This window comes from Canis lupus, chromosome 13 (genome assembly GCF_003254725.2).
Source record: "Canis lupus dingo isolate Sandy chromosome 13, ASM325472v2, whole genome shotgun sequence".
NCBI classification, from domain to species: Eukaryota; Metazoa; Chordata; class Mammalia; order Carnivora; family Canidae; genus Canis; species Canis lupus.
Genome location: NC_064255.1, coordinates 62,142,824 through 62,214,912, shown reverse-complemented (window position 1 = coordinate 62,214,912; position 72,089 = coordinate 62,142,824). Strand labels below are relative to the sequence as shown.

General features: G+C 37.1%; 1 long non-coding RNA gene across 1 annotated transcript; it reads right to left on the bottom strand.

The window, feature by feature from the left end:
- Positions 1 to 18,741: 18,741 nt before the first annotated feature.
- On the bottom strand, positions 18,742 to 48,119 carry LOC112652309 (uncharacterized). Its single transcript, XR_003131352.3, has 3 exons — positions 48,001 to 48,119; positions 31,575 to 31,673; positions 18,742 to 19,470 (listed from the first exon to the last, which is right to left on the bottom strand). It is a non-coding gene; the product is annotated as an uncharacterized LOC112652309 (long non-coding RNA).
- Between the last annotated feature and the right edge of the window lie 23,970 nt (positions 48,120 to 72,089).

The following is a 72,089-nucleotide window of genomic DNA, read 5'->3' as shown; positions in this document are numbered from 1 at the left end:
CTTTGAGAAATTTTGATTTTAAAAAAATACTGATATTCACCATCAATTCAAGACCGAGGATGACTTCTATAGTGCTATGCCAAAGTTCACTCCACTAGAACAAAGAGTATTAGCCTTACTTTGGAAATGTACTATGAAGGATGAAAATTCACTTTTGGTTTTATTTGTACAATTTGAATTTGTTTGCATGTTTTTCCACTCAGAAGTCATCAATTTTTGCATGATATCCCTCTACCCCCAAAAGAATGTATATAAACATATACTCACAAATTACTCCTACTCTATAGAGTGGTGCTGTGAGAATATAATCCATTTGCATCGAAGTTGATGAATCACTGGATTTCCCTAGAATATCATGTTTGCAGAGAGACTCAAAGAATGAGGAAGTCCTGAACATGTGGGCTGTATTGCGGTTTCAGAATTTGTTAGCAAATATTCCAGAGCTTAAAAATCCTCAGAATGACCTGAACACAGAAAATAATTCATGAGAGACACAGAGAAGCGGAGACATAGGTAGAGGGAGAAGAAGGCTCCCTGTGGGGATCCTGATGTGGACTAGATCCCTGGACGGGATCATGCCCTGAGTTGAAGGCAGACGCTCAACCACTGAGCCACCCAGGCATCCCTATTTTCTTAATTTTACTCTAGGGTTATTAATGGCTAGATATAGAAATCCAATTAATGTTTGTATATCGATCCTTTACCCTGCAACCTTGATGAACTTGTTACTTAGTTCTAATTGTTTTTTTTTGATGGATTCCTTAGGATTTTTTATGTAAAGATCATGTCATCAGTAGATATAGAGATAGCTTTGCTTCTTCCTTTCAAGTCTGGATGCTTCTTTTTTTTTTTTTTTTTTTTTAAAGATTTTATTTATTTATTTATGAGAGACTCAGAGAGAGGGGCAGAGACACAGGCAGAGAGAGAAGAAGGCTCCCTGCAGGGGAGCCGCATGTGGGACTAGATCCCTGGACCAGGATCACACCCTGAGTCAAAAGCAGATGTTCAACTGCTAAGCCACCCAGGCGTCCCTAGTCTGGATGTTTTTTATTTCTTTTTCTTGCCTAATTGCCCTGGCTGGAACCAGCAGTAGAATGTTGAATACAAGTAACAGGAGTAGACATCCTTGTATTGCTCCTGAATGTAGCATAGAACATTCAGTCTTTCACCATTAAGTCTAATTTAACTCTATATTTTAACTCTATATTTTTTATAAACATCCTTTATTGGATTAAGAAACTTTCCTTCTTTTCCTGGATGAGGTTTTTTAAATCATGAAAGACAACTGGATTTTGTTAAATGCTTTTTCTGCATCTTATGGAGATAATCATGTAATTTTTGTCCTTTATTTTACTCATATGTTTTATTATATTGATTGATTTGTAGATATTAAGTGAACCTTACATTCCTGGAGTAATTTCCATTTGATCATAGTATATAATTATTTTTATATGCTGCTGAATTTAGTTTGCTGATATTTTGTCAGGAAATTTTCCATCCATATTCATAAGAGATTCTGATCTGTAGTTTTCTTTTCTTGCAGTATTTTTATCTCAGTGAAACACTGGACTTACAGAGGGAGTTGGGAATAGTTTCCTCCTATTTTTTTTTTTTTTTATAGATTAGTTTGTGAAACATTGGTGTTAATTCTTCTTTAAGTGTTTGGTAGAACTCATCAGTGAAGTCGTATGAGGTTGGGATAGCCTTGTAGAAAGTTTCTTCATTACTAATTCAATTTCTTTATTTGTTATAGGTCTGTTCAGATTTTCTGTTTCTTTTCAATGAGTTTCAGCAACTTGTATCTTTCTCAGAATTTGTCTATTTCATCAGCTATTTAATTTGTTGACTTTTTTTTTAATTCCTTTACTCTTTTCTTTCTTTCTTCCTTTCTTTCTTTCTTCTTTCTCTTTCTTTCTTTCTTTCTTTCTTTCTTTCTTTCTTTCTTTCTTTCTTTCTTTCTTTCTTCTTTCTTTCTTTCTTCTTTCTTTCCTTCCTTCCTTTCTTTCTTCTTTCTTTTTTCTTGGATTTTATTTATTCCTGAGAAACACAGAGAGAGGCAGATACAGAAGGAGGCAGAGGGAGAAGCAGGCTTCCTGTGGGGAGCCTGATGCTGAACTTGATCCCAGGACCCCAGGATCATGACCTGAGCCAAAGACACACTTAACGACTGAACCACCCAGGTGCCCATCTTCTTATTTCTTAAAGATGGTGATGTCCCAACTTTTATTCCTGAGTTTAGTAATTTAAGAGTTTAACCTTTTTTTTTTTTTTTTTTTTTTTTTTGGCGATTCTGAAGTTTTGTTACTGTTGATCTTTTCAAAGAACCAAATTTTGGTTTTATTAAATTTCTCCATTTCCCCCCCCCCCACACTCTATTCCATTTATGTCTTACTTTTATTTGCTTTTGGTGCGACTTGCTATTTTTTCCAGTGTTTTTTAAAAGGAAGGTTCAGTTGTTGGTTTGACAGCTTTCTTCTTTTTTAAAAAAATATTGTCATTTATAGCTATAAATTTCCTTCTTTAAATATACTCCTTAAGTTTGAGTATGTTATGTCTTAATTTTTATTCATCTCAAAGTATTTTCTAATTTTACTTGGGATTTCTTCTTTGACTTATTGCATTGGTTATTTAGGAATGAGCTGTTTAACTTTCATATATTTATGAATTTCCTCAACTTCTGTTTACTATTGATTCCTAATTTGATTTCATGTCAGTTGGCATACTTGGAATTATTTCATCTTTTAAAATATATGGAATGTTGTTTTATTGCCTAGCATAATACTCTATGCTAGAGAATGTTTCATGGGCATTGGAGAAGAATGTATATCCTGCTGTTGCAGGGTGGAGGCTGTTAGGTTGAACTGGTATATACTGTTGGAGTCTTCTCCTTCATTGTTGATCATCTGTCTTATTGTAATAGCCATTACTGAAAGTGTGGTACTGAGGTCTTCAATGTATTAATGTTTATGTATTTCCTCCCTTCGATTGTCAGTTTTTGCTTCATGTATTCTGGGGCTCTATTGTCAGATAGTATATGTTTATAATGGTTATATCTTCCTGATGGTTTGACCCTGTTATCATTATAAAATATTCTCCTTTATCTCTAGTGATACATTTTTAAAAATTTATTATTCCTGGCAGTAAAACAACTACTTTGAATTATTGTTTGGGATTACTTGCTCTCAGCATAAAGAACTTTCTATAGTGTTTATTGTAAGCTGAGTCTACTAGCAATGAATTTTCTGTTTTGGGAATGTATTTATTTTATGCTAATTTTGGAATGAGTTTAACATGTATAAGACTATTTGTTTCTTGTATCATAGTTTTTTATGCTTTTCAACACTTTGAAAAATGCTATCCCATGGGCTTCTGGCCTTCATTATTTCTGATGTGATGTCAGATGTTAATTTTATCGTGGTTTCTTTGTTTTGTTTTTTTCTCTTTGTTTTTATCCTACTTGGAGTTTATTTATTTTTTATTTTTTAAAGATTTTATTTATTTATTCATGAGAGACAGAGAGAAAGAGGCAGAGGGAGAAGCAGACTCCATGTGGGGAACCTGATGTGGGACTCTATCCTGAGTCTCCAGGATCAGGCCCTGAGCTGCAGGCGACGCTAAACCGCTGAGCCACCCAGGCTGCCCCCTACTTGGAGTTTAATAAGCTTCTTGGAAATGTAGACTTTTAAAAAATCAAATTTTGGAAGTTTAAGCCATTTTTCTTCATATATATACCTATACACACACACACACACACACACACACACACACATATATATATATATATATATATATATATATATATATATATATATTATTTTGCTACTTTCTCTCTCTTCTGGTACTCCCATTGTGTGTATGCTGGTATGCTTAATGGCATTTCACATTTCTCTGAATCTCTGTTTATTTTCTTCATTCTCTTTTCTTTCTGTTTTTCAGATTGCATAATTTCTATTGATATGTCTTCAAGTTTGCTGATTATTTCTTCTGCTGGCTCAAATCAACTGTTGAGCTCCTTTAATGAGTATTTCATTTCAGTTACTAGGTTTTCAATTTCAGAATTTCAAGTTAGTTCTTTTTAAAAATATAATTTCTTTATCTTTATCCCAATTTAATGAGACATTATCATTGTTACCTCTTCCATTACCTCTTGACTTAATGATAGTTGCTTTAAAGTCTTTTTGCTACACCTGGGCTCTTCCCAAGGCATTTTCACTTGCCTGCTTTCACTTGTCCTTTATGTAAGGATCATACTTTTTTGTTTGCTTATACATTTTCATTGAAAACCAAACATTTTAGGTGAGATATTGTAGCACCTCTGTATACAAATTCCTTTTTCTCCCCTGCCCCTTACTTTATGGAATTTGTTGATGCTTCTTTATTTGTTTAGTGACTTTATTGGAATATTTGAATGCAACACTTTTCTTGCCATAGTGCACTATTTGTCTCTTTCCATTGTCTTTTTGTTAACCTGTCTGCCTATGTGGGTATCACACCTAGCAGTTAAACTTCACTGATTACATTCTTATTTTTGACAATGCCCTGGGATAGAAATTGCTCTACAATTTAGTCCAATTAAATTTGGGCCCCTTTGAAGGGGAAGTTTTTGAGGTTGGTCTTTCAAGTTTGTTTTGACCCTAGGAAAGCTTTTCCTAGCTTTATTTTTCCCTGGTTTTCTCTAGTTAACTTCTAGCTAACCTATGGCTTAACTTGTTGCTCTATAAAGCTACTAGCTACTTGTTGCTCTGGAGCTACAATTACTTACCACCAGAATCCCATTTGCTTTTGAGAGTACCCTTAGGCCTGAAGTTCCCACTCTCTATTTCTAGTAAAGTCCATTCCCTTATGGAACACTTTGGAACTGTTTGTTCTTAAATATTGTGTCTCTCAGGAGCAAAACAGATGTTTCTAGGGAAGGAGATAGTGGCTTGATTCTCTAGAAGTGACACCCCTGATTTACAAGAGGCATGCAGTGCGTAGGGAGTGTCTCTGAGTCTTCTCAGGCTACCTCTCCTGGCTTGGAAACTTTGCCCTATGAGTGAACTGAAGCAATAGTCTGCACCTGAGGTAGAACTTCTGCCCTATGAATAAATATTGGATAGAGGAGGAGAACCTCATACTCCTGAACTATTCTTGCCTAGGCTAGGGCTTTTGTAACATGGAGTTGAGGGAGATGGGGAAGAGAAATGCTGGTGGCCTGCATTTTGGGATATATTGTAGCCCTTGGCTGGGAGATTGACAGGGAAGAGAGCCTTCTGTTCTCGGTTGCTCCTACCCAGAATGGATTTTGTCACACTGAGCTGGGAGGGAGATACAGGTGGAACAGACTGTGGTTCGAATGCTATAGATTCTCCTTTTTGTTACTGAGATTTAGTAGATTTTTTTTTCAATAAATATGTCTTCATTTGCTGTATGTCCTTAAGACAATTTCTACAGAGGTTAAATGGTATTGATTTTTTTTCTTTTTGCCAGTTATGATTGTTTTGCTGGGGATTATGTCTATGAATATCCTCATGCTGCCCTTCTAGATATTATCCATCTCTAGTCCTTATTGATTTTTCTCTTTTCACTTTTTGGACAGTCCCATTCTCATTGATTATCCAGTCCCTGCAAGTGCAAGTTCTCTAAAGTATATTCACTTGGCTTCTTCCAAGATAGTTCGTCCACCTATACATTGAAGTGTAGAAGATTTTTGTAAAGATTGAAATACGTAAACATTTAATAATTGAAATACCTTGCATTATGTGGTCATTTACCCTTGAATAATCTGATGTTACTGTGATTAATTAACTTGATTAAAGATGCAGTTGAATAAGGAAAATCAGATTATTCCCTGTCATGCGCTTTTTTTTTTAAATTTTTATTTATTTATGATAGAGAGAGAGAGAGAGAGGTAGAGACCTAGGCAGAGGGAGAAGCAGGCTCCATGCACCGGGAGCCCGATATGGGATTCGATCCTGGGTCTCCAGGATCGCGCCCTGGGCCAAAGGCAGGCGCTAAACCGCTGCGCCACCCAGGGATCCCTCATGCGCTTTTTAAAGAGTTTTTTAGAAAGTAGAAGAGATTTTAAAACCTAAAATAAGGCTGGAAGCCCTAGTCTAAGGAAATACTTCATATATTACTGATATACTCCTGTGGCTTATTAGTTTACAAAATGATCAGAGAAACATTCAAGTAGAAAGAAGAAATAACATCAACAAAAAGTGTTGGGGTAATATATCAGTGAGGTGTTGCATAATAAGCTATGCCAAAATTTAAAACAGTAATTATTTATTATTTGTTATGGCTCTGCCTGGATAAGGCTGAATTCAGCTGGACAGTTTGGCTGGTCTTGGCTGGATTCACTTTCATGTCTACAGTGGGCTAGAGGTGGCTCTGCTCCATGTATCTCTCTTTGTCTTCTTCCTATGACCAACAGATAGACCCAAGATGTTTCTTATGATGATAGAAGAGATGTAAAAGAATAATTAGAAACATGTAAGACCTCTTGAGGCTTAGATTTGGAACTGGGCACCATAACTTCTTCCTCAGTCTTTGGGCCAAAGCAAGTCATATGGGGTATGGAGATATACTTTGTTTTAAGGCAGGATCTCCAAACTCACATAATAGAGAAAGTAAAGAATTAGAGTCAGCAGTGCAATAAGTCTACCAAAAGGAATCAGGGAGGAAGTAAAGAGAATTTTTCCAGTACAATTATTTCTGTCAAATATAAGAGTTTCCTTTGTGTTAAATTAGAGAAGAAAGGAACAGCCCTTTGCAAAATACACTAATTCTGTTTTAGTGAGGGAATATGTACAATATAGGGAACTAAAGAAGCATGGAGTGGAGCCTACCAGCCATGGTACAAGTGAGCACACGAATTCTTACAACATGTGCTCTTTCATCATAATGAATGCTTATTTTGTGCTTTCTTATGTGGCCATAACTAAGCTTTTCTAATTTTGGGAGGTTTAATCTTTACTCCTCTCAGGAATGTGCAGCATCAGCACATTTTGTTTGTCTTTAAAATGGGGAGGATTCTAGTGAAACTGAATTGTTACTCCACAAATATCTTAAAACTGTGGAACTTTCCCTCTGGAATTGTATGTGAATGGATTCCTACATTTTACAATGGAAAAGCATGAAATCATAGCCGTCTTGGCTACTGCTATTATTCATTTAGCAGGTTTTATTCTTTTAACAGTTAAACTTCCATTATGTTTTACTATTTGTTGCATACCATTTTTATGTGTTTCACAGTTTTATGCATTCTGCAGTTAACTATTTGAAAGGAAGTTCAGACCTTGAAAGCAAGAGTGATTTACCATTTTTGTGTTTTTGTCCTTACTAATGCTGTATTTTTAAAAGGTGATAAATTCTGCTATCAAAACAAGCCTAAGTGACACTTTATTTATTTTTGCTACAAACAGCAAGTCCTAATGTTTTAAATATAATAGCTATGTACTTGGAAATGTATATATAGATAGCATATGTAGCTACAGATATTAGACGTTGCATCAACACACAGATGGTCGCAGGTGAAAAGGAACAGAAAGCTCTGCTAATCATTGCACAGATCTTTTAAAAATATACACATACACATGAACAGAAACCTAAGTTGATAATGGTATTCTATAATGTTAAGTGTAGCAGAAAATAGAATTTTGAAGGAATTCTTATTTATTTATCAGAAGTTTATCTATTATTCATAATTAATGACAGGATGAATTTTAAAAGCAGATTAATTCTGATATTAGAAAGAACTTGTTTACTTGGAGAATACATGTTTGTATGCATTTGTAACAATAATTTGCAAAATTACTGAAAAGTGAAGGGCCATTTTCTATTGGCCTTGTTTTTATATGTTAATATATGTAAGCTATCCCCCTAAGGTGATGAAAATATTGTACTTTTTAAAAAGAATAAACAGGGATGCCTGGGTGGCTCAGTGGTTGAGCATCTCCTTTGGCTCAGTGTGTGATCCCGGAGTCTGGGGATTGAGTCCCATATTGGGCTTCCTGCATGGAGTCTGCTTCTCCCTCTGCCTATGTCTCTGCCTCTCTGTGTCTCTCTGAATAAATAAAATCTTTAAAAAAAGAAAAAGAAAAAGAATAACATCCTAGATGTATACTTCAAAATATGTGTTGTTTATCAGTCTATCAAAGGAAGAAATAAAATCTTTTCTAAAAAAATTTTTTTTAATTGCCCATGAAAAATTAATTTTTGGGTTTCATAAAAAATTGCTTTCATTTTCTTATTTTCACTTCCACTCATAAATATTATTCAGCCTGCTTTCTTCACTTTATTCTTCAGAGTTTATTTGTAAAAAAAAAAAAAACCCTTAATTTCATTAATAGTAAATACACTTACATGATTCTGTGACCCAGAAGCTACCAAAGTTTTCCTTTCATGGACAAACTTTCAGACATGTTTTAAGTAAACACAAATACATATGTGTTTACTACTCTTGTATTTTTCAACATAAATAGTAATATGCTCATGAATAGTTCTTCAACTTATTTTATTAAGGAAAATCTTGGAGATCATCTCCTATCTATACAGAGTTTTCACATTTATTTTTTTCACAGCTATAGAGTACTCCAGTGTATAAACCAGTCCCCAGTTAAGGGACAGTTGGCAATGAATAACTTTTTTATTTTGTTATTTTGAAAACCAAATTCACCTTTAAGGGATAAGAATTATCAGATATTTTTTTTTAAAGATTTTATTTATTTATTCACGAGAGACACACAGACAGAGAGAGAGAGAGAGAGAGAGGCAGAAACACAGAAAGAGGGAGAAGCAGGCTGCGTCATGCAGGGAGCCCGATGCGGGACTCAATCCCAGGACTCCAGGATCACGCCCTAAACCGAAGGCAGGTGCTAAACTGCGGAGCCACCCAGGGACCCCCAGCACTGTGGATAGTGACAAAAATGTGTCATTCTAAAATGAGTGAGCCAAACAATCATGTAAAATGCTAATATTATAAAGGTACTTTGAAGACTATAATAATAATTTGGATGTACATATTATGGCATGCATTTTTAAAATGATTCTCATTATTTTACAGTGTATCTCCTATTTTGGTCACAGTACAATAATTTCCTTTCCATGTGTCCTATCCCTAAATAACATGGGAGGAAAACTTACTTTCTTATTCCTTCCTGCTTTTCTTGGGGAATACAAACAATTCCCACCTTACTATAATCGCTTTTTAACAGTTAAGAAAATGTTAATGAAACCCTGTAATTTGTTTAGTTATGTTGTGTCCTTTCCATTTTACTGAAGAGCAAACTAAGATTCAGAGATATTAAAAAATTTGTTCATGTCATGAAGCTAGAAATTGAAGAAACCAAGATTTGAATCTTTTTCATAAACTAAAATGAATTAAAAAACAGTGGTTTTTTTCTTAAGAATGACTATAGAACGTGAGTGATAGAATTATAATAATAACTAAATGAATGTAGAATCTAGTAAGATATTGTCAAAATTGGGCAAAGGATGAAAACAATCCAGAATCCAATTAGGGAGCAATGAGATTTGTTGAATCTAATTAATTGTGGAAGGAATTAGCAGTAATATGGTAGAATCATCCTGGAATTATTATTTCTGTGCTCCATAGGGTATCAGGGTCTATAATTTCAGTTCAAATCACTTTTCTGTGTGAGAAAATAATAGTCTCTGCCTAAATTGGGTAAGCGATTTAACCCTGGCACAATTTTGATTTAAAAGCACAGATGATAAAATCAATTGAAACTAAAATATCAGTGCTTTTTTGTTAAGTTCAAGATAATCTGTGTTTGTAATAGTGTTTCCTATGTTTAAGAGAATCTGATACATTAACTTGTGATTTTGAACTTTAAAAAGTGTAAGAGAATGAATATTTTTGAAAGTATTGAAATAGAAACTATTTAATATAGTTAAGAATTTAACTTATTAATTTAAAAGAGTTATCTGAATACCTCAGGAAGTTTGGACTTGCTATAATTGTAAGTTTGTTCTATCTAATCCATTATAAAAATATGTCATGATGTGGGTTTATTTTCATCCACTGTCCTGGGAACATTCTACCTCATTTTAATCTAGAAATTTACATGGAGAATTTTCTGGAAATATTTTATTAATAATTTTCTCCTATTGTTTTCATTCCTCTCTGTTTCTTGGGTTCTTAATGAATATTGGATATTTTTCTATTTGTCATTTAGTTTTATCTTCTATTATTCCTCTATTTTCTATTCTTTGTCTTTTTTATTTACTTTCTGGAAACTTTACCTCCAACTCTTCTCTAGAGTTTTCGGTTATGCTATCATATTTTCAATTTCCAAGAATTCTTTTTAGATTCAACTTTAAAGAATGTTCTTATTTCATGAACGCTGAATCTTTGGCTGTTGTGTGAGGTATTCAAGTGCTAATTAGAAGGTTTGTGCCTGTGGGTAGGTCTTGTTGATCTGGGTTCCATTGTCAGATGATCAAACCATATCATTTCAATGGAGAACTTCCGATGTTAGTACTTCTAGGCCTTTTTTTCCTGGGCAAGCAGGTTCTCCAAGGAAGATTCTATTGAACCTTTGTCTGAGGATCAGAATCTTCATTGCCAACAAGAGTACTCTGTGCCTGGTGTGCCCTGGCTTCATAGAATTTTCCAGAGAAGAAATCTTCAGTTTTGTGTGAAAGAGAATTGTGAAATAGATCTGGTGGTTTAATTGTTTCTTATATCATCAGCAATATTTAGTTCTACTTCTATTGGGGTGGCGGGATCAAGGGGGATTGGGAGGCATGAACAAAATGGGGGGGTGGGGACCCTGCACTTTGTTGCCCCCACCTCAGAACTTCCCCATCACCAGCAGACCATCCAGGGACAGCAGGGGGAGACAGGGCCTATGCAGGAAACCTGAACCATACTTTACGCAGACCCTATATAAGGGCATAAGCAGTTATCGCCCCAGGCTGATTTCACCAGTAATATGCCCAAATACCTATCATCCTGAACAGACACACAACCCCTTACCCTCCCCCCTTAAAAAGCCCGCTTGCCCTCACCTGCGCTGGACTTCCCTGGCCCACGACTTCCCGCTCTCTCCCTCCCCTGCAGGCCGAGGAACCTCGCCTGAGACTGTTCCATTAAAAGCCCGTTTTGACCAACTTTTGCCTGGCCTCTCTATTTCATTTCACTACCGATCTGATTAAACCTGACAACTTCTACTTTCTCATCTAGCAGTATCTGCATGCCACAAAGTTGTATTTCAGGGGCGGGCCATGCTTTCCTTCTGGGGTCTACATTCTTGGGTCTGTTAAGGCAGTTGCCATTTTCTATCTTTTTTTGTTTCACTATACACTCCTCTTCTATTTTCTTGGTCCTTGTAGATTTTTGTTTTATCATGTTACTATCACTTTAGTGAAGTTTTATGAGTGAGCATGAGTTTATTCATCATATTTAATGGGAGGTTTCACAGTACTTTTCAGACAGGCTCATATTTATGAATAAAGAGATTTCCTATCGTCATGATGACAAATATTTACTTCCTTAACAACACCATTTGTAAAGACTAATATTTATTGTTCTGTATTTTCTCAACACTGCTCGTACATTTGGCAGTAGCCCATGTATCTGTGGACATGCACAATGTGTTAGACTTATCTGAGTAGTTCTATCAACATGATTGATGGGCAGACACATTTAATATTTTCATCAGTCATTTGAATGATGTCCAAGCGTATGTAGTGCACAGGCATTAAATTCACTGACTGCATGGGTCACTGGATACTTGGACAATAGTGTCAAGAAGGAGGAACAAAAATATAACTGGTCGAAAAGAGAGGCAAAGGACAGAAGACCATAAAAAAAGAAAACTAAATCCATATTCATTGGTTACTGTACATTGATTGTGTCTGAAAATAGAAGGAAAAGCTTGTAACTGATGACAAATTAAACATAAATCAACAATATACAAATTTTCACGTATTTTTTATAGATTAAGACAAGTTACTGGTTGTCATCAAGAAAACAGTCTGATTTTAAAAAGCTTATTAAGGGATCCCTGGGTGGCGCAGCGGTGTAGCGCCTGTCTTTGGCCCAGGGCGCGATCCTGGAGACCCGGGATCGAATCCCACGTCGGGCTCCCGGTGCATGGAGCCTGCTTCTCCATCTGCCTGTGTCTCTGCCTCTCTCTCTCTCTCTCTCTCTCTGTGACTATCATAAAAAAAAAAAAAAAATTAAAAAAAAAATAAAAAGCTTATTAATTCTTCTAGAATCAACATTACTCAGATCTTTATCACAATTTTGTTTAGGAGCCTACTATTTCAGAAAGATGTGGAAATGTTGGAAAGACTCTGGAAGAAAGTTAATGGTTAATTCTTTTCACCCGGTTACTGGTGAAAAGAATTAACCATTTAGAACTACAACTGAAGAGGAAAGCACAAATGATTTGCAGTCATTTACTCTAGTAAGGGAAAGGCCGAGAAGGCATAAAACAACAGTTTTTATATAAGTAAAAGGATTTGGTTTTAGGGATGCAAATCATTATTTTCCTCCTATTTACATCATGGATTGGATGAGAGGGAAATTCCTAGCATATAGTCTCTTAACTTTGTCTTGGAATAAGAGATGCATAGTTCTCACAGATCAAGGAGTGTTTAATGAGTTATTGACTGAGTTGGGGTGGCTGGAGACAGTGGAGCCATCAGATGCAAAGGACATTGAGCATGAAAGTGAAGAGGCTTGGATCAATTGCCCTCTCAGGCATTAAAAAATTACATGATATTTCGCAAACCACTTGACCTTCCAGTGCCTGAGTTTTTCTACATCAGAGCAAGAAAACATCCCTACACTCCTATTTGTATAGTACCATTGTGAGAGAAATGAGATGACAAGCAAGGGAATCCCATCTCTGTCACCTGCCAGAAATATAGAAATCTATCCCTTCTTTGGGACACGCTTTGGATAGACATCCCAACTCAATGAAGACTTTCCCAAATGAGGCAGAACAGTTAAGTATATAGGCTCTGTGTGTTTAACATATCTATCTCCCACCTAGCTATATCTGTATCTGTAACTACCTATGTATCATCTATATAACATATATATCCCATATATAAAATCGTATCATCTGCAAATGAGACCATTTTACTTCTTCCTTTACAATCTTTTATTTCTTTTTCTTGCCTGTTTTGTCTAGCTAGAACTTTTAATACTATGTTGAGTAGGAGTCGTAAGAGTGAACACCCTCTTGTTTCTGGTCATAGAAGAAAAGCTTTCACCCTTGAGTATGAGTATGATGTTAGCTATGGGCTTGTCATATATAGTCTTTATTTCATTGGGGAATGTTTAGTCTACCTAATTTGTTAAGAGTTTTTATTGTGTATGAATGTTGAATTTTACCAAATGCTTTCTCTGTATCTATTGAGATAATATGGTTCTTGTCTTTTATTCATTAACTTGATGTATCACATTGACTAATTTACATATGTTCAACCATCCTTGCTTCCCATGGATAAATATCGCTTCATTATGGCTAATGATACTTTTTTTTTTAAAAGATTTTATTTATTTATTCATGAGAGACACAGAGAGAGAGAGAGAGAGGCAGAGACACAGGCAGAGGGAGAAGCAGGCTCCATGCAGGGAACCTGATGTGGGACTCGATCCTGGTCTCCAGAATCATGCCCTTGGGGGGGAAGGTGGCGCTAAAGCACTGAGCCACCCGGGCTGCCCTGATACTTTTTTTTAAAAATATTTATTTATTTTTTATTTATTTATTTATTTATTTATTTATTTATTTATTTATTTATTTATTTTAGACATAGAGAGAGAGAGAGAGAGCAGCAGAGACACAGAAGGAGGGAGAAGCAGGCTCCATGCAGGGAGCCCGATGCAGGACTCGAGCCCGGGACTCCAGGATCGCACCCTGGGCCAAAGGCAGGCGCTAAACCGCTGAGCCACCCAGGGATCCCTTGATACTTTTTTTTTTTTTTTTTAAAGATTTTATTTATTTATTCATGAGAGACAGAGCAGGCAGTTGCTCAACTGCTGAGGCACCCAGGCATCCTGCTAATGATCCCTTTAATGTGCTGTTGAATTTGGTTTGCTAGTTTTTTTTTACTGAGAATTTTTGCATCTATATTCACCAGAGATATTGATCTATAGTTTTCTGTATTAGTACTATCCTTTTCTGGCTTTGGTATCAGGATAATGCTGATCTCATAAAATGAGTTTGGGAATGTTCCCTCCTTTTCAATTATTTGGAAGGGAAGGGTTTGAGGAAGATTGGTGTTGATTCTTTAAATGTTTGGTAAAATTCACCAGTGAAGCCATTCTGAGATTTTCTTCATTGTAGATCTTAGATTATTGATTCAATCTTCTTACAAATAATTGGTCTATTCAGATTTCCTATTTCTTTCTGATTCAGTCTTGGTAAGTTGTATGTTTCTAGGAATTTTTCCATTCTTCTAGGTTGTCTAGTTTGTTGGCATATAATTGTTCATGGTAGCATCTTAGGATCCTCTGAATTTGTGTGGTATCATTTAGAATGTTTCCTTTTACATTTATAATTTTGTTGACTTGCATCCTTTCATTTTTCTTTCTTATTTTAGCTAAGGATTTGTCAATTTTGTTTATCTTTTCAAAGAGGTAACTCTTACTTTGCCTAATCTTTTCTATTCTTTTGCTGTTCTCTATTTCAGAGAACATTTTTTACTCTAGTTTATTTATTTTTACTCTAATTACTATTTCCATTCTTCTGGTAACTTTGGGCTCCATTTGCGCTTCTTTATCTAGTTCCCTAAGGCATAGAGTTAAGTTGTTTATTTGAAGCTTTTTTGCTTCTTAATGTACACATTTATTGCTATGAATTTTCCTCTTAGAACTGCTTTTGCTGTGGGACACCTGGGTGGTTCATTTAGTTGGTTAAGCATCAGACTTCTCATTTCGGCTCAGATCATGATCTCAGAGTTGTGAGATGGAGTCTCATGTCAGGTTCCACGCCTGGATATGGAGTCTGCTTAAGATTCTCTCTTTCCCTCTCTCTTTCCCCCTCACCCCCATGCATGTGCACCCAGGCCTGCATGTGCACACTTTCTCTACTTACCAAAAAATCACAAAAAACCTGCTGTTGCTGCATCCCTCAAATTCTGCTTCCATTTGTATGTTAAGATTCCGTTTTCATTTGTCTTAGAAATTTTTAAATTTTCTTTTTAATTTCTTTTTGATCCATTTGTTGTTTAGGAGAGTGTTGTTAATTTCCACATGTCTGTGAGTTTTCCACTTTTCTTCTTAATTTCTAGTTTCATGCCATTGTGGTCAGAGAAGATACTTGGTATGATTTCAATCTTCTTGAATTTACTAAGAGTTGTTTTGTGGCCTAACATATGGTCTATACTAGAAAAAGTTCCATGTGTACTTGAGAAGAATGTGTGTTTTGCTATTGTTGGATAGAATTTTCTGTATCTGTCTGTCAGTTTCATTTGGTCTATGTTGTTCAATCCACTGTTTCTTTAATGATTCTCTTTATGGATTATCTAACCATTGTTGAGAGTGAGGTTTTAAAGTCTCCTACTTATTATTGTATTACTATTTATGTCTTCTTTTAGCTCTGTTAGTTTTGATTTATATATTTAGGTGTGTCAATATTGGGCATATAAACATTTACAATTATTATATCTTCTTGATGTATTAACTCCTTTATCATTATACAATAACCTTCTTTGTCTCTTTTTACCATTTTTAGTTTAAAGTCTATTTTTTTCTGATATAAGTATCTCTATCCCTGCTTTTTGGGGGGGTTGGGGGAGGTTACCATTTGCTTGAAATATCTTTTTCCATCCCTTCATTTTCAGTCTATATGTATCTTTAAGGCTAAAGTGAATCTCTTATAGGCAGTATATTGTGGATCTTGTGTTTTTTAAATCCATTCAGCCATTCTGTGTCTTTTAATTGGAGAGTTTAGTCTGGTTATGTTTAAAGTAATTATTGATAGATAAGGAGTTACTATTGCCTTTTTGATAATTGTTTTTAGGTTGTTTCTTGTCAATCTACTGTTGCTTGTTTTTTTATCCTACTGTGTGTGTGTGTGTGTGTGTGTGTGTGTGTGTGTGTGTTAATGTCTTTTGGTATAAATATGCTTTGACTTCTTTATCATGATGTTTTGTGTAATTACTATAGGATTTTTCCTTGTGGTTACCATGAGGCTAACATAAAATAAACTCACTGCAGTGTATTTTAAACTGATAATAGCCTAATTTCAATAGAAGTCATAAGCTTTATATATTTATTCCTCCTCCATAACATTTTAGGTTACTACTGTTGCAATTCACATATTTTTTAATATTATATAACTCAAAACAGATTATTGTAATGGTTAATTTTACTATGTTCATTTTTTTTAGCTTTTAAACTAGAGTTTCAAGTGAACTAAATGAATTTTAAATAAATTATATACCACAATTACTGCACTACAAAACCTCAGTGACAATATATTTATCATTACTCAAGTAAGATCTGCACTCCCTTTCTATGTTTTTTGGATGTTAATTAAAATTCTCCTATATCCACCCAAAAAACTTCATTTAGTATTTCATTGTAAGTCAGGTCTGGTGTAATGAACTCCCTCAGCTTTTTTGGAAAAGTCTATATTCCTTTTTCATTTCTAAAGAACAGCTTCATCAGGTTTAGACTTCTGACAACTATTTTCTTTCCATATTTTGAACATGTCGTCTCATTCACTCCTAGCCCAAAAAGTTTCTGTTGATAAATCCACCAATAGTTTTATGGAGGTTCCATTGTATGTAAATTTTCTCTTGCTTCTCTTGAAATTCTTTCTTTGTCTTTGAGTTTTGACAATTAATTATAATGTATCTCAATGTGCCCTATTTGCGTTCAACCTATTTGAGGTCTTTTGGGTTTCATGGATCTTCTCAGTTTGGGGACGTTTTCAGCCATTACTGGAGCTTTCTTAGTGTATGATGGTGTCATATTTACCTGTTTTTTTGTGATTCTTGATTTCTTGCATTGGTATCTATTCATTTGAGTAAACAGGCTCCAGATTCTACAGTTTGATTTGGCAGAGAAATTTTTCACCAGTCAGCTCAGTTTGGGTTTCTGGGTGTGTCTACTGGTAATATTCTTGGGCAGGTGGAGTCTGCTATTAAGATCTATTTTTGGATGAGGCAAGGTTCAAGCTCTGAGGATTGGATGGGGGTGTGCTACTAGCTGAGAATAGTTGAATAGGACTGCTGGTTTGGTTCCTTACCCAAGTAAGGCAGTAGGATGGACTCTGTGGTTGCCTGGATCCTCTGATCAGGCTAATTAAATGCTTGGGCCTGGGTACTATATTCAGTAGTTGGGGTTATGAATTAGCTTTCCTGTCCTGGCAGGACAGCAGGACAAAACCCAGGAGCCTATATAGCTTATTCCTTGGGCACCCAAATCAGTCCAGAGTGTACACTGAATTCTCTGGTTGGATGAGGCCACTAGCTTTGGTCTACAGATGAGGGAAGCCACAGGCTGTGCTCTCCATTAAGTGCCACTGTACTAGGACTGTTGAATAGGTGATGAAGCCATGAGCTCTGGTTAGGTTCCCTGGTTGGATAGGCTGAAGTCTATATTCAGAGATGAGCAGGGTTGTGAATTAGATTCTCTGCCTGGGCACAGCAGGGGAAGCAGCTCTAAAGCCAGTAAAGCTCTTTGCATCTTGTCTTAATTCAAGCCAACTAGCACTCCAAGATCCCTGGCCACCCAGGGCCAGCAGCTTTGCTCTGCAAACCATTGGCTCTGCCCAGCTTTCGGCTCAAGAGCTGCCTAGCCACACAGGCTCCAGGAGTTGTCTTCAGCCTTTCTGGTCAGATGGGGCTGGAAGACACTCTCCACAGTGGGTGGGGCTGTGATTCGGCTCCTTGCCTGGGTGTGGGAAAACTGGGCTCTAGGGCTGCCAAAACTCCTTGTTCAAGGATCTGAATTAGGCAGATCTGAGCCCCGCCAAGTTCCCTGGAGAGAGTATACCACTGATTTGGTCCTGGAGAGGAGCAAAACCTCTGGTTGGGATTACCATGTGGGCACTACAGGTATGATCTCAGTCTGCCAAAATCCATTGCAGATTGTTGCAAGCTCCTCCCCTCTCCCTGTCACAGTCAGATTCCCAGTGGTTGAGCCCCACGGAGTCCTCCACAATCCCTATGGTGTGGGATCAGAGGAGGGGCTCCTGCAAAGCCCTTAAAATGCCCATACAATGCTGTCTTGCCGCTGGTTGCCTTCACAGGTTCTTTTTTCCCACAGAAAGAACCAGAGACTCTGAGGAGACCTCCAGGTGTGGTGCAGCACCCACCTGTGGGAGGGCAGTGCAGTCAACATGGCACCACTTCTCTTACTCCCCAAATGCAGCCTGTTTCGGTCTCTGTGATGTACAGTGGGTGCTTCAGTCTCACCTCCATGTGCTAGGATCTTCTCAGTGATGGCTTATTCTTGAATAGCTGTTAATTGTTCTTCTTGTAGGGTGAGGCTTGGGTCAGGAACAGCCTATGTCAGCATGTTAGCAAAAGGACTTCTCAAAGGACTTTAAGGACCTTTGAAAGTGCTACTGAAAGGAATTTCACTTGCAGGATGAAAGCACCCCCTGAATGCTGAGGATGACATCTTAAAATGGTCACAGATGTGTGCCAAGTGTCACTTTTACTTAATATTTCAGTATTCGCTGTTTGGATAGCAGCCATTTTATTATGGGACCACAAAGTTTAGCAAGAGAAAGACAACACATGTAGTTTCCGTGATGAGTTTATTCATATATTAGGAACTTGAGGTAGATATTTATTCCTGTCAGAGTCAGTAACTGTGGATTTTCAAAAAATTTTAAATTTAAAAGAAATTTTTAATTGTTTGGTCCTTAAGTTACCTTCCTTTTCTGTTGTTTTAAATTATATAATTTGTGGAACCACCATCTTATCCCAATTTAGCATAGCTCTTTTTTTAAAAAACTTTCAGAAAAACTTTGGAATTTGTGAGGAAAACCAATAAATATTTCATAGGCAATTGTTTTCTAAAACGTGACATTCTCATCGTGAAAGGAATGCAAAATCTCCCTTAAGTTCAAAGGGAAGAGTAGGACACCTTTAGAGCTGCATGTAATTTAAGACAGTAATAGAAGCAGAATAGACCATGTGCAAGGAGACTGGTATGGGGATTCAGAAGTAGCAGAGCTCTCAAGTCAATGGATTTATATTTGAGGGGAAGGCACTTTTAAGTTATTATCATGTTTGGGATCAGTGAGTCAAAATGAACCCACATCAGAATTAATAGAAGAATTAGGCCACATCTTCTGTATCCTTTTTGGTTCTTGATACCTGAGGTACATTTGTTCTCTGACTTGGAGTAGGGCAGGAAATAAGAGGTGTGAAAGTCCCGCTTGCTGCCTCTGCAGCCATTGCTACAGCAGTCCGGTGCATTGACATCATGGAAACCACACTACCAGTGGTCTGAAGACATCAACCAAAGCCCAATACATAGCATGTCTGAAAAAAAAAGATAAGGAAGACGTTGGTAATGATTGAAGCTGGGTGCTGGCTCATGAGGGTTCTCTCTACTATCCTTCTCTACTTTTGTGTATGTGTGAAGATTTCCATAATGGAAGAGGAAAAAGGCAGCCACACGGAGCCTGGATATTTGCTATAAGAGAGCACATTTTCTTCCAACTTCTATGCCAGGCTTATATGTGCTTATGCCACTGATGGAAGAGAATGGTGTTTGCTCCCTTTCCCTGCATAAAGCCCCAGGAGATGGCAGCATGGTCCTTCAAGGGCAACGACAGCTCTCTCTTGCCCTATAGTTACGAGATTGGCTGATTGATACCTTGTTAATGGAGTTTACATCTTATCTGTAGAGTCTGGATGCAGCATGTAAAGCATTACTTTGAGAACTGGAAGACTCGGCTTCCAAGCCCTGTTCTGCCACTTGCCAGCAAATTTTGGATGACACAAAGCGCTGTGTACTGTATGCTCCCTCTAGGCCAGATGCTGTTCTCTAGAAAATGGTCATATATTACCTTGTATATGGCATTCGTAGAATAGAGATCACCTCTACCTACATCAGTGGATTGTTCGGGGACACATGCAAGATAATACACGTGAATGATTAGAATATTTATACATCTCACAGCTTATAAATATATAAAATATAAAGATTAGCATTAGCATGTGTTATTTATTGAAAGTTAAATATTTAAAAATAGCCTATTAATAGGAACTTGCCAGGAAATAGTTCTTCAAAATAACTAATGTTGGGCACCTCGGTGGCTCAGTGGTTGAGCCTCTGCCTTTAGCTCAGGTGGTGATCCCGGGGTCCTGGGATCGAGTCCTGCATGGGGTCCCTGCTTCTCCCTCTGCCTATGTCCTGCCTCCCTCTCTCATGAATAAAACAAACAAACAAACAAAACCACACACACACACACACACACACAAAACCTAATGTCACATCCTAAAGCTTCTGCAAGGTCTTATTGAAAGAGTTTTCAAGTCTTGAACCAGTAGATTCGAATGATGGCTGATCAAACCATTATATATTTTAATGAAAGCATCATTACATATGTGAGTAGTAAAATGGACTTAACTAAGAATTTTCTAAGGATTTATTTCACAAAATTGTAGTGCATGCTTGATTTGCATATAATACGTAATTCTTGTCCCAGAGACCCTGGCAGAGCTTTATCCCACTGGTGTTGCTCGGTGATTTTTCTTTAGCTGAAAGGAAGAAGAGGAAGCCAGCTGCAGCTTTGACACTTATAATCGCACGTCATGTAATAGCAATAGTTATGTATGGGCTGTTTAATTTGAAAGCAACATCAGTCATGCAAATTTCACATCAATTGAAAAAGAAAGGAAAAAAATTCTGTCAAACAGCAAAAGACTTAAATTACCAGGATTAAGTGAAAGAAATTATTTCTAATGGTCTGTGAAAGGGTAGCTAGCAAGTAATACAAAATAAAAAATTAAAAAAATATTTTGATGTAAAGTTAAAATGATACTTAATTACTAAATTGGGCTTATTTCCATTTAGCAATTCAGAAAAATCTGGTGACACTGGCTGGTGTGTGCAGCATTTCTCAGTGAAAATTTTAATCTGTTTGGAAAAATACCAGTTGTGATGATGTTTCTCCTCAACATAAATTGGCTGCGGCCCATAAGATTCTGAAGCCAGCCAGGCTCGCATTGATGTGAGAGTGATTATTTGAGGACCTTCTATTCAGTTCTGGGGATTGGGGAGTAGTATGAATCTGTGAATCAAGTTTATACATCTTGGTATATAATCTTTTATTTCCTCCCTTAAAAAGGTTACTGTATTTTTCATTTTATAAGTGTATCTAGCTGAAAATATATTACATTTGTCTGTAATTTAAAAGAAATTTTCTTAACCTTATAGGAAATCAGATAATAATAAAAATGAAATCTGGCAGCACAGTGGCTCAGTGGTTTAGCGCCTGCCTTTGGCTCAGGGCCTGATCCTGGAGACCCGGGATCGAGTCCCACGTCGGGCTCCCTGCATCGAGCCTGCTTCTCCCTCTGCCTGTGTCTCTGCCTCTCTGTCTCTGTGTCTCTCATGAATAAATAAATAAAATCTTTTTTTTAAAAAAGAGAGAAGTTCTAAAAAAAATGAAATCTGTAAACTATGGAGAAACCAAACCTACTGCAGGTACATAGCTCACTCAAGGTCATCCAACTATTAGTACCAAATCTGGGCCTCAGATTGAGAGGGTTGGATTGAAACCTCACCAGGCCTCACTTCACTGCTGTGTGAACACTGAGGTCCTTTCTCATATTAGAGTACTATAGCCCACATTATAAAGCTCTCTTCTTATTATTGCTTTCTCTCTCTCTCTCTCTCTCTTTCTCTTTCTCTTTCTTTCTTTCTTTTCTTTCTTTCTTTCTTTCTTTCTTTCTTTCTTTCTTCTTCTTTCTTTCTTTCTTTCTTTCTTTCTTTCTTCTTCTTTCTTTCTTCCTTCCTTTCCTTTCCTTTCCTTTCTTCTTTTTTCTTTTCTTTTCTTTCTTTTCTTTTTTTTTTCTTTTCTTTTTTTTTTCTTCTTCTTTTCTCTTCTTTTTCTTTCTTTTTATATGTGGACCCCAATGCAGGGCTTGAACTCACAACACTGAGATTAAGACCTGAGCTGTGATCAAGAGTTGGACCCTCACCCAACTGAGCCACTTCGGCACCCCTGCTTTAGTTTCATTTTAAAAAAATCTGTTTTGAAATAAATTGTACTTAGATTGTACTTATTTTAAAATAATGCCTTCTTTTATAACTCAGGGAGATAGATGGAGAGGCTGGTCCTCACTTTCAGAGGATAGAATGTGCAATAAATCAGTGTCTTCTGTATTTAGAACATGGTAGCCAATCAGGTAATTAAGCATAAACAAGGAAATTACTTGGGTGGTGCAACCAAATATCTAGGTAATGCGAGATTCAAGAGAACTCTGAACAATTTATCATAGAAGCACAGGATTAACCATTTTGGGTCTATAGAAAAAGACTTATTTTTTGTTGTTGTTGTTATTTGTTTGTTTTTTAAACCATTTAAACTGTAAGAGATTCAGTTTCTTCATTTGTAAAGTGAGGATCTTAAATTAGTCGACTTTAACATTTCTTCCAGGTCTGAATTTTGGAGTTTTAGGATTTATATCAAATGAGAACACTGCAATATAATGATATTTATGTGTTTATCTATTTTTTTTTTTAAAGATTTTATTTCTTTCAGAGAGAAAGAATGAGAAAGTGCACGAACTGGGTGGGGAGGTGGGGGAGAGGTAGAAGGAGAGGGATAAGCAGACCTCTTGCAGAGCAGGGAGCCAGATGCATGGCACATGACTTGTGCCCCAGGCAGATGCTCAACCAGCTGAGCCGTCCAGGCTCCCCTATAATGATATCTATTAATGGTATTTCTTTCTGCCTTATTTTAGGACAATGGATATTTATTTTTCATTTATTTTTGAACTTAATTATTGACATCTCTATCTTTAAAGGTAACAACAGAATATTTTTTAAAGTGACTTTAGGGAATAGCTGAAAGTACTCCTCCCACATATGCATGCATTGTCAGGCCTCATGCATGCTTTTGATTCTCTGTGAATCTATGGGGCAGAAAAGTACCTCTTGAGCTGTAAGGGATTCCCTTTTGAAATTGGGAATAATGATAAATCTTTAGTACAAGCTTCCATGTTATATGAGATTCTTTAATTAGAATAAAATAGAGATTTACATATCTTACGTTGGGCACAATGAAGCAAGTCAAATTTCATAAGCTTAGAATTTGAATTAGAAATAAGAGCCTAAATAGAAGTGAATGCTGAGGGACGCCTGGGTGTCTAGTTGGTTAAGCATCAACTCTAGTCGTGATCCCAGGGTCCTGTAATGGAACCTCACATTGGGCTCCCTGCTCAGTAGGGAGTCTGCTTCTCCTTCTCCCTCTGCTGCTCCCCGTGCTTTGTGCTCTCCCACTCTTGCTCTCTCTCAAATAAATAAACAAAACCTTAATCAAAAAAAAAAAAAGAAGAAGTGAATGCTGAAATAGCCCAGATGCTTACAAGAACAGAAGAGGAAGACTCAGACCCAAATATACAAGCGCTTGGATATGTACACACATATACTACCCCCAAAATAGTAAAAAAGGGAAAAAACTTACTCTAGCATTTGCCCTAGATAGACACATTAAGTGTAGCTTTCTGAAGAGGATAGAGTCCAGGCAACTTAGAATGTCCCACAGGGAAGGGGTGAAGGTGGGTACCCCTGAGCATGCCCCAGCAAGCGTGGCATACTGACTACCATCTACTCTGATCGTTAGTACTCCTGCTGCACTCATCTTCATTTTTTATATCACATCATGGTCTAGGGAAAGAATTCCCTAGGCTCAAATAGTAAGCTATACTCATTCAGCCAAGTTGTCTTTATTGTTCTTCTCCTAGAGTCATCAGAGTAACCAGAACTCTCATCTGGGTAAATAAGATTCTCAAATACAATGAAAAGCAAACAACTGAGAATTGCCGTGTACTGAAGGGACACTAGTGTTACAAGAGCTGACAAATTCACAAGTGGAGAAACTAACATTGAGGAAATGGAGATAACAGAGGAATAAAGAAAACTTAATAGTAAGCACAATTAATATTCTGAGATTTGAATGAATAATGCATCCATAAAAACCAAATTATCCCCTAAAGGGGGAAAACCAGCCAGAGTTCTAGCAAATAAAAACAATCATCATCAAAACAAATCGTTCCCTTTTGATAGGTTAAATAGCTGAAAGGACAGAGCTGAAAACGAAGCTCAATGTGTGGTATGAAGCAAGTATTCATGTCAAATGCAATGCACAATAACAAAGGGTCCATTAGAAAGTGCATTAGTTTCCTATTCCTGCTGCACCAAAAGGCCACAAACTTTGTGGCTTAAAATAGCCCAAAAGTATTATCATACAATTCTGGAGGTCAGAGTCCTAAAATCAAGGTTTTGGCAGGGCTGCGTTCCTTCTAGGGCTAGGAGACAATCTTTTCCAGGCTTTAAGAGGGCACCGGCACTCCTTGCCTTGTGGCCCTTTCCTCCATCTTCAAAACCAGCACCATAGCATCTTCAAATCTTTCTCTCCTTTCATCTCTGATCTCTGCCCCTGTTGTCACATCTTCCCTGGCTCTGATACTTCTGCCTCCTTCTTTTAAGAGCTCTCATGATTACATTGGGTCTACCCAGATAATCACAGATAATCTTCCCATTTCAAGATCTTCAACTTAATCACAACCGCAAAGTCCCTTTTTCCATGCAAGGGTGTGTATTTGTAGATTCTGGCTATGTGGCAGGGGGAAGGGGGCTTTATTTTGTCTACTACAGAAACAATGAGAAAAACATTGAAGGGGATAGAATATGGATACCCATATCCATGCAATAGCAATGCCCCAGGGAAGGAAGGAGAAAACAGATGGGAGAAAAGGATCAATTAAATAAGAAGAGAAAATTTTCCAGACCTAGAGAAAGCAGTAAGATTTTAGGTTGAAAGGACCCTGCAATACTAAGCAGGATATATAAAAAGAGACCTACAACTAGACACTAGTGAAATGTTAGATCTCCAAGGATAAGAGATGTCTAAGAGCATTCACAGACAGCAGCAGAACGCGAATGAGTGAAAATCAGATTGTCATCAGGCTTTTATTAAGCCCTACTGGGTATGGTAAACAAAGAGGTAAGGTCTTTAAAGTTCTGAGACAAAATTATTTTAAACTTAGAATTCTATTCCCAGTCAAAGTAGCATTCATGAGTGAAGGCTGAGAATATTTTTGGACATGCTTAGAAATTTTTCCACCCACAGATTCCATTTGAAAGAATTACTTGAGGCCGTATACTAGTAAAAACAAAAGGAAGTAAAAGAGAGGAAGACAAGGGATGCAAGTAACACTGGAGGCCAAAGATACCCACAAATCTAATAAAGTCTAAATGTTTGGTGAGTATGACAAAAATAATAACAATATGAAATTTAACCCAGAGATTATTCTAATGTGGATGCTGGCAAGACTGGTAGAGGTAGAATAGGAAGGAAGTGAAATGAAGCCAAGTTATTTTTTGTCTTGCTGGGGTGAAAAAATATCATCATATAGTTTATTTTTGCATTTTCTGGATTAAAAATTTAAATACTAAATTTAAAAGATTGGATTGATAATATTCTGTGTTAGTATATTTTGAAAGAGATATTCTCATATGCTGTTGGAAGGTGTATATTTTGTCTAGTTTTTTAGGATGGAGGTTTGGTTGTTTAAATTTCTTTAAAATTTGGTTTCCAAATTTTAAAATGAGTATATCCTAGGCCCTACCACTTTCCTCTCTAAGAATTTATCCTATAGGAGTATTTTTATATTTCTGAAAAGGTTTGCAAGAATGTGTATATATGACATTGTTCATAACTGTAAAAAATGGAGAATAATCTAAACCTATGTGGACTAATTAATTATGGACAACTCTGTTCTGATTTTTTAAAAATCAAATAGTTTTGAGAGTTTGCAGACATAGAAATATCTTCAGGTCATATATTTTTAAAATATTTATTTATTTATTTATTTATTTATTTATTTATTTATTTATTGAGAGAGAGCATAAGTGAGAATAGGGGTCGGGGGAAGGGGAGGGGAGGAGAGAGAGGGAATCCACAGACTCCCTAGTGAGTGTGGAGCCAGTCCCAGGGCTCAATCCCACAATCTGTGACATCATGACCTGAGCTAAAACAAAGAGTCAATCAACTGGCTGAGCCACCCGCGTGGCCCGAAGTCATATTTTGAAAAAAAAGCAACAGAATTACTGCTATGATTCTACTTATTGAATGTGATCCTAAAAATACATACATACATATATATATACACATATATTTATACATATATATATATATTCACATATGTATGCAATTATAGAGTTGTGTCTAGAAAGAATCCAAACCAAAATGTTAACAATTATTATCTTTGGGGAGGAGAGTTATTTGGGAGAAGATTTGCTTTTAATTTCCACTTCCATTATTTTACAAGAAGAATATTTATGTATTATGCATATTACTTTTATAACATTTTAAAATTTCAGAAAGAAAATAGCAAGATTCCTTGAAACCCCATGCCCAAGGACAATTTCTGTGAACCGTCTGGTGAGCATATAGCCAGACCATTTGATTCCACATATGAGTATGCCGATATATTTAATTTTCCATAATTGGAGGCATACATAATACATTCTAAAGCCATTTTTAGTTAAGCTTTTAAATTTTGACATAATTGTAGATTCACATGCAGTTGCGAGAAGTACTACAAAAAGATCCCTTGCACATTTTAGCTTGCTTATCTCAATGGTAACCTACTATAAGTTGATTCAGTACTACAACCATGGTAACTGACATTGCTGTCAAGGTAGAGAACATTTCCATTTCTGGAGGATACCTCATATTGCCCTTTTATAGGTACACCCACTTTCACTCTCCACCTCCTATTTAATCCCTGGCAACCACTAACATGTTCCCCATTTCTATGATTTTGTCAATGTTACATAAATGGAATAATATAGTATGTAACCTTTTGAGGTCAGCTGTTTCATCCAGAATAATTCTGTGGAAATTTACCCAGATTGTTGCATTTAGCAATAGTTTTTTTTTTTTTTTAATTGCTAAGTAGTATTCCACCACACGGATGGAACCATTTGTTTAATCAGTCACCTCCTGAAAGATGCCTGGATTGTTTCCAGTTCTTGCTATTACAAATAAAGCTGTCATAAACATTGGTGTAAGGTGTTTTTGTTGTTGTTTTTTCTTTTAGCATAAATCTCAATTTTTCTGGAATAAATACCCAGGATTACATCTGCTGGGTCATATGGTAGTTATATGTTTAGTTTTTAAAGAAATTGCTAAACTGTTTTCTGGAATGACATTATATCTTCCTTTCCAATCTGCATATCTTTTATTTCTTTCTCTTGTTTTATTCCACTGACTAGAACTTCCAGAACTCTGTTGAATGAGAGTGCTAGCAGCAGCATCTTGACCTTGATCTCAGAGGTAAAGCATTCAGTCTTTCACCACTGAGGAAAATGTTTTTAGAAGGTTGATTATAATGTGTCTTGGTGTGGATTTTCTTTGGTTTTTACTATTTGGGATTCATTCATCTTAAACTGCTGAGTTTACATTTCTAGCTAAATTTTGAAATTTTCAGCCATTACTTTTTCAGGCACTTTTTCAGCCCTACTTTCTTTCCTCTCTTTTTCTGGCACTTTGTTAGATAATTGTAACATCTTTGTTGCACCAGTATTAGCATCTAATTGTCTTTTATTTATAATGTGAGATCTTGGTTCTTGGTATGATGAATAATTTCTTACTGGGAAACCTGATCATTTTCATACTATGTTTTGAGTTCTATGCTTTGTATGCTGTGTCTTATTTAAACCTTCTGTTTTAAAGTTTTGGATACTGCATCGAGGGGAAGGATGATTCCACCTCATTACAACCTCATGCAAGGAGGAGATAGAAGCTCAAATTCTCCATTTGGCCTATGTTGATACCTAACAGTGGTGCTGCTCTTCCTTACTACTGGGCAGGGGTAGAGATTCTGGCTCTCCTGTGGTCTCCACTGACTCCTTGGTAGGGGTGGCCTTGTTTCTGCTGAAGGAGTGACTATGAAAGTCCTCAGTCTCTCCAAGGCCTCCTAGAGAGAGGTAAGGGGTAACTCGTTAATGCTAGTGGGGAGATGGAGGTAGGTTCACCACACGATACCTACTGTCATCAAAGTGAGTGGGCCTCATTATCAGCCAGCAAGGGTAAAGGTCTCAGCTCCTTACCTGACTGTTTTTAATACTTGGTGAGGTATTGGAGAGATCCATTATAGCCTGCTGAAGCTAGAAGTCTAGAGTCCCCATTCCACTTTTACTGGCATGAGGAATGCTGGGATTAGAGGTATTCTGTTGTGCTTGGCTGGAGGAGAGCAGTATTTGAAAGCTTTGTTCTTGATTGGCTGCCTCTTTCCTTGTTCTCTGCCTAGAGAGAATTGGTATTTGTTGAGGCTATTTTTGTGTGCAGCCATTGACATTGTTGGATTGCAAGCTTTTTCTGCTCTAAATCTGAGATGAGGCATAAAGAAAATTCAGGGACCTCACCACTGTGTTCTTTCTGGGTCCTGATATCCTCAGATTGCCTGACCTGTTTCCATTTTTCAGTCTTCTTATGTTTGTTTTATTTATAATGTACATGGTTTTTAGTTTTACATAGTAGGAAGAATAGGGAAAATTATGTCTACTCCATCATCCTAGAAGTAAAAATCCTGATAGAGAAAAATCCATTTTGCCACCAACTTTTCACTCAAAAATATGCTGGGATGATCCTTCTATTCCAATGACTACTGATTGATATCATCCTTTCAGTAGACAAATATTCCATAGTTTCCTTTTAACTAATCCATTAGTAATACACATTTAGTGACATAATAAAAAATTTACGGTGATGGAAATATCTTAATATGGAGGTCATATTCTCTATTCTATATTTCTGAAATCCAAAAAGCTATGTAAACAGAAATATTTTACAATGTTTGTACAAAATTGGACTAGAATTCACAGAAGGCTATTTATCATCTTAATTTATCCAACTTCCTTCAATACCTTATGGTTGCTAAAAAATATTAAGATGTTTGATTATGATTTGCTATCCAGCCTGCTGGGGTTAAAAAACATGTGGTCTGTGGATCTTATTACTTTCTAAGTGGCAAATATTTTTAATACATGTCTTTCAAATTATCTTAGGATAATATCCTAGGAAAGTGCTTGTTAAATTTTGGACCATACTGTCAAATTGCACCCTAAAATGTTGTGATACGTGTCCTTAACAGAACATAGGAGTACCCATCATTTTTTCATGTTTTTAATAACACTGGATATTGTCATTCAGTAGCTTAAACTTAAATTTATTCTTTGTAAGATCATAAATAGAATCGATAAATGTACATTTCAGAAAACTCTAGAAAATACAGAACTGTTTAAAGATTAAAATTAAAAGCACTTAAAACATCTCATTTCAGGGGCACATGGGTGGCTCAGTGGTTGAGTGTCTGCCTTCAGCTCAGGTCATGATCCCGGGGTCTGGGATGAAGTCCTGCATCAGGCTCCCTGCAGGGAGCCAGCTTCTCCCTCTACTGTCTCTGCCTCTTTCTCTGCCGTGCTCATGAATAAATAAATAAAATCTTTAAAAAATATCTCATTTCAGAGGTAATAATGTTTAATATTTTGGTTTATTTTCATCTGATCTACGTTTAAAACACAAAATTGGAATTACATGTAATTTAGTTTTATCTTTTCATTAGTGTTATATGGTGAACAATTTCCTCTTTCTTTAAATATTTTTACAAGGTAAAATTTAAATGATTGCATAGCTTTATTGAATAGATATACCATAATTTCTGTAACTGAATCCTTATTGTTGAGCAAATGGTTTGTTCCCATGTGACTTTTCCCATGTGATTATATTGTAATAAGGTGGTTATATACATTCCAAAGTGTGAGAGTTAAAAGAATGAAGCTTGGTCTCTTAAAACTGAAATTCCATCTTTTCAAAGGTGTTCTAATTCAATCTGATTATTTTTAATGTACTGTTATTTTCATGTGACCCAGAGAATGCAAATCAAGAGAAATTAGTCTTAGTTCCATTCTCTCTCACTTCCTTTCTTCTTTCCCCCTTTTCTCTGTTCATCCCTCCTTCCAGAAATGTTTAAATGCAAGTAATTGATTTTTTTTTTTTTCAAAAAGCCAACGAAGAAAAGAAGAGGAGATAGACTTTTGGTTCTCATAATAACTCATCTTGAAACTAGGGAAAGCCATTTGAATTTCTTATCTTCACTTTCTTCAACTATAAAGAAAAAAGTTGAGTTAGTAGTTATCTAAAGCTATCCCCTACACCCTTATGTTTGTCCTTTTGTTAGGTCATCATAACATCACTGAGGTGATGTCTCCACCACTTTTCCTGTTTTTTTTTTTCCTGTTCATTTGTATGATTTTGAGGAGCAATTATTATTTATCTTTGCTTCATACTAGTTTTCAGTTTTCTGGTAGGATTGTTTTGTGTGTGAGGAATATAAGCAGAACATTCTTCAGTTGCCGCGTAAAGATTTTTCTATATTTTACTTCATCTATCCTGGGGTTTGGAGGGAGAGTCAATCACTACCCCGAATTTTCCAATATACTATGTATACACTGTCTTACAGAGTATGGAATATTCTCTGTAAAGCTCTCCCCTTTTGTAGCCATTCAGTCTATCTGGGCCTCAGTTTCTTCATCAGTTAAACAAAAAATTATCTAGCTCACAGTTTCCCTTAAGAAGTAAATGAGGCACTGAGCGGGAAAACCCTTCATGAAATGAATTGAAGTGAAGCCTAGAGTAAGAGCTGAGTAACAGGCTAGAGGGACTTCTCACCGCTAGGTGACAAGAGTTTGTCCATCCTGCATGGAACCACTTAGCTATTCCATATTCTTAGAACAGCATCTCTTTCTTTTCCCACCTTCATTAATTCACCCTTCTGATCCTACTTCCTTAGCTCCCAACACCTCTAGACTTGTATTTTGAAGTTCTCCTCCTATTAAGCTGTCAAAGGAAGAATTTTTAGTCACATGTTTGCAATTGTCTATCCCTACTCCCCAGATACTTTGTTGGCTCTCTAGCCTTAGCTACTCAGGAAGGAAGCCAAGCATCTCAAGCCAGGAGGACTTGCCACCATTCCTGCCAAGTTAAGGGCCAATGCCATAAAACTTTCTAACATATGCCCATGTGGCTCTTGGCACTTTTTTGGAGATCTGACATCAAGGATAGCCCTGAGGGACTGAGTGTCAAGGTTAAGAACACGCTATTCCCAGCACCGGGGAAGTCATTCACGTTCAACTGATCTCACTGGAGAGTGGGTGGTTTAGTACTTTATAACAGATTCCAAAACCTTCCGTAGTTTATGTGTAATTAGAACAGTTGCAGACAGAGTTTTCCACTGTTTGTTTTTTAGATAAATTTCTCATTGGAAATCAATATAGTTAAAGCATAAATGGAGGAGTTCAATTGCTTTTTAAAATCTGCAATGGTTAGAAAACATGCCTGTACCTGTTAGTCCCGGATCAGGCCTGAATACTGACGAAAGTGCTCCAAACCAAGGGCTATCTTTCCAAATAGGCAGAGTAGATGGTCCCCAAAAGACATGACCTACAAAACAAGTGCTAAAAATTTCATTTCTAAACATGTCTTCCTCATAGTACAGCAGGGATGCTCAATTTTCCACTATTTGGGTTTAAGGCATTATTTCTGTTTGTGTGCCCCATAAAAGTGCATATCTCTTGGGTTATGTTTTCATATGAATTTTTTTTCTAGATTTACTATGTTAGCCTGAGGAACTGGATCCATGGATCTAGTAAGCTAAATAAATTGAACTAAGTAATAGCTAAGCTCAAGTTGAGGTCTTATAAACACAATTAAAGATTGTGTTTTGATGGGGTAAGAGCACAGGACATTTCAGAGGAAGAAGAGTAGTCAGAGCACCAGATGGTATCCGACAATAATGAGTGTTGATAAGAAAGAAGAGTAGCATAGGCTTAAGGGTTATCAGCAAGTTAAATGATATAATGTATATGAAGTCTTTAGCCTGGAACCTGACACAAGGTTCATCCTCAATAAATGTTACTGTTACAACAATGTGCCCCATAGATTGATGCTAGGGTGACAACCGAGAACAGTAATAAGACTTGGTTCTAGCCCTCAGGAAGCTAAAGTTGAGTAGATGAGTAAATAACTAAAAATTATAATAGGGTGATGGTAAATACTCCTCCAGAGGAAAGTCAGAGTGGAATGTTTGAGGAGCATGGAGCAGATGCCCACGTTTCAGTAGCAGGGCTTTCCACAGAAGATTTCCTGTTCTGTGACCTCAGTTAAGAATGGGTGATATGGGGAAGCGAAGAGAGGAGAGTTTCAGACACAGAGAACACCTACATCAAAATCTGGAACTGAGGGCGTGTGCTGAGAGCTGAAAGGTGTTTAGTTGTATTCAATACAATGGGTCATGGCGCTGAATGAGGCTGAAGCAGTTGGCAGCAGAAGGCAGAGTAGGAAACGGCAAACCCAAAAGACAGATCTATAGTTGGTAGAAGCTACAACTGGCTGCTGCAAAGTGAGAAAAACCTGAGTCACCAGCACAAGTCACCAGCACAAACTTTAGTGGATTTGGGAGAAAATTGTCCATTCTGGTGACCACTTTTATGCTCTGAATTATGTGCCACAACTGGGATGTTGTTGTTTCTCTCCTTGTGTGTTTTCTCTTTTCCTCAGAAGGGTGACAGTGATGCAAAGGTCAGTTCATTTGTATTTCTCAATGTCCACCATGTGTGGAACCATAGACAAAAATGAACAAGTACAGAGGGGACAACAGCTGTGGGGCGCTTGGATGATACAATTGGTTAGGCATCAAACTCTTGGTTTTTTTGTTTTTGTTTTTTAAGACAGAGATATTTATTTCAATCAGCAGACTCGGGTTTTGCAAACCCCAGCCCATGGCGGGCAGCCCTCCACCTCCCACCCCTGTCCACTTGCGCCCCCACCCCCTTAGCCACAGCAAGGGTAATGAAAAATGGGAAGCCAAGAGGGCCCCTGCCAGGGGCAGATTGCCTGGCTGTGCGGTGAGCGCGGCCCCAGCTATGGCTGGAGTGGCAGCCACCACAGGACTCTCCGTATAAATTAAGTCTCTGCAGCCACAGCTAGAGGCAAGGCATGCTCGTGGAGGGAAGGCCAGAAGGCAGCATCCGTGACCCCCCGCCAAGCAATGGATCAAGGGCAGAGCTTAGGGGAGAAAGAAGCCAAAGGGAAAGAGAAGAGGTATAGGAGTAGGGGGTGGTGAGGCCCCCAGATTTTGGTCCCAGGAGAAGAGAGGCCAGTTGGTCCAGTTTGGGTGGGTTTAAAGAAGGGAATGTATTAGTAAGCACAGGGGAGAGTGTGCCATGGGGCACCCCCGGGGAGGCCAGGCCCCGACCCAGCCGAGGAGAGTCTGAGGGCCCTGGGAGCTCTCAGGGAATGTCACTGCTGAAAAAAAAAAAAAAATATATATATATAGTAACCATTCATGAGAGGGTGGAAACAGGGCTGGGGTAGATCTCAGGGTCATGATATCAAGTCACATGTCAAGCTCCACACTCAGTGTGGAGTCTGCTTTGGATTCACTCTCTCCCTCTACCCTCCCTCTGCTCTCTTTCTCAAATAAATATATCTTTTTTTTTTTTAGGAAAAAGAAGGAGACACCACTGAATAAACAGGGGGTTCAAAATGTTACAAGTCTCAAAAATAAGAAGTGTACAGGAAAAGTAACTAATATAATTCATCCCACATCTACTCCCTGCCTCTTGCTGAGCTAAACCAATGTGAGTAGATTGGTGCATATCATGTTGTACCTTTCTCCAAGACCAAATACATACAAAACTACACACATATATATATAGAAAGCTATTCCCTTGTTTTTAAAAGGGGCTAAACTTCACACATTGTTTTGAAACTTGTGTTCTTATTTAATAATACATCAGGGACAACATTCCAGTTTTGGACACATAAAGATTTAATCCAGTCTTTTTAATGCTGCATACTATTCTGTAGTATAATATGCTATAATTTAATTAACCAGTCTGCTCCTGATAGACCTTCAGATTTTTCTCAGGTCATTCTGTTAAAATGCTGTAAGTGTGTATATTTATAAATTCTTGGTTTTTGTTTGGGTTGTCATTAGTGAGTGTCAAAAAGTGGGTTGAATGAGTTACTGTGTGTGTATAGGGACTCCATATTTTCTTTTTTGTAAGTGCTTTTATTTCTCCTGAATCTTTAGAAGCAGCCAATACTTCAGTTTCTGTTGGAGTAGTGATTTTCAGCTTTGACTCTATTCACAGCATCTTGTAAGCCAGCAGCACCCAAACTTGTTAGTCACAGGACCCTTATGTTCTCAAAAATTAATGAGAATACTAAAGAGCTTTTTTTTTGTTAGCAGGAGTAATATCTATCAATACTTACCATACTAGAAATTAAAACTGAGAAATGTAAAAAAAAATTATGATTTTCTTTACCAAAACAATAATAAATACATTACATATTAATGTAAATAATATATTTTTATGAAAAGCAGTTATGATTTAGTTAGATTTCCAAAACAAAACAAAGTGAAAAGAATGGTATTTTTTTTTCTTTTGCACACTTCTTTAATATTTAACTTAAAAAAAAGACAGCTGGATTCTGGTATCTGCTTCTGCATTTTGGTAAGTAGTTTTGGTTGAATGGTATTAAGAGAAATTGGGCTCACACAAATATGTAGCAGGAAAAGAGTAGTATTTTAATAGAATTTTCAGACAATTGTGGATATTCTTCTTTGATACCACATCAAAACTTGACAAGCAGTAGTTTCATAAAAGTCATATAAAATGTGGAATCTGAAACCATATCAATAAATGTGTTCTCTGTTACGTTAACATTCATTATTCCATTTTGCTTATTGAATGGATCTCTGATACATCGGTCATTTAAAAAATATTGGTTCCCTAAATTATTTAAGGCTTTCAAGTGCAAGATCACCCCCAATCTTATCCGAGTTGTTTTACAGTAGTAGGAAGATGTCAAGATCCTTGTAGTAAATAATAGTTTTCTAAAATCCTAATTTCCCTAAGGAGAGGGCACTTGATGAAATGAGCCCTGGGTATTATACTGTATGTTGGCAAATAGAATTTAAATAAAATACCTAAAAAATAATAATAAATACTAAATAAAATCCTAATTTCCACTTTAAATCTCAAAGGTTATATCATTGGAAATATATACTGTTCATTATTTTCCTTGGAGCAGCAGACTTCCATCATTCATTTTGAATCAAATATTTGCCAAATACTCAATTAGGAATAACAATAGTTTGCCTGTCATTGGTTCCTTTAAGCAAATGGTGCTCCACAGAAAAGAGGCTAGTACAGCTTATAACTCAAACAATCTCATGGGTGATTTTTCTTCAGTCAATCTTTATACTTCCATTTGCAGCAGCAATGCTTTATGCATATTTGTTTGTTTTTTCCCACAGAATATTAAAAAGATGTTTATTGGTGACCAAGATTTAAGATAATCAGTACATTTCCTACATCATAAAAAACATTCTTAAATGTAACTTTTTGTCATTATTGTTTTGTTTTTGTTTTCTTCCTGAAAGGGTGTAACAGTGAAGAAATTAATGATTACCAGTGTCTTGATTCATGCTCAGGCTTCAAAAGTTTTATCCTCTGTTGCTTTTATATCAGTACAAATATCAATACCGTGAAAAAGGCATTGGATTTTGTCTGGCCTTATGTTGTTATTTTGCCTTATTTTACTTCTGTTTTTTTTTTTTTTTTTCTCTGAGCGCAGAACCCGATGTGGGACTGGATCCCACGACCCTGGAATCATGACCTGACCTGAAGGCAGAGGCTTAACCAACTGAGCCACCCAGGTGCCCCTAGCCTTATTTTGAAAATATTTCACCTCACTAACCCCCTGGAAAGGTTTTAGGCATCCTCAAGTGTGCATCCAGTGTTGAAAACCACTCTTTTTGATTAGTGCTTCTCACATATTAATGGACACACAAATTGCCTGGGGATCTTATTAAAATACAGATTTGAAGGGCACCAGGCTGGCTCAGTCAGCGAAGCATCGGACTCTTGATTTCAGCTCAGGTCATGATCTCAGGGTCATGAGATTGAGCCTTGTGTAGGGCTCCATGCTTAAGAGTCTCTCTCTCCCTTTTCCTCAACCCCCACCCTAAAAAAATAATGGAGATTTGAATTCCGTTCTTGAAGTGGGACCTGAAAGTTGCATTTGTAACAAGTTCCCAGGTGAAGAAGATGCTTCCTGTAGGTGGCGACAGTTTGAGTAGCACGTCCCTAAACCTACACAGTTTTAAAGTAATTAAAGGTGAATAAAATATTCAGTTAATCAGTTATATCAGGCACATTTTGAGCATTCCAAGCCATGTGAGGCTAGTGGCTGTTGTTGTATTAGCTAGAAGAGAGAACATTTCCATCATCACAGAAGTCTTTGGATGGTGCTGCTCCAGATGGTTTATATGGAGTTAATAGTGACAGGCTCCTGTAACTGAGTTCATTTAAACATTAATCAGAAGCTATTCTTCAAAACATATGTGGGGATAACTTATTATGAATAAGTTTACTATTTTTCTTATGAATGCAACAAAGGCAAATCATTTAGAGTCTTAAAAAATGGCTTAAGGTCAATAGCTTCAAGTTGCCTGATGAATTTTTACCAACTCCCTGGTGCCATGCCATGTCTTTATGAGCTGGTATATTGCAAGACTGGTGCATGATATTCCACTTTTGTAGAAGAAAGGAATCTATTTAAAAGATAAAACGATTAGGAGTAACTGATATGAAGATCGAAAAATCCTTACTCACTGCAAATGATTTTCATAATAAAAACAAGGTCCTCCATACAATTCACAAGAAACAATTTCAGTGGAAAAAAAAAAAAAAAAAAGCTCCACTGGGGAGAATAAAAGGTTATGCCTCAAAGGTTAGCAGGCGGGATAGTGTTTCTCCTGGGCACATGCCCGTGCAGACGGCGTGCTGAGAGGCATTCCTTGGAGTTCACTTGGGCAGTTCTTGCTCTGAGGAGAGCTGGCCAAAGGCTGCATACCCCACCTGACTCAGGGAAACATTCCAAGGTAGGTTTTCCAGAAGCATTCCTCGTCTGCAAAGTTCGTAAGCGGAGACGAGCCTAGTTGGGGTGGAGAGCAAGTGAAAGCTAACAAAAATAAGGAGAGGGAGGCCAGGGAGGCCGTCGGAGACCGAGCTGCGCTCTTCCTTCGGTCGAGCCTGTATCCACAAACACCACGTCCTGCACACAGGTAAGGAACAGTTGCACATGAAGCGCACCTGAGCTGTGGCCGGTGAGTGGGGCTCGGAGGACACCCCAACAGCAAAGCAAGAAGAAGCCTTTTGTCAAACATTCCCATTCTGAGAGTGAACACGGTGCTGGCCGTCCTGGGGAGCGTGAGGATGCCACCCTGCTCTGGCGCCTCTTCTGTACCTGCCGCCCCCATCACCTTCTTCAGGGGGAACCAGCAGGAGGAAAGGAGACTGCGCGACCCATCCTGGCTCCGGGCTTGCCAGGCCGGAGGCACACGGCGTGGCTCCTGCGGTCCGTCCTCCGGGGCAGGTGCAGCTGCTGCGCTGCTCAGTCCAGTTCTCAGTCGGGTACATGTGTCTTGGCTTTGGAGCTCCTCAGGCATCGGCGAAGAGCCCCGCAGGGGGCAGAGCCCTGAACCCCGCTGCACCCGGTCGGGTACCACCGCCCCTCAGCAGCCCCGCTTCTGCCCTCAGGGCTTCGGCCCACATCCGACCTCTGTGCCCTGTCCAGGTCCCTGGAGCCAGAGCTCAGCGGTCACCACTATGTGAGACCAGGCTGGGGGCATTGCCTTTGGTTCCTTGAGACAAAAATAGGGACATTTTAGGTCAAGAGCAGGATTTCCTCTGGCTCCCTGGTGAGGGGGGCGGGTCGGGAAGCAGGTGGGCCGGCATCTCTACAGACCACCCTCTGGAGGGGCTGAGTGCCCGGTGCCTGCCCCTCTGGGCGGATGCGGCCTCTTCGGCTCCCGCCAGGCCTCGCCCGGATCACCCGCCTCGCTGAGTCTGTCTGCCGGGCCCCACACCTGCCTGTGTGACACCTGCTTTAGATGAAGCACCAACCTCTGGTCAGGTTCATAAGCTCATCTGCCTCCGGGGACCAGAGTGGTACTGTCCAGCAGTGCCACGGCAAGAAATGCCAGCTTGAAAAGACCACTCTCCTCCGCACTTTCTCAGGGAGCAGCTGGCACTTAGTAGGAACCCACTGTGTGCCAGGCCGAGAGTTAGGGGCCAGCAGACCTTTCAAACTTATTTGCCAAAAGAAAGAAAGAAAAATAAAGGGCTATCTTATGGAATTTTTACAACAACCAAATCTATGAATGTGTAATAGGACCAGAGACGCTTGATCTTTTTTTTTTTTTTTTTTGAGGCTTGATCTTAAGTATAATGGAATATAAACCCTGAAGGCAAGCAGAGAAATTTTTAGGACCTTCCACCTTTTTTTTTCTCTTTGAAGCCAAAATGGTTTGAGAGCTCACACGTCCGCATACAGACTTTTCTCTTGTTTCTTGTTGGTTCAGCATCATTACCTTAAACTTTAATGTGCTTAAAAATATTGTATAGCATTGTGGATAAAACCATGGATTCCCAGACTTTAGAGTCTACTTAAGGGATTATCCAAGGGTAATTTTCTTCCTAATTGAGTTTTGCCTTAAAAGCTAATTTTCATTTCTACCCTTGAGTAAGATGCTACTGCACTCTATTTATGAAAGATTTTTAGGCATTAGCATTACTTTAAAGGTATGTTTGAAGAGATTAGACAAGAGTCTTGTGATACGTGAAATTTTAATTCTAAGTAGTTTGAAATGAGACTGTTAGTTTCCCCCTCCCCCCAAAGTTTACATCACTTGGTACAATTATTAGATAAATGTGCTTGTTTTCCAGTTGAAAGCAAAAGAACGTAAGGGTTGTTCTCTATACTAGCAAATGAGTGTAATTTTTTTCAGTTAGGAACAAATGCCATAAACTACTTCTGTTCAGAAAGAGCTGCTCATCATCAGCTATAGAAAAACAGACGACAGACACTTAGGAGCGCGTTGATTGTTCTAATCTAGTTCTACCATGAAAGCGATTTACTCAACTCCTTAACAGTGTGTTTTGCAATCATTTCAGCCTTCAAAGATGAAGTTCTACCTAAATTTGCTAAATTTCCAGGAGGCAATCCTTAGGTCATTTTGGTCAATGCAGTTCATTGGTAGTGGAAGCTCCTAAAATGTTCTGGGAGAAAAATCATCCCTTTCAGTTTCAACCAAATCCTTATCTACTGCTCACTCCACTCCAAGAGTTCATTTCTTAGTTATGGCCACGTGTGATAGGTTGAGATTAAACTGGTTCTAACTGAAGGAGCACTTAGAGGGCACCTTCCTGTAACAGCTTGTTGACAGGGGCCAACAAAGGTGTGCTAAGAGAACCTCACTTTAGACTTTTGCTGTCATCTTTACATAGTGTTGCACATCACTTAAATGAAAATGAAGGAAAGTGTGTGTCATTTATGTCCTTTGACTAGACAATATTGCCTAAGGTGATATTAAGCAATTCTCTTGAAACTTGCAATCCACTTGTTAATAGCACAATTATATTGCATTGATTTTTTTCTGTATTAGAGATGTTAGTCTACCATAAAGACTTGAAATATGTCATAGTTTTTGAACCGTGTTTTGGTATTTCTTTAATGTTAAATATGAAGGACCTCAAAGAATAGAAATGCCCCAAGTCCCTCTAGATCTCTAAGTAATCCTGCTTGCAGCAGGCAAAGTTATTTTTAATTGGCAACTTAGAATATTAGTGTTTAACGTACTTTTAAATAATTTTGCCACAAATTAATTACCATATATTCTTGCCAGAAGCTCTTTTAGAGGCAGCTTAATGAACATGTTAATGCTCTCCAACTTCGTTCTTTAGCTTTGTCCCTAAGCATCTGAGTAACAGTGATGTCAGCCAGGCTATGTTATTCAGCTCCTGCAGAATTGCTGTAACTGTGTTAAGATTTCTTGGCTTTCGGCTTTTGTAGGATGATAGAGACCCATAGATTCATTTTAGATATCATTTATTTCAGTTCCTACATTTTAAAAAAATATTTTATTTATTCGTGACAGACACACAGAGAGAGAGGCAGAGACACAGGCAGAGAGAGAAGCCAGGCTCCATGCAGGAAGCTTGATGTGAGACTCGATCCCGGGTCTCCAGGATAAGGCCCTGGGCTGAAGGCAGGCGCTAAACCACTGAGCTACCCAGGGATTCCCAGAGATGTGAAATAACTTGTTCAAAAATCGCAAAGGTAGTATGTGGCAGAATCAATACTAAAAATCCATCTTTTCCATTCTGGCTCTCCCCCACTGTGTATCCTTCTCCTCCAGGCACCTTATCTATAGCTTCTAGTTTTGAACAGCTTAAATGAGCAGTGATGAGTAGAAAACACTCATTCTGCTAAGTGTTTAGGAGATTCTTTAAGATGGTCCATGCATCCACGTTCATTCATTGCCAACAGTTACTTCCAAAAGGAATCTGCCATCTTCACCTTGAGGGTAAACTTGACTGGAGAATCCATATTGGGCCAGGTACTATGCAATACGCTTCTTTGTGTTGACTTTGAAATTTGTAAAAATTAAATAGAGCATAAAATTTAATATCACCATTGCCTACATAATGAAATCATTCTAATATAAGCAGTGGGACGAGACCATGTGGCTTTAAATATATTCTATCGCATGGGGCTTGGGGCCATGAATAGTTACTTAACTTCTCTGTGACTCAGTTTCCTCATTCATAAAGTGGGGCTAATAATAGTTCTTATCTGATAGAGTCGATGTGAGGAATAAAGAAAATATTACATGCAAAACTTTTGGAATAGTGCCTGGCACCTAGCTATTACTGGCATTTTTGTAGTGGAATACAGGTTTTCATATTGCAAGGCACGTATAATGGGAATTCTGGAGTATGCATCTCAAATCAATATTTATATTTATGGCACTGGATTTTTATGTATCTTATGTAAACTGTAACAGTAGCACTTAAAATTGGTGAGATAGAAATTAAATCTTTTTGAATGCCAAGGGACTGTCTTGCATATCTGTTCCCACTGGAAACTCTGGACCCCAGTGGGATACTCTCATGTCTTTGGTTTTTATATTTTTGCTTACTTCAAGTTTATTTGCCAGTCTATGATCAACCACAAGAAGTCTTTGCCAAAGCAGTCATGCCTATGATAATATTGTTAACTTTAATCAAATTTAGTGGCTTAAAGTGTTGATAACCTTACAAAGTATATCTTCAATAATTAAGGATTTTCTCTCCATCTAGTACCAGTGGAATTATTCTGTGGTGATTAGTCATAGGCTGTAACAAATTACATTGTATGCTCAGTGGTTACGACTTTTTTTTTGTTGTTGTTGGTTAAATATGAAGGCTATAATAGCTTTTTCAGTGTCTTTTTTGTACAATGTTTTGTTTATAGATGGAAATGCATCAAAAAGTTCTCTCTCTCTCTTTTTTTTTTTTTTGTCATATTTTAGTTTGTCAGTGGAGGATTGTGCATATGGTCTTAGTTACCATAGGGAACCAGAGACATTCCACTGAGTTCCCAGATGTTCCGTGTATCAGAGTCCCAGATGGGCTGCAGATAACCTTGAAAATGAAGGTTATCTTTGGGTATCTTAAATAAACTAAGGCATATCAAACACAAACTGTAGGATGATTAATGTTACAGGGGTTATTTTTCTCAATTTTTATGTGATTATGGAAGTTGCTGGCGTATCTCCAAGATGATAAGCAATTATAAAAATTCAAATCCATTTTTTATTTACAGATTTAAATTGCATACTCATTTTCAGGGACAGCTGGGTGGTTCAGTGGCTGAGCGTCTGCCTTTGGCTCAGGGCGTGATCCTGGAGTCCTGGGATCGAGTCCCACATCAGGCTCCCTGCATGGAGCCTGCTTCTCCCTCTGCCTGTGTCTCTGCCTCTCTCCTTCTGTGTCTCTCATGAATAAATAAATAAAATATTTAAAAGAAAATACTCATTTTCATTTCAGAGGAAGAAAAAACACTCTTTAGTTCATTATAATACAATAAGTATGAATGAATTATTGAGATTGCTAGGAAGTTTGTTTCACAATTTGTCTCAGCCACAATTTTAAAAAGCAATTATTATGTACTGTTTTAGAATTATCCTATACCAAAACTACCCTAGAGATTACCTATATTCTTTCATAAATAATATTCTACCTCTTGTAACTTTAAAGATAAAAAATTTTATCTTTAGTTAGCTAAGATTAATTCAATTACTGCAATAATAAATATTTTGGGGGGAATTCTGTGGAGTGTACGAAGAATGTAGAACACATAGTACACAACTTCAAACTGAGTAAAAATCATAGACAGAGATAAAATACTTAGAAATACAAATAAATAGAATCTAAAAAATACATACATAGTTACATGTAGCAATGATTAAGCGCAGAAAGGTGGTTGGTTCAAAGACAGTGAGTTGAGAATATAGTTAACTGAAACATTTGAATACAGCTATGATTAAACTAGAATGACTTTATGACTGAGGAGGATTTTCAATAGGTATATTTAAGGTTTAGAGGAGAAGAAGAAACACATTTCTCTACCCTTAGAGAGTACATATAACCTAACTTGGCCTAGGTCCTAAATTGGTGCAGGGCTCATATATTGGCTAAAATTTGGTGCCAGTCTTATACAGGAAGGCGGGAGTAGGCTTCACCACAAATGTTGATATCAGCCTGACACTATGTTCTCCATGAAGTTATCTAGGCACCATATTACAAAAAAACTATGATGGTTGTTGCTTAGCATTCATAAATAATCATAAATGCTGGTCCAACTTTGTTGGAGAAGATCAATGTAAGCCTTCATCTCATTTCAAGGATAGTTAATGTGGTGAGTAGTTTTACATGTCAGCCTATGATAACTTGGTTGTTTGATCAAACATAAGTCTAGATGTTTCTGTGAAGGAACTTTTTAGATGTGATTAATATTTAAATCAGTAGACTTTGAACAAAACAGATTATTCTCCATGATATGGAGGGGTCTCATTCAATCAGCTGAAGGTTTTAAGAGAAAAGATAGATCACATGAGGAAGAAAGAATTCTGCCTCCATATTGCCTTCAAGCTTGAGACTGCAACATCAGCTTTTCCCTGGGTCTCAAGCCTGCCTTGTAGACTTCGGGCTTGCCAGCCTCCACCATTGCATGAACCAATTTCTTCAACTAAATCAATCACTCTTTCATATATCTATCTATCTATATCTATCTATCTATATCTATCTATCTATATATATATCTTATGATTATATCCTATTGGTTCTGTTTCCCTGAACTCTGACTAATAAGTGCATGAACATTAGCTATTAATCATAGTGATTGGTCTTTCCTGAAAGACACAGTAAGATTTTATCTTTTTTAAAAAAATTTATTCGATTGAGGCAGGGAGAGAAAGAGAGAGAGAGCATGAGAAAGGGGGAGAGGCAGAGGGAGAGGAAGAAGCAGACTCCCTGCTAAGCTGGGAGCCCATTGGGAGGCTGGTTCCCAGGACACAGAGATCATGACCTGAGCTGAAGGCAGATCCTTAACCATCTAAGCCACCCAGACACCCCAGATCTTATCTTTTAGTGATCATCATACCACCTCTACCTATTCAAGAAATAATGTTGAAACATAGTGACCTCTAAAAGTATGTATTTCTTAGTTGTAATTTGATATTTATAAAAATATCCATAAAAATTTATTCCTGGCAATTTAAAAATATTTTATATGATCTATTTGTGCTTTTATTACTTTTCAACTTAAGTCACATATAATAGCATTATGTATTCACATTTTATTTAATTGTACATAGAACTATAGTTGTTTCCTTCCTTCCTTCCTTCCTTCCTTCCTTCCTTCCTTCCTTCCTTCCTTCCTTTCATCCTCTCCTCTTCCTTCCTTTTCTTTATCAATTCTGTAATAATAGTTTGAGACCTGCTTATCATTTTTAATATATGAGCATGAACATTTTTATTTGCTATTAATAGAATACAACATATTTTTTTTCTTTTTAAAGATTTTATTTATTTATTCATGAGAGACACACACACAGAGAGAGAGAGAGAGAGAGAGAGAGAGGCAGAGACACAGGCAGAGGGAGAAGCAGGCTCATGAAGGGAGCCCAACGCGGGACTCAATCCCAGGTCTCCAGGATCACACCCTAGGCTGAAGGCAGCGCTAAACCGCTGAGCCACCCGGGCTGCCCTAGAATACAACATATTTTAATCATAACTTAATTTCCTGATTTTAGGTCCTACTTAAGAAATAATTTAATGGAAAAGTATGGAATTATAGATGACCAGGTTTCAAAAATTTTATTCTACTAATAACAGACAAGTCCCTTGATTTGCTACTTTGAACTTTATCCTCAAATTTACTATGTTGCACCATATTAAATTGCTGGCATTCAACCATTTATTATCTATAATTCCTTATTACAAAAAATGATTTGTGATCTATAAAAATGGCAGTTTTATCATTGAGCTGATCCAAACCTAAAGAAACTCCGTTGACACTGAGGAATGCTTGCAACTGAGAGTGGGAAAAGATAAGAGCAAGTGGCCTCAAACTCCAAATGCTACCCATGTCTCACTGAATCAGTTGGAAGTCTACTGCCCTCGGTACCTCAAATATAAGGGAGCTCAAACCTGCGAAGTGATCAGGAGGGTGTTTTTGAGTTTACCATAAAGAAAACAGCCCAGTGTAAGGGACATTTATTGATAAATGTTAATGCTAAAACAATGGGTCATATTTTTTGAGGACAATCTTCTGAGTGACAAGGATTAAAGAAATATAATTCCAATTACAGATGAAATAGGGCTTCTAGTTGGAAAGTTAGGAAGACAAGAAGATGTTGAACTAAAAGAAGAGGAGCCCTTTTATAAGAGGAAAAGAGGGCCATGGCTCTGCGATGCACGGGAAAATTAGAGTTAGGATCACAAAACAGAATCAGTGGTCTGTAATAGTAGAAATTGAGAGAAATCAATGTAATGTAATCATAAAGCAATTCATGTATCATAAGAATTTCGGGAAACAATAGCAAATAATGCTTTTAGAAACGTAAATGTGTGGTTTATTGTTGAAAGACATTTTTGAAAGTTTTTATTATTCCAAATATATTGCTTTGGGATAGTTACTTTTTTTAGTAATTATTATCTTCCTCAACTTAAACCACATTATTAGTCCACACACAAAAAGAGTGTTCTGAAAAGATAAATAGGATGGAATGAAATAAGGAAAACATGATCATTTTCTTAGGACATTATGCAATGTAAGTTTCCTTTTGGGGTCAGATAGGCTGCTGCTCTGAATATATGTGGGGGAGTTACAATATTTGTGTTAAAATAATGATCTGAATTTTGCTGTAGGAAAACTCATCATGTAACACGTGGTTCACTGAGGGTCAATTCCCTCAAGTACATGATGTGCTGTGTGAAGTTTGAAACCAGTAATCTTAACGGTATATAAAATGGTAGGATTGAAATGTGGTCTGGACAAGAAGCCACAAGATGAAATACCAGAAGGAAAGATGTTACCACAGTGCTGTTTGCTTTGTAATCATCCATATATGTATTTACTTTGTTTGTTTTTAACTCAAGAATAACCTATATATTTGAGTTAATCCAATAGATTTTTAAAGCTATCTGCTTATTTGATTTTTGCCATATAAATAATTGCAGCATAATTGTAAAATGTTTATATTAGCCAAGGAAATATAGATTAAGAAAAGAAAATCAGGGGAGATATCCTAAATATCTTTACATTCTGAATTCTCCTGGGGAAGATGGAGAAGGCTTTTTTATGATGCTTTAGACTAAAAGTTTATCAACTTTATAGTCTTTAAGTTTTGATAGAGTCATATAGGGTTTTTAAAATGGAGACATTTCCCCAAAAAACCTGTTTTCTGAGCTTCTCTTGAAACCAGAGAACACTGGACATTAGGTCTGCTTCCTCTCATGGCAACAATCTTGAGTTTTTTGGAATGGTAGTTACCTGCTTTAGACTAGGCAAACTTTCTCTTGTTTGCCCCAGTGCCACCACTCCTGGCCAACTTCACATAACTGTTATTTAACTGGTTTCTGTAGTTGTCTGAGTTTGTGATGCAGAAAAAAAGCATATTTTAGTTTAGCATGACAGCTTTATTTTTTGAGGCATAATTGACATATTATATTAGTTTCAAGTATACCACATAATGATTTGATATTTGTGTATATTGTGAAATAATCATCATACTAAATCTAGTTCTGTCACCATATGTAGTTACAGAATTTTTTTCTTGGGATGAGAACTTTAAGTTCTACTCCATTAGCAACTTTAAAATATGCAATACAGTATTATTAACTATAGTCATCAGAGCTTGATGACATTAGCCTTTTAACAGTGCCTTATGAGGTAGTAGATGCCCCTGCTCTAAAGGGTTAGAGAGGGTCTGGTATAGTGGGAATCAAGAAATAAGTGCGAGATTTGACTAGATGATCTCTTAAAATTCTTTTCATCTCTAAACTTTAATTCACTTCATTAACATAGCATCATTTTCCGAGAAGTGGTAGTCTTTAAAAATTTTTTGTCATTTATTTAATACTTTTTTGCAAGGAAGATAATTTTATATGGTAGGAAATCAAGACATACAACTAGCATATGTTTTAGATAATAAATGGAAAGTGTCTCTCTATAAACCCAGGACCTGCTGTCCCACATATATATTTGTCCATTTGTCATTTATTCATAGAGCATTTTATATGTGTTCAGGATCTTGTCGGTATAGGGCTACAGTGAATAGACAAAGTATATGCTTTTGTGGGAGTTCATATTTGGGCATGAAAAATAGAAAACAAATGAGTATATAATTTCAGAAAATAGTAGGTACTATGAAGAAAATAAAATGCAGTGAGGCAAACTGTGTGTGCTCCTTTAGAAAAGATGGCCAGAAATGCCCCCAAGGAAGTAACATTTGGCTAGTGAATGAATGATTAGAAAACATTAGCTCTGCAAGAATATAGGATTCAGGAACAGGAATGAGTTTGACTTCTTCAACTCACAACAGGAAAGCTATTGTAGATATTGTCTAGAAAGGAAGGAAAAGAGAGGAAGAAATGAAGCTGAACTGTAGGGGTTGTTCTGAGTAAATGAGAAGACATTAGAAGATTTTAAAATGGGGAATGATGTGATCTGACTAGCTTTTGAAGGATTACTTTGGCTGATCTGTAAAGAATGAACTGCCACAGGCAAAAGAGGGTGCAGGGAGATCTACGGGGAAGCTCTTCCTGTGATCCAGGATGGCTGGTGATGGTGAAGTGGGGAGAAGTGATGGTGCAAGATTTCTACTGAAAAGGGAACCAAGAAGAATTGGTCATGGATGAACTGGGAAGAGAAAGAGAAAGAAAAATCAGGAATGACTCCTACTTTTTCAGAAAGAGCAGCTGGATAAATGATTGCTAGTAAGTGAAATAGTGAAGACTGAGAGAAGGAAGTTCTCCCAACAGAAACCAAATAACACATTAAATATTTTCAGGGAATGGAAGGGCATAAATACTCAAGAGAATATATTGGCTACTAAGCATGAATATACAAAAAGAATATGACACAATCCCTGGTCCTGGAGGGCTCACAGTAGGAAATACATGTCAAAAAAGTCAATAAAAATTTATATCCAATCTGACAGAGATGTGAACGAAGAGGAAAAAGAAGGATCTTTCAGGATTCTCATTTCCTTATGACTGTTTTAACACGCTCAATTGAATGTCTCAGAAATGGCTAGCAGCATGACTTGTGAACTTTCAAAACAAATTATTAATCATTGTTATCTTACTCTTTTATGGAGAAAAAAACTGGATTTTATTTAGTCTTTTGCCAGGGGTCTTATTTTCTCATATTTCAATTATCCTGGTAATTCTGATTATCCCTTTACATCACATCATGGAAAGAATCCGAAACATAAAAAAAAAAAATAATTATTTCAGTCTGTTTCTTTTCTCTACAAATTCTAATCTTATTTCCACTCCCCTATCTCTTTTCTGTCTCAACAGCGACCAAAGCTTACCAAGTGTTTCTTAAGAGTCCATTATGAGCCAAGTACTTGTTTCTTTCCACATTCTCTTTACTTTTTGGCACTTTAACCTTTGAGTATGCTAAAATTTCCAGCTGTTATTTTAAAAACATTCTTAGACTTCCTCTCTTCCTGACTTGAAGTTTTATTTTCCTCACCATCTCCTATCTGTCTCTTTCATCTTGTTCTTCAATTTCCCTCTTTTGGCTTAAGTCACCAATAACTTGATAGTCTGCCATGGTTTTGCTTCCTATGATTTAGCTCACGCCTTTCCCCCCACCCCCACCCCCATGCTCACCTTTCCCATTTCTTATTCTTCGGTTGGAGCTTCCAATTACTCCTTAGTTACCATTTCTCTTTATTGTTCTAGGTTGTTCCCTGCCCATATCACTTAATTCCGTGTTCTCTAACATGCTCTCTGCCAACCATTTCTTCAGTAAATCCGTAACAAAAAAATTAATACATGAACTTTTTATGCAACTTAACATTGTTTGATGCATTGACTAAAGATGTACTGAACATTATCATGAATGGTTAACAATGCCAAACAGCAATGTCTGTATTTTTTCCTCCTTGCTCACTGGGTTTTCCACTGAAGTATTTTCTTTAAAAAAAAAAAACAAAACAAACAAAATCTTACAACAACTGATCTACTTGTCTACTTGGCTGGTTTTAGTTGGGCAGGGGCTGAGTATAAACTGTAATTAAATATGATCCAATAGTACAAAAAAATCCAAATAAAAGGTTAATAAAATTAGACTTAGAGAACATAATATGACACAAATGAAGACACACATGAAGAACAAAGAAGCAAAGGATGAAGTATATTTCCAAGGTCCCTACTTTTTCATGGATACTTAAGAGAGCTCTTTTTGGAAATTTCTGTCATTGTAGATTCAGGAAGAATTGTACTTCTTTGAAACCAAAGAGGTTTCCTCTCTTCCTATGCACTGCTATAAAGACTCAAGTCAAATTAGTGGCCCAAATTATCTAGCTAGCTAGCTATCCATCACTACCTTGAAGACATTTTAAGCCCAAGTAATTTTTTTGGCTTTTCCTTCTCAGTTTACTTATTTTTTTTTTTTAAATTTGAGTGTATTTGACACACAATGTTACATTTATTTCAGGTGTACAACCTAGTGATTCAACTTCTCTCTATGTTCCGTGATGCTAACTGCAAGTGTGGCTACCATCGGTCACCATACAGCACTACTGTAGTACTATTCCCTGTGCTGTGCCTTCGATTCCTTTGAATTCCATTAGGCCCCAAAGCATCTTGTTTCCTTATCTACTACCTACTTTTAATTTGTTATCTTGTTGCATAATATTTATCTCTGCAAGCCACTCCAATCATTTCTGATTAGACATGGGATAGGAACACCGTTTCTTAATACACACCTTTTCTAACCATTTGGTGTCACTGTTCACCCTGTTTCTACTTCAGTCTTAACTGACTAGAATCTGAGCCATTTGGTTAGAAAATCTGTCACATTTGGAAAGCAGCAGCCAGTCAGAGAGAAATTAAATTGTTTTTCTTTGTCTGCCTACTGTTCCAAGTTTCTGCTGGTGTTGCCAGTCATTTGGAGAGAGAAGTGTGGAGCTTGTTCAGCTGTCAGTGAGTGGGAAGGAGGTTGGGTGGAAGCACGCCAACCTCTGCTCTTTGCCACAGAGTCAATAGCTGAAGGCTGGGGAGGATTTTGGGGAGGCTCCACCAGGTCATTCTTGAAGAAAGCAGCTGATGCTTTCTGAGGAAAGAATGCTTTGTCACTGTTGTGAAACTGATGGCATTGGTCTACCAGGCACAGATCATATTTTCCACTTTCATATCTTTCAAAGTCTTTGTGGACAAAACAACCCTAAGGAAGACTATTCACTAAAGCTAAAGTTGCCATCAGGTTAGTTCTGCCATCCAACATTTGAGGAGATGCTGGAATAGTAAGAATTTCTTTGTGTAAATCAGTCCCTTAAGATGGCCCTTGAGTGTTAGGTCAGATCCCTTTGTAATTGTGTGAGGAGAATGTGGCAGATATTAGAGAGGGAGCTCTCAAGTGTAATGGGAATGAGAAAGGCATTGATGGAGTGATACATACTGGATTGAGAGAAATTATTGAGGAGAAAAACTAGTCCTATGGAGAATCATGAAAGATATGAATGATGGGGCGCACTAAAAAATACAGAAAACTAACATGTGATATTTAAAGTCAGAGACCAGTTTGTCAGACATTCAGTATTAATGTATATTTATTTTCAGATCTGTAGCAGAAATCAGTGACCCAGTTACTGAGAAATTAGTCTTGTTGGCTTTCTGACTGTGACTCTTCCTATAGGTAAAGCATGTATTGGAAAACTATTGTAGGGAGAAATTTCTCTCCCCCTCCCTTTTGATGTTTATTTAGTGATTATCTGTATTACTATTCCAAGGGCTTTGGATACATTATACCATTTAATACTTCTAACAAGTTTACAGTCAACTCTGTTACTGCTTCCATTTTCTGAATGAAGGAATTGAAGCTAAGAAGGTTATTGAAGCGACTTGCCCAAGGTTATTCAGCTGGAAAATGGCAGAGCCAGGTTCAAACTCGGACACCAGTCAGGTCGTTAACTGTTGTGCCGTATATGTTTCATTCATGATATAGGTGCAAAAATGAAGGTAGGAAGTTAACCTTATTAACAGTTAAAGTGAGATTCTCCCTAACAATCAGAGATGTACTAACACTGACACCTTCCAACACATGATACCTTCCAGCATGCCCAAATCAGATTGTCTGGAAAAGAGAAATTAAGTACACAGAAAAAATTAGCAAATAAAATACTCAATAAACAAAAAGATAAATTATATTAATGAAACAACATAAACTAACAAGATGGATCAAAGCGATCTAAACAGACAGATTCCCAAATCTAAACCCTCATTCTAACGTGGCAAACCAAACCAGAAGTAAAATAATTAAATTCTGTTTCTTTGCTTAAAAAAAAAAAAAAATAACTCCAGGATAGTTAACATAGAGTGTTATATAAATTTTAGGTGTACAATATATAGTGACAATTCAACAATTCTGTATGTTGCTCAGTGCTCATAATGAGCACTTATGCCTTTCACTCATCTCAACCCAACCCCCCACTGACCTCCCCTCCGGAGGCGGCTGGCAATCAACAGTTTGTTCTCTACAGAGTCTATTATTTAGTTTGTCTCTTTTTTCTTTGTTCATTTGTTTAGTTTCTTAAAAGATGAGGAAGGAAGTCAGTTTCTAGTATGTTGAAGGTTGAATCTGAGGTTATAGCGGGTCATAGAAATGGAAATGTGGCTGTTTGTAAGGAGGGACCCGTGGGAAAATAAATGGTGATGAAGACTTGGGGATTATCTTCTCAGGAGATAGTTAACAGTGGTATTATAAACTCACTGACTTATGGAAGGTAAGTATGGAGGGCAAAGGACAGACCCTTGCGAAATGAGCAATGGTGGGATTGAGGAGTGCGGATTATCTGAGAGAAACAGGCAGAGAAAGAGGAAGAGATCAAGAGAGTTCTGAATGTAGCATGAAACTTAAAAGTAGAGAAGATAGGGGAACGTCATTATTTTTGGCAAGAGAATGGCTGCTGGTAATATCAAAAGAGCACTTTATGTTGAATGGAAGCATAAGAGTGCAGAAACCAAATGTCAGGGATGGAAGGAGGTGGGCAGGCAGGAAACGGAGGCAGTCAATACAAGGGAGCAGAGATAGAATAATATCTAGAAAGGGTCATAGGATCCAGTCCAAGAACAAAGTGGCAGCATTCTGTTTACATCTAGTCTCTGGGTACATAAGACTATTGAGACAGAAATTGGTATTAGCTCACTGAACACAATTCCTTATGAAATATTGACAAATCCATTTTTTTTTCCTGTATAGTAGGTTGGCTTTCAAAATACAGCCAAAGCCCCAGAAGAGACCTAGGTATCAGTTCTTGAATACGAATTAGAAATCTGTGCCCTCCAATGGGAAAGCTTTATTTTCCCATCTCCCTTCACATGGAGATTTACTTTTGCTGTCAGTCAGAAGGGAAAAGTGTCCTCTGGTAGGTAGCAGAGTTTGAAATAAGGGAGAAAATGAAACACGCTCTGTCACAAATTTACATTTGTATTAGGAAAATATCATTTTGGCAGGAGAGGCAGTGTAATTTGTCAAGCAGATTAATCACAGGAATGGAAAGTCCTAATCAAATGGCAAAGATTTTAATATATCTCCTGGAGAGATAGATTGGTCACAGCTACCAACTGCTATGGTAGTGAAAAGAGACTTAGGCTATCTGCAAGAATCTACGGGGTAGGGATCATGATAAATTTGGAGAACCTATATAATTAGATTTGTTCAGTGTTGGTCTGTTCTTACTTTCAGCAATGCAGTAGAGCAGGTAGGAAATGCTCCTTTAGAGCTTCGCCTATGTATAATACATCAACATCCCTTCAATTAATCTATCAGTTCTTAAGGGCTGGAAAAGCAAAGAAATAATCAGAATAATTTCTTCTCTTTCACCCTTAACTACATTTGTTATATTTTTTAAATAAGCAAAAAGGAGCTGATGGAGAAAATTCAAAACAACACACAAGAGCTAAATTTTTTTTCTCAAAACTCTTAGTGCTATTCCAACTGGAACTATATACATTATTGGCAAATTTATTCCAATTCTACTCTCTCATTGTCTTATTAGGAGGTCTTTCAGGGAATCTTTGTTTACAGATAGATGCACAAAAGCTATGTTTTATAGGCTGGCACTTTTTCTCTTTTAATTACTAAAATGGTGGTAGAGGTAGAGGTAAGTGGCTCTAGAGCATGGAGGTACCTGGCTTTGTCAGTTTCCTTTCATCTCCTCAAGGTTAGAACTAACTTCCATGTCTCCCCAAGGTAGTTATCAGGTTACTGCATAAATAATGCGTATTTACTGCGTAAATAGCCACAAAGCATGGTTCAGTGTATTACCACAAAGAACACTGTCACATTTTCGACTGTGATAAAGTAGTTTGAAAATCCCATAAAGAAGCCAAATGGACAGAATTCGAGAGCTCAATACATATTGCTAATTATAAAATAATCACTACCCCTTCCTAGTTATTGCTGCTTTGGGAATATTACATTACAATTTGAATATAGACAGATTATATCCAGTGTTTCCAGCTCACTGCACACTATTTGAGTGACGGAGCCTCGGACGGGTAGGGGGCGGTCTATGGGAGTGCAATACGTACACCGGGTGTTGCCTAAATGTACGGAAACTGCCACTGCTTTATCAAATTGTAATATCTCTCCTTTCAAAATCTTAGCGCGTGCATACCATCTGCTCTTTGTCTGTAATTCCTTCTGTGCTTTTCTTCATCGAGAAGAATGGTTCTTGAAATTCTTACAGGACTCTTTAAAACGTTTGCCACATATTTTGAGAAGCATCTGGTTGGAAGAAGTCCTGCTTTCTGTATTTGTTCCCAGTTATCTGGTGTGTGCCATGTTTCTTGTGAATCTAGCTTTGTTAACTTTTGGGGTAAACTGCTTTTGCATCTGCTTCAGCACATATTTACGGTGAGACTAATAGCCCAAAGCAAGTTGCTAAGGATTGTATAAGTGAAAGGCTCAGTGTCAGGAAAACTTGATTAATTTACCTGCCGTTTGAATTCGCACAAGGTTACCTGAAAATTGGTGTTTGTTTCTTTTGCTTGATGATTTCAAGATGGACCTTGTCCCTTTAAGGAATCCTGGATACTTTGAATACTTTCTCAAACATCTGTTCTGGTTTCATCAGGGAGACTTTGGGAGAGCTATAATTCACATAGCTTTCCTTCAGCAAACAAGGCACCACCTTACCTGTCAGTAAGACAAACTTTCCAAGGAGCTAAAGAGTGGAGAATGTTATAAAGGAGCTCTGAAGCTTAATGGGGACAGAACTTGCAGTTAAAGTAGCTGTGGAAGGATGTCTGTTGCTGGTAACATCATTTTCATAGTTTTTGTACTAAATTATTAAGTTAATATACACACATCGACATTTGGAATTTCAAAACATATAATAAAGGAAATTAAAATCACACGTGCTGCCTAAAAATAATCATCACTATCAGATGATAAACAGCACCTGTATGGTATTACCATGTGACAAGCACTGCTCTAAATTCTCTACTCACATTAAGTCTTTTAATGCTCATGATGATTTTAATGAGAGATGCTGTCATTGTCCTCATGGTAGAGATGAGGACATGGAATTACAGGTTAAGTTACTTGCCCAGTGCTCATTTGGTTAATCAGTGGCATGACCAGGATTCAAATGCAGGCAGCCCAATGCCAGGCTCTAACTCCTACCCGCTCTGCTATGCTATCCACCTTTATTTATCACTGCTCACACTTCAGTGAAATTCCTTCCAGGCTGCTTTCAATCAGGGTTTTTAAAGCAAGTTTGACATCAGAGACCATGTTTTATTATTTGCCTTAATTTTGTTTATTCCATCTTGCAACAAGTTTTCCCTAGGGTTATCTACAAACATTTGGTAAGTATCTTTGTATTAAAGATATCGCAATTCAGGAAAGCTGCGGATACCCCTTCTTCACATATCACATATTTACAAGTTTGCTTTGCCTACTGAGCTGTAGCAGCACTGATGAAAAAGTGCAGAAAGCCAGGTGAAGTCTCAGTTTTCTCAACTGAAAAATGGGGCAATGATGTTGAGAACCTGGAGTACAAGGTTGTCGTGGCAACTGAGAGATGTACCTGAGAATTGTGTTTAGGAAGGTGTATAGCCATTTCCAAATGCCAGTGATTATTTTTAATAATAATGAACGTGTTGAACCATAGCTGGCAATTTCTAGAATAAATTCTTAGGCAAAGGAAGTAAGAGAGGTTTATCAAAGAAATGAACATAATACAATGTCAAAACTACTGTAGAATATGTCAATAATGGTGATGGAAGCACTGAAAAGAAAAATCACCAACATAAATAAGATTTCCATGTATTTCCTTTCAGACTTTATTCTATCAACTTATAAAATTTTTTAATTAAAAGAATTTTTTATTCAAGTATAGTTAATATAGAGTGCTATACTAGTTTGAGGTGTATAATACAGTGATCCAACAATTCCATACATTTCTCAGTGCTCGTCAAGATAAGTGTATTCTTAATCCCCACTGATTATTTCACCCATCCGCCCACCACGTCCCCTCTGGTAGCCATCAGTTTATTATCTATAGTTGAGTCTGTTTTTTGTTTGTCTCTTTTCTTCCTTGTTTGTTCCTTTGTTTTGTGTCTTAAATTCTACATTTGAGTGAAATCATATGGTATTTGTCTTTCTCTGACTTATTTCACTTAGTACACCTTCTGGATCCATCTATGTTGTTGCAAATGACATGATTTCATTCTTTTTTTTTATGGCTGAGTCATTTTCTATTGTGTGTGTGTGTGTACTACATCTTCTTTATCCATTCATCTATCAATGGACACTTGGGTTGCTTCCATATCTTGACTATTATAAACCTGCAATAAGCTTAGGGGTGTATATATTTTTTTGAGTTAGTTTCTTTGGGTAAATACTCAGTAGCAGAATTACTGGATCATATAGTAATTTTAATTTTAATTTTTAAAAAAGATTTTATTAACTCATGAGAGACACACACAGAGAGAGAGAGAGAGAGAGAGAGAGACACAGGCAGAGGAAGAAGATGGCTCCATGCAGTGAGCCCAATGTGGACTCGATCCCAGGTCTCTAGGATCAGGCCCTGGGCCGAAGTGCTAAACTGCTGAGCCACCCGGGCTGCTCTTATTTTTAATTTTTAGAGGAACCTCCACACACACACCTTTTCCACAGTGGTTGCACCAATTTGCATTCCCACCAAAAGTGCATGAGAGTTCCCTTTCTCCACATCCTTGCCAACACTTGTTTTTTTGTGTGTTTTCGACTTAAGCCATTCTGACAGGTGTAAAGTGATCCCTCATTGTGGTTTTGATTTGCATTTCCCTGATGATTAGTGATGTTGAGCATCTTTTCATGTGTCTTTTGGCCATCTGTATGTCTTCTTCAGAAAAACATCTGTTTAGATCCTCTGATCATTTTTTAATAGAATTATTTGTTTTGGGGGATTTTGAGTGTATAAGTTCTTTATATATTTTTGACAGTAACTCCTTATTGGATGTATCATTTGTAAATATCTTCTCCCATTCAGTAGGTTGCTTTTTTGCTTTGTTGATGGTTTCCTTTACTGTGCAAAAGCTTTTTATTTTGGTGTACCCTAATAGTTTAATTTTGTTTTTGTTTCCCTTGCTAGAGGAGGTATATCTAGAAAAGTATCGCTGTGGCTGATATCAAGAAAAATAAAATAAAAATAAAGTTATTGCTTATGTTTTCTTCTAGGATTTTTGTGAGTTCAGGTCTCATATTTAGGTATTTAATCCATTTGAGTTTATTTTTGTTTATGATGTAAGGAAGTGTTTCAGTTTAGTTCTTTTGCATGTAACTTTCCAGTTTCCCCAACACCGTTGATTGAAGAGACTATCTTTTGTGTATTCTTGCCTCCTTTGTCATAAATTAATTGACCATATAAGCATTCTGGACTCTATTTTGTCCCATTGATCTACGTGTCTATTTTTTTTAAAGGTTTTATTTATTTATTTGTGAGAGACGCACAGAGAGAAAGGCAGAGACATAGGCAGAGAGAGAAGCAGGCTCCATGCAAGGAGCCTGATGTGGTACTCGATCCTGGGACTCCATCATATCCTGAGCTGAAGGCAGGGGCTTAACCACTAAGCCACCCAGGCATCCCTACGTGTCAATTTTTGTGCCAGTAGTATACTGTTTTGATTACTATAGCTTTGATTATTAGAGCTACTATATTTTGAAATTTGGGATTGTGATACTCCAGCCCTATTCTTCTTTTTCAAGACTTCTTTGACTATTTGGGGTCTTTTGTAGTTCTATACAAATTTTAGGATTATTTGTTCTAGTTCTGTGAAAAATGCTGTTGATGTTTTGATAAGGATTACTTAAGCCTGTAGATTGCTTTGGTTAGTATGGACGTGTTAATAATATTTGTTCTCTCAGTCTATAATCATGGAATGTCCTTCTGTTCATTTATGTCATCTTCAATTTCTTTTATCATTGTTTTATAGTTTTCAAAGTATAGGTCTTTTACCTCCTTGGTTAAGTTTAGTCCTAGGTATTTTATTCTTTTTGTGTAAAAATGTTTTCCAGATTTCTCTTTCTTCTATTTCATTATTGGTTTATAGAAATGCAATGAGTTTCTGAATAATGATTGTATGCTGTGACTTTATTGAATTCATTTACCAGTTCTAATAGTTTTTTGGTGGAGTCTTTGGGGTTTTTCTATATACAGTGTCATGCAAATAGAGACAGTTTGGCTTTTATTTCTTTTTCTTGTCTGATTGCTGTGGCTAGGATTTTCAATACTATGTTGAATAAAAGTGGTAAGAATGGACATCCTAATCTTCTATCAGCACTTTTTAAGCTTGTTATTTGGCTCCTTTCAATTATATGGTCAATAAATTGCTGAATCAACCGCTTTCATTTTCCTCCCTTTTTAACTTGCTACTGGCCTTTTCATTTCTCCCATTTCTCTCTTTTAAAATTTGTTCCTTGCTCACCTAATTTCACCCTTTTCTCTTATTCTCTTCCCTTTCTAGCATCATCAGTGTATAAAGTGCTTCTGTTTGTAGGCAAACCAGGTTAGGACCTACAGTCTTGTCATTGACCTTTGAGAGGTGCTTGTCCATACCTTTTTTCTGCCTTTGCACAGGACCACACCCAAGTGGTTTCGGACACAAAAGGCTGGACACTTGTCATTGAGGCCTCCAGAGAAGGAGGCCTGAACCTGCTCCCACAGTACTGTAGCAGCAAGCAAGATAGAACCACAAGAATCAACTTGATTAAATGAACTGCTTTGTAACTGGTCTGGCCTACCCATTTAAGGAGATAATATCCAAAAATGCTAATAAAATGATTAAAATTTGTTGAAAATGTCTATAAAAATTGCATTAAGGACATTTTGTATGAAACATTTTATTCTAATTCTCCAGTTTTTGCCATCTTTAGATATTGTTGGTAGTAGCTTAGCACATATGAACATGTTTTTATATTTTCTTTTCATCTGGGGCTTGGCACTTGCCTTAGAAATCCTAGCAAGACTGAATGGCAGATCCAACCCAGGTTGAATACCTGTTTTATAAACTTGTTGTGGAGATATGCTTCAGAATACGTGAAAAGAGAACCTATATTCTGGGGTGATATCATCAGTGCCTGCCCACTGCCTTAGATTCATGTTGCCTTGTCTAAAGAATGTGCCATAGAAAATTTTGCAGCGGGTAAGTTTAGACAAAATATTTTTGGATGCTTTTAGCATATCCCTCCAGATTAAGCACTGCTGCCAAAGGGTTAATTGGATTCAAAGATCCCTCCCATGAGGTTTGAGAGTCTGTGATATAAATTCCATCTGTTTCTTGAAGCAGTTTATGGGTTTGGCAATATGATGTGTTGGCCTGACAATTGTTTAAAAAATCCTTTTTAGCCTGATACAGGTATAATTTTTTTTTATAGTATCCAGATTTATTTTCTTCAACATCTAATTTTAAATTAGAAACCACTCCAGATCTGTGTCTGGGATACAAAATTTGTTCTGAATGTGAGTACTACATAACCATCTCTTGACCAAAGAGGTGTTAACTTTCTTACTGTAGTCTAAGAGTAGAACAATCTTTCTCCAATTTTAATCCTAAGAGAATTGGAATATTATAAACAGTGAAAGTCAGTCCTGAAATACTCCTTGACTATACTTTCTTTGCTGCAAGGGATTGTCTACAAACTGTCTTCAATGGTTTATGGGATCTGAGATGACGACTAGGTTTATGAAAACTGTATGTGCTCATTTTTCATGAATAATTTTCAAACAGCTAAAGCCAGGTTTAAACAAACAGATAAAGCCAGGTTTGAAAACAAAACAAGCAAACTTAACCTGAAAGGGTTAAAAGTGGGAAAAGTCCGCCTGAGAGAGGGTGAATATTGGAAGAGGAGTTTCATCTCTTTGCCTTAGTTATAGGAGGGATCTACTTCCCTTTGGCCCCTTCAAGATCACCTATAATCCTGGTTTTGACTTTGCATAATGAGCTACCTTGGCTATATTAATTCTTGGATAGGGAATTCCTTTAGGTCTGTCTGCTACAACTTCCTTGTGTTCCATGAAACACTGAGCTTTTTCTCATGCCTCCTCTCTTATACAGATCTATTTGGTCACATGACCAGATTATAAACCTTTGTTTTGACCTGGCTTCCCCTTAAATTGTAATTCTAATAAAAATAATCTTTCCCTGGCTCCATATACCTCCACTGCTGGCAAGGGGCTCTGTTCCTTCACTCTGTGGCAACCACTCAGAAAGTGTGCTATATGGACTGATATCCACCCTTAGGCTCCATTTATATGATGAAGGGGATTGGAGAACATTTACCAATTGTTGTTTAATTCTCAGAGGAGACAGGGCCCCTGGTTTTTGAGAACCATGCACCAACTTCTGTAACTGCTTAACCTACCAACAGAAGGTAAGAAGCCTTAAGTCTCTCTCTATATCAAAGGAGGTATCATATTCCATTATTTAGAACTTGGGGTAACCAGCTTTAGAACAAGATGATGATCTCAGGAGTCTCAGCTAGTTTTTTGAAACAAGTAAATAAACCTGGAACATTAATTTCTGGGGGAAATATTTGGCTCTAACCCCTTACAGATACATGAGGGTACCCTATTAGGGACTAGTGCCCATTTCACTCCTGTCCTCTTCTGTTCTATTTAATCTATCTCTTCTTCTTTCGATCATAATTTGACATTAGCACTATTTCCTCACCATCAGTCCCAATTCCAGGATTTTAGATTAATATGTTTAGATTCTATGAAAGGAAGAAAAGAGTGTCATTAACTCTAAAAAGACTATTAGAACCATGACAGAGTTAACATCTGGAACTACAACCTGCTTTTGTGGGTGCCTGATCTCTTGGGCTAGTGTTTATTCCACCAGATGCCCTTTTTAACATGCCCAGCCTCCCAAGAACCAGATAAAAAGCTCAGTGTTCACCTGCTTTTTGATTTAGAACTGTCTCTTAGAAGGACAAACATTATATGGTCTCGTTCATTTGGGGAATATAAAAAATAGTGAAAGGGAATAAAGGGGAAAGGAGAAAAAATGAGTGGGAAATATCAGACAGGGAGACAGAACATGAAAGACTCCTTACTCTGGGGAATGAACTAGGGGTGGTGGAAGGGGAGGAGGGCGGGGGGTGGGGGTGACTGGGTGACGGGCACTGAGGGGGGCACTTGACGGGATGAGCACTGGGTGTTATTCTATATGTTGGCAAATTGAACACCAATAAAAAATAAATTTATAAAAAAAAAATAGAACTGTCTCCTGGCTCCATTTCTCACCATCTCCTCCAAACCTCTCTCTTATTAGCCATCACCAGTCTCCATGTTCTTCAAATGTCACTGGGCTCCTCCTCTTTTTCTAGTTCTCCTTTGAAATGGTAGCTGGATTTAAGACTGTCATGCTGGCTCTCACCTAATATCTCTTTGAGATGGTGTTTTGGTAAGTGCCTCCAACAAAAAGCCTCAGATCCATGACACTATAACTGTGTTTTTGGCTTCCTCATGACTTTAGACACCAATTGAATACTGTGTTCTTTTCTTGGTTAACTGAAAAATATAGTGCTGAAAGTCATATAGCAGTTTCTGCTTCTAGATCTGAGTGACGATCTACTCCAGGGCACTGATTCTATGTGATCAGCTGTATCTAGTGTGAGCAGACATTAAACTTCTGTGTGGCAAAGGTTTTCATACACCTGTCACCCAGGACACTGTCTGGCAGTCATAATGAATGTCAACTGAACAGCTTCTGAATGAACAAACATATCCCAGGGACAGTCTGAGGCATATGTGAAACTGTAGACTGAGCTCTGCATTCTATCACCCAAACTTAATTATGAATTTATAGAAAGATGATAAAAATTGAAGCTTCAACTCAGGTGAAATTGATATTCATCAGACATCAAAGTGAGTATGAAACAGATCTCCATATGGAACCTTACAATTTTATTAAAATTATATCTGGAATTTAATTATAGAGGCATGATTGAGGGATGAAAAAGAATGGCCAATGCCATTGAAAGAAAATTTTTTATTTATGTTTCTCAAGAGAAGGCAGCATACCATGCCACATAAGGTCACAGGAGAAATACCAGGTTTTGGTGAGGAGGCAGAAACAGGAGCAAGGAGAATGCCTAGGTCAGAACCTTTATTGGGGTTTCTGGTGGAACAAATGAGTGGGGTAAGGTGAATAGCTCAGAACTGGCTATTTTGTATAATGTCAGTGGGCTCTCGGCTGTAGGGGTGGTCTCTAGTTATCCAATACCTTGCCCTGGGTTATTTAATGTAGGGAAAATAATGGCTTGATGGGTGAGAGTTTGATAAGGCGATGATTGAGGGTATAGGCTCTGGATTGGTTAGTCTCAAAAAGAAAGATGTTCTTTTAAGTGTTTACCATGTTTAGGAATTGGCTAGCCTGGAAGGGGCGGTTAGTTTCTTCCCATGTCTGTACATTTCCCCGGGAAGTCAAAACATCACACCACAGAAAAATAAATAAATAAATAAATAATGTGATTAATACTGTGAAATGATTGCTCATCTATTCCATGATCCTTGGACCCCTCAGACAAATCAGAGATCTTAGAGGAGATCAGGAAGTGACTTTTGAAGATAATTTGGAGAGGAAACTGTTACTATAAAGTGATAGTTCCCTTGCCCCCACATAAGAGGTGGAAGGATTAAGGGGTTCTGCTTTCTTCCCCTCAAACACAGTGCAAGGAGCTGCTACAAGATCCCTCTGAGGGCTTGTGGAAGGTGTTCACAGAAGATGGGTGCCTGACCCATGTCAGAAACCCAAAGCATCTTGTGGCCCATTTTTCAGTTCAAAGAAGCCTGTGGACTTTGCTATGGAGCAATTGTGGACAGACAGGAGAGAGAGCCAGGGTGGTATCATCTCAGGTCCTGTCCAATGTGGCTACCTGGAGGAAAGAAGGGCTCTGGCAGGGAGAAGTTCCCGGTGAGCCCTGAATTCCTGAGGGTTGCGTAATGAATTGCAAGGGACCACCCAAAACAAAGACACATCTGCTTAGGTTAAGAGAACTGCAGGACAAGGGCTCTGAGTGATGGGAATCACCAAAGAACCCTCAAACACACCCACTGAAAAAAGAACTTCAAATATCTGCCAGTTCCAAGGAGCCTAAAGGCAGTTTATGAGATTATCTGCTTAAATAAGATACTAAATACCTTATTCTTTCTATATTTTACCTGAAAGGGTCCAGCAGTGGTTAGTAAGCCAGACAGGGTAGAGATTGAGTGCAGAGAAATAGGGAGGAAGCCTTCCATTTCACCTCATTTCCACTGCAGGTTTCCAGCCTGAATCATACTAGGAACTCAATTCTGATTAATCTCCTGCCAGGACACTTCTGATTTCTGAATGAAGGCTATGCTTTTTTAATTTAAATTACTAAAAAGCAAGCAGACAAGTCATCATGAGACCTATGCAAGTTTTCATCAAAGGACAGAATCAGAATCCTCTCAAACAGAGGACACAAGGAAATGTTCTGCCTATAAAGAAGGTCTACAGTGCCTTGATGGAGTTGAGCTCAAACATGCTTTTGACAAAGATCTACCACAGGGAAGAGAAGAAACAAGTGAAAGATTATGCTTTGCACCCCCAGTGAAATACCAAGAAAATGTGATCTCTTTGAAAGCAAAGAATTAATTGAAAAAAACAATAACTTGGGGAAGCAGGTTGAGAGAGCTAAGAGATGAATGAAGGAATCAAGTGAAGAAGCAGAAAATTAGAATACAAAAAAAAAAAAAGAAAGAAAAAGAAAATTAAAATACCAAAAGAACACATAAAGAACCAAAGTCACATGCAGAAAACAGAATCGGTGAGGTAGAGGACTTAACTAACTCAAAGCGCTCATAGAATATTGAGAGAAAAAAAAGTATTAATGGTTTTTGTTAAATGAGTACTTACTGGACACCAACACGTTATAGAGGAAGAAGCAGAGACCTGGGGAGGTTACATAATGTGTCCAGGTAAATAGGAGGCAACAGAGCAGGAGTCCAACTCAAGCCTTCAAATTTCAACGCATGTCTGTTAACCATGACACCGCTAAACACAGAGATGAGACTTTTAGATCTGAGGGAGAATGAACAAAGAGCCAACTCATGGATGATGGGTACGTAAAGAGGAAAACAGCAGAATGTATTGAACATGGACGTAAATAAAAATAGAAGAAAACTTTCTTTAACTGAAAAAAATAATTACACAAATGAAAGATCTTATTTAGTTAGAAAACTGGACAATTGATCTAAACAAATAAGAGCTGATTCTTTATGCAGAAGTGAAGGTGGGGAATATGGAAATGAAATAGGTAAGCCATTTGCAAAAGAGACAGACGGCATTTACTACTGTTAAGAATGTGGCGAGACAGGTATGGAAGTATCAAGTAGCATATAAAAAATACCGATTGTAAAAAATCTGAAATACAGACAAGAAATTATCTAAATCAGGCAGACATTAATTTTATAATCAGAAAAAAGATATAAAATAGATAAAAGTTAAAAATGTAAATAGAACTAAAATAATATTTTAATGTTTAGTATGATTATTAAAATAGAAAAAATACTTAGATTCTAAGAGGAAACTATGGACATATTTGACATGATAAACTAACCAACAGTGTAAGACTATGTTCAGCTTGGCGATGATCTTTGCCTTCCTTGACAAGCCCTAGAGAAGCAAGATAGGGCAGGGGATGGTGGCTGGTCTCTAAGACAAAGATGTGAGTTCTTTCTGGTCTGCTATTTATGATGTTACCTGTTCAAATCAGCTTCTCACTCTAAAAGTCTAATATCTAGTCTAGAAAACCCTCAATGTTTTTCTTGCCCACGTCACTCATCCACAGTCACACAGGTATTTAGTGTTGGAACAAGTGAGGTTTGGTGGAGTCAGGCTGGCTGGAAGATAATCAGATTTAGGAAGAGAGGAAATTCCAACTAGAGCAGTGTGAAGAAAAAGTATGGTGTTCAGACTGCGAGAGAAGCTGGCTTTTCCCAGCCAGTATAGACAGATATTATCTATATAATACCTAAGCGTAGTAATAATATCTCATAATAAGAATATACTTGTTATAATACATAGCATATCCTACCTCAGCTTTCTATTATGATTTATAGTTTTATATAATCTAATTATTTATGCATTTTCTTATTTGGTCATCAGGGAGATCTTTGGAGTTTGGAAGGATTATTACTATCATCCTCTGTCCCATCCTTGAATTACAAATAAAAAAACCGGGAGACCAAGAATTTAAAATACTTTTTCTTAATTCTCTTCCTTTCCCTCTGGACTACCCCCCCCCCCCACCTGTGCAAATGCTCTTTCCTAAGTAAGTAGCAAGTCAAGAAATTCCGTTAGCCAACTCATGGCAGTTGGATGGACAATATTGAGACCAGTGGAAACCAACTTAACTCAGTAATTCAGAATGACGGAGACTCAGTGGCATGTCCTAGAGAAGTGACTGAGAGATGAAGAGGCAGTGTAAGTTTACATGAAAATATTGACATAGGAGGCTCCCGGTTAGAATCCAGGACTGTGAGTGGTGGAAAGGGAAAAAACAATACCCAAACAGCATCCTAGAAATTGAGCGGTAAACTTATCTTCTGAGGTTAAAAGGTAAGAATGAAACAAGTAGAATCATTCAAAAGGGATATTGATTTGGCAATGTTTTGAATCTCAAAGGCTGATGATTTGGGGAAATTTTCCCTTTTACTTTCAGGCAAGACCCCACCTCAACCATCTCAAACAGATAAAAATCTTCCCTAGGAAGACATCAAGGGGAGATTTCTCAACCTTATACACTTCAAACAAGTCTTTGTTGGGCCAAGATGGAGTGGAATGATCCAACATCTGTCTGCCTGTCCTGCCTGAGCTTCAGCCAAGTAGGATCTCAGAAATCAGCTCAGGTATGATGGATGTTGGATACAGACCCCTGTCAACCAAGAAGGCTCTGGTGGGAGCTCCAGAGCAGGGCAGGCTGGGCCTCACCTCTGGTTCCTGGAGGCACAGCTAACTCTTCTGTGTGTTTGTATAGGAAACCTCTGGTGTCTGACATCCTCCATTTCCCCAGTTTAGTGCTCATCCATTTGAAGCAAAAGTGTAGTCACTTAATTCTGCAATCATTTAATTCTGCAACTGACCAGAGAATGCTAGCCAGTATAAACATATTTTGAAAGTATATATTTTATTTACTTAAATATATATATATATTTGTTCACGCAGAAAAATACCAATAGAGATCAAATAAATTTTTAAATGAGTTTCAATAATATAAATACATCTACTTATACATACAAAGTGTGCACATACCCAGATTTATTGGAAAGAGGGCCCTCTTGTTTGTTATTTGGTCATGTGCTCAATGACATCAGAAGTCATCTTTCTTTTTTGTATTAATTTGGGGGACAGAGAGTATGAAATCCAGTGGAATTATGCTATCCATGAAATTCTTCCCTAATGGTATGGGAATTTCCCCAATCTCTTTTTCTAATTAGCAGAAAGTCACCAAGCAGGTGCTATGCCAACTAAGTTTCTCTTTCCCTGTTGGATCACTCATTTCCTTCAGTCAACAATATTTGGAAGCATCCCTGTTATCACTTGAAATAACGGTCTCCTCATTTGTTGGCTCTTGGGTGAAGAAATACTCCTCTTAGAAGAGAATAGATTTAGTTATGTTTTGTTCAACAGCAAAGCAAAAGCCAGAATCTTATTTGATGTTTAGGATTAAATAGCCAAGCTATTATTCTTTTGAGATTTCTTAAATAATTTCATGTTGTTTACTATTTCCTGAAAAGCACCATACATCCCACACTTGATCAAAAATTGAGAATTTCCTTGGAAATTCTGTAACTATGTGAAAGCTATAATATTAATTGCTCATAATGATATATACATCAGGGTTCTGAAAAGTTTTCAGGTAGAGGTTCTGTTATTGCTGATGATTAAACATTTTAGCATGCAAGAGGCAACAAATAGATGGAAGTAAATGTGGGTTCTGTTTGCTGTTTATTTGCTTATTTCTAGATAATTTTACTAGAGCTAGAGGCAACAGAGTACATGCAAACTTAGAATCCTCTAAATGTTTGGAAATAGTTTTTATGGTTTCTATAAAAGTTTTTCCAAAATCTCTATTTTCCCCAAACACGAATACAGTCCAAATTACTAACCACCTAGGCCTCTTCTGCAAGGAAGAAGTCAGCTGTTGAGTTTTTCCTTCATATGAGGGGCTCTTTCATTCTTCATTTAGATCCTTCCAAAGGAGTTATAAATATCTGTGTTGTGGCTGGGTATGATGCTCCACATGGCAACATGAGTAAGGAGGTAGAGAGAGAAGGCATATTCACGTTGCTCTGATGTGGTAAGAGTGGCTGAGGCAGCAGCAGTAAGATTCCCATTCAGCAGGCCACGAAATAGCATTTACCTTTTCACTTGCCCATAAAAAGGTTAGTTATGGATCAATTCAGGTCAAAGTCTTGCTGGGTCTAGCCTGCCCTCTGTCTAGCTAAGGCCACCTGTTGTGGTGGCTCTATAAAAGTCCTTAAATATTGATTTAGGTTGGTGCCTTATTGCCTAGAACATGATTTTCCTTTTTCAAGTGATGACTGCTCTAATTGGTTGGCCATTACTTTTTTTTTTTTTTTGGCCGTTTTTCTCAAGTTTGCCCTCTTCCTTTTTTGAGATCCTGTGGTGACTTTCTCTTTGATTTCTTGGCAGTAACATAGTATAGTAAAGAGAACATTGCATCAGAAACTAGGGAACTTGTCCCCTTCAGGTTTGCCATTACCAACTAGGTGAACTTCAGAGGAATCCCCTAACCCTCCTGTGTCTCAGTTCTTTCATCTGTGAAAAGAGGGTGTTCCAGAAATCAAATTCTGTGAGTGGGCACAATCTCACACCACTCTGTTTCCACATTTTGTGTTCTGGCAAATTTTATGTTACTATTTTTTAAAAGGAGATGACAAAGTAATGCATATATTTTGTGAAAATTTCAGAATAATACAGAAAAATAAAAGAAGATAATTTTAAATACTAAGATCACTCCTACTCTAACCAGAGATAACTACTGTTAACATTTGTTATATTAGTTGCCAGTGTTTTCTTTTTGCATATGCATATGTGTATTTGACTTCCAGTTTGTAAATATATAATAAACATGTTTCATTATAAATATATTTTGTAGTAAATAAAATATATATTTACAAAACATGGAATCATGATATATATATAATTTCATATGCTATTTATTTCACAACCTTATTATAATGACTATGTTGTTAAATATTCTTCAAAAATATTATTTTTAATGACTGTGGAATTTATCCTCCTAGTTGTGCCTGTAGAGAGAAAAGATTCAGTCAATTTTAGCTTTAATTATGATATTGCTATAAAATAATTCATTAAAAAATCCTCTCTACTTGGACACTTAGGTAGACCCATTTTTGTTATTATGTGTTGACCATACTTGCACATAAATCTAGATAACCTTCCTGATTATTACTTTAGGAGAGTGTCTTAGTTATTTTTTGCTGCATAACAAATTCCTTCAACATTTTGTGTATTAAAAAAGTTGTAAACATTGATTATCTCACAGTTTTTATGGTCAGGAATTTGGGAGCAGCTTGGCAGGGTGGTTCTGGCTAAAGGTCTGTAAGGAGATTGCAGCTGGAGCTGCAATCACATGGAGGCTTGAGGAGGCCTGGGAGCACTGCTTCTAACATGGCAGGCTCTCATAGCTGGCGATTGATCTTTGGTACTGATAGAAGGCCTTAGTTCCTCACCTTATGAGCCTGTCCATGGGCTGCTTGAGTGTTCTCATAACATGGAGGTTTTCTTGCTCAGGGCAAATGACCTAAAAGAAAGTCAGAATCTACAATGTCTTTGTGAAGTAACCTCAGGAGTCATGCTCCCTAATTTTTTCAACACACCATTGATTACACAGGTCATCTCATGAAGTGTAGGAGGACATGAACAACAGGAGATGAAAATGATTTGGGGCTATCTTAAAGATTGGTTACCACAGAAGGTTTCTCAGAAATGCAATTATGGTATCATATGAACAATTAATTTTAGTAGGAAAAAATAATGTTTTTTGGATCATATTATTTAATATCTATGTATACCTGTGTAACCCAAGTGTGTACGGTCTTACATTCTCAAGCTTTCTATCCTTCTTCTTAGGTTACTTTGCCCTTTAATATTTAAAACAAATGGTTGAATCTCCCATCCACATAAGAATATTGCGAGAAACTTGGAATTCTTCCCTTCCCACGAGCCAAGAAATTTTGAAAGTTTTATAGTATTCTGGTCACCTTTCTTGTAATTTTACAATTCACTCATTTCTTAGTCTCTTCTCCATATTTCTCTTCCTGCAATTATTTTCTTCTGAGATTATTTTGCCCAGCATATGCTATGACCCCCATTCCTATTTCAATCAAATGTTTCCTTTTTTTTTTTTTTGAAAAAAATATTGCATTTATTTTTTTCAGTTAGTGCATACACATATAAAATTTATATATATTCCAGGAATATCAAAGATCGGCTGGTTATATGTTCTAAACACTTTATGTGTATTAACTCATTTAATACTACAACAGTCCTATAAGTAAGTTGACTATGATCATCCTTCTTTTCACAAATGCGGGAACAAAGAGGTCACAGGGATCATAAAGCTGAGACATGGTGGCACTGGGAGTTGAACTCAGGCAACAAATGAAAAATTGTTATATAAAGCAGATTTTTATTAAATGTTTTTGGGTAGTAAGGGAGATTATAGTCTAGTATGGTATAAAAATAATTTAAAGTTTATTATTAGACATCAGCGTCCAGAAATTTCATTAACTGCTTCCTTCTCAAGACATTTCTTGTTAGCTATTTCCTTAGGTCCTAGTTGATAAGTTTTTGGGGGGTTTTCTACCCTATTGCTTACTCACATTTCTTCTCTTCATTTTATTCTTGAGCTCCTTGCCCAGTTTGTCTAAAGAAACTTAAAATTTCTCTTGTTTCATTATGTGGAATAATTCAGTTATTATTATATTATACCAGCTTCTAAGTTCTCTCATGGGAAGCTACACATTTGCCCCTGCAAGGGTCCCATATATAAGTTCCCTAAACAAATAACTATCTTTTCTGATATGAATTATACAAGTCCTCTACTATGTTAACATAGCTTCAATAATTTTCCTCCCTTCTACAGATAGAAATATTACTTTATTTTTCTCCTTGTTTTTTTCTAAGTTTTTTATTTCAATATAATTTCAGACCTCCAGAAAAGTTGCAAGAATAGTAGAAAAGATTCCTATATATACTTCACCAAATTTCCCCACATATTAAGAGTTTACCACATTTGCTTTATACTTTTCTTTCTGTGTGTGCATGTATGTAGAATCTTTTTTTTTAAAACCAGCTGCAAGTAAGACGGATACATGATGCCTCTTATCCATGGATACTTCAGCATGTGTATCCTAGAAACAAGGACATTTGTTTGTATAACCCAAGTACAATTATCAAAATTAGATAATTAGTATTGATATACTGTAAATGTTTGATGTACAGTCCTTATTCAGATTTTTCAAATTGGCCCAAGAGTGTCTATTTTAGAAAAATGAAACCTGAAATCATGTATTTCATTTGGTTGTCATGTGTTTTCATGTGGAACAGTTCCTCAGTCTTTGCATTTCATGACATTGACATTTTTGAAGTACGCAGGTCAGTTATGTTATAGAATATCAGTTTGGGTTTGTCAGCATTTTCTCATGATTAGATTCAGGTTGTGTGCTTCTGGCAGGAAGTGCAGAGGGATGCATTTTTATTAATGGACCATATCAGGAGACACATGGTGTTGATTTGTCCCATTGCTAGTGTGGGAGATTTGTTTCTAATATCATTTTTTTCCTTCATGCTCATAACATGATTCTAATTTGTTATAATGTAATGCCTGGTAGGTTCTGCAGTTTCTTCACAAAGTCACTTTATTGTAGTCCTATTTTTTAAAAAACAAAAAATTAAGCTTCTTGCCTAGAATGTTCTTTGTTTTTTTCTGCCTATTGAAACTTTTTAAGGTTTATCTCAAATTCCCTCTCCTCTTAAAGGTCTTCTCTGTTAGCTCATTCAAAGTAATTTTTCCTGAATTAAAATCTTATGATTATTAAATATAAAGGACCTAGGTTGAAGTCTGACATACTGTAAGCACCCAGTAAATATTGCTTTTTTGCTTCTTTTCAACTTCTCATGTGACATCTCATATATACTATATTTTAAATATTTCTTTGCTTCATGTAATTTTGCATTTGAAAGGAAAATCATACCTAAGCTAATCTCATTTAATTTATATGTGAAGAAATTGAGCAAAGAAAGGTTGTATAATATTCTTATGTTAAAAAGTTAACTTTTAGCACTAGAACTATTATCTAGAGTTCCTAGACTCTTAGATTTTAAAACTGGCCAGAGCTTTTATTCCTTGGAGATAAAATAAGGGCAAAGGAGAAGGTCTGACCACTGTGGACCTAAGTTCCTGTCAGCCAATTCAACAGAACTTCCCTGGTTCTATCTGTTTTATATGTTGGATTTCTATGTTAGAATTCTGATTTTTTTAAAAAAGATTCTGCTACTAAAAAGAAAACAATTCAAACTTTGAAAACAGTTGCTCTAGTCCATATTAACCCAATGCACAAATGCCCTGTTAGGAGTCTATCTAATCTATACTTTAGATCTTAGAAACAAGGAATTCACTGACTTCTCATTCAACAAATATTTGCTGAGTACTTTCCATGTAGCAGGCATTTTGTAGGCACTGGACATACAAAGACAGCAAGACATAAATAGATACTACTCTCACATAGTTGATAGATTTGACACTTAGAAAGTACTTCTTTATATTACAATTGAATTCTACTTATTTGTGATTCTCTCCTCAGGGTACACAAAGAAGAGCCAGTGGCTTAATCTACGTAAAAGTCTTAAATTTACAAAGGCAGGTTGTTACTATCTTTACTTCTCCAGAGTAAAACTGCCGAAGCCCTTCAACTATTCTTTTTGTCTGACATTTATTTTTTTATTTTTTATTTTTTTAGAGAAAAAATTTTAGAGCAGTTTTAGGTTTATGATACAATTCAAAGGGAGGTACCAAGATTGCCTGTATACCCCTGTTTCCACACATGCATAGGCTCTTCCTTTAGCAACATCTCCTACCAGAGTGGTACATTTTTTTCCAAGGATGTACACATCATAATTACCCAAAGTCCATATTTTACCTAAGGGTTCATTCTTGATGGGTTTGAACAAATGAATAATGACATATATCAATCATTATATTATCATACAGAATATTTTTTCTGCCCTAAAAACCCCCTGTGCTCTACCTATTCATCTCTTTTGCCCACGCCCGCCCACAGTAATCACTGATTTTAAAACTGTATCCATAGTTCTGTTTTCCCAGAATGTCATATAGTTAGAGACATACAATATATAGCCTTCTTAGATTGATTTCTTTCCCTTAGTTATATGAATTTAAATTTCTCTATGGAGTACAATTGGGTGGCTCAGCAGTTGAGCATGATCCCAGGGTCGTGGGATCGAGTCCCACATCTGGCTCCCTGCGTGGAGTCTGCTTCTCCCTCTGCCTGTGTCTCTGCCCCTTTCTCTCTTTCTGTCTCTCATGAATAATAAATAAAATCTTAAAAAAAAAAAGTTTCTCTATGGCTTG